Source organism: Tiliqua scincoides, chromosome 3 (genome assembly GCF_035046505.1).
Source record: "Tiliqua scincoides isolate rTilSci1 chromosome 3, rTilSci1.hap2, whole genome shotgun sequence".
In the NCBI taxonomy this organism is placed as follows: domain Eukaryota; kingdom Metazoa; phylum Chordata; class Lepidosauria; order Squamata; family Scincidae; genus Tiliqua; species Tiliqua scincoides.
Genome location: NC_089823.1, coordinates 64,641,297 through 64,704,821, shown reverse-complemented (window position 1 = coordinate 64,704,821; position 63,525 = coordinate 64,641,297). Strand labels below are relative to the sequence as shown.

The 63,525-nt window shown below is 42.9% G+C and overlaps 1 protein-coding gene across 1 annotated transcript; it reads left to right on the top strand.

Moving 5' to 3' along the window:
• The first annotated feature begins 6,385 nt into the window (after positions 1-6,385).
• Positions 6,386-37,059, top strand: RIPK4 (receptor interacting serine/threonine kinase 4). Its single transcript, XM_066621298.1, has 8 exons — positions 6,386-6,567; positions 25,036-25,327; positions 30,041-30,189; positions 31,784-31,833; positions 32,829-32,987; positions 34,150-34,253; positions 34,380-34,635; positions 35,894-37,059. The coding sequence occupies exons 1-8, from the start codon at positions 6,386-6,388 to the stop codon at positions 37,057-37,059; spliced, it is 2,358 nt and encodes a 785-aa protein (XP_066477395.1).
• Positions 37,060-63,525: the final 26,466 nt, after the last annotated feature.

The window sequence follows — 63,525 nt, the reverse complement described above, 5'->3', positions numbered from 1 at the left end:
GAGGCAAACATGGGGTACCCAACTCTGTGTTTGTCTCATATTAATGCTGGGGGGGGGATTTCCTGGGGAGAATTACAGCCCAATCCTATCCACATTTGGGAGTAAGCCCCATTGACTTTAATGAGATTTATTTCTGAGTAGACATACATAGGATTGGGCTGTTAGCGGGCATGGAAAGGGTTTCACGTGCGCCTCTTATCAGTTTTTCCCCTTCAGCTCTCCCTCTCCCCTCCCCATATTTGCTTTACCTCAGCAAGCACAAATTTGGAAATACATGTGGATGAGGTAAACCAATGTTTGCCCTTAAAAGTGCTGCACATTGGCCGGATTGCACAATTGCCTTAACAGGCCATATCATGGAAAGATTCACCTCTTGTACTGACACAGGTTTAGTTTGATAGATAAAAGACTATACCCCAAATCACCCAATAAGCTTTCTTAGTAAGCAGCAGGGTTTTGAACCTAAGGGTCCCTGGTTGTAGTCCTAACACTTTATCCACTGCAGCACACCAGCTCTAAAACTGTTTAGCAGGTGCTGGTTATGTGGATGAGGTGGTGCAAGTTCGAGGAGACCCTTTGGGGCTGTGGTGGTTTACCCAGGGGTACGGGGAATAGTTTTCCCTTACCTCCGGCTTAGCCACTTTGGGCCCCTATCTTGTGCTGGATACAACGAAGGCCTCCTGACCTGCCTGTTCCAGTGTAAGATAGGATTGCACTACATGTGTACATCGCTGGCATGGTCTGTAACCTTTCTATAATTGGTTCTTTTTAGGAAAAGGTCCCTTGAAAATACAGCTGCCACACCTGCCAGAAGTGTTTTTCATGGTGTTACACACTGACTCTCCACCTTTGTAGAGTGCACCAACCCATCTGTAACTCTCGCTTTTGGTATGCTGTTATTATTTAGAAGACTCCTTTTTACATTATAACCAAAAATATATTTAATACTATTTTTAAAAATGCGAAATCTAGTTCTAAGCATATTTACTCTGAAGTCTCACTGAGTTCAGTGCTGCTTATTCCCAAGTATGGATAGAATTGTAACCTTAATGTGCAGAATGAGACAATGAGTGGACAGGTGGACTGTATTTGAGATATCTTATTCTAGATCTGTCCCCATGGTGTACTGTGACCCCACTACAAACTTTTCCAATGTGACATAAAAACAGCTAATATGATAGGAGATGGTTAATTGTGCTGTTTTCCAAGAGTTTAAAGTGGATTTCATAATATTCAGGAACAGGTAAAAAGAAAATGAAATAGAACTCAATACATATATTAACCTATGTTGTTTATTCCTTTGCATCTACCTATTATATGGTGAATGTTGGTTTGTAATTTAATCACTACTATTAAACTTTTAAGTTCTTACAGTTTATCTTTACAACATTTTGTATTTGTACTTCCCTGTGCTGAAATCCCTTCTGCAATAGACTGAGGGTGTGCCTCTTTCTTCCAAGTGTACAAGTTTGGCTTCTTGGTTTCCCAGAAAAACTGTTAAAGCTACTCCACATCAAGGTCACTGTCACCTCTGGATATGTGGGTACACAGCAACAAAGACTTATTTGAATGGTTCCTACTCTGCTTGCTTTAGATAGAAAGAAGATGATGAAGGATATTTGAGGCTGAACAGTGTAATGTTACCAAATGTTACCAGAGGGGACTTTAAGTTGAGATGGAAATGAAATATTGTATAAAGGATGATTCATCATCATCAGGGTCTCGTTCTACAAATACTGATCACAAACTTGAGGAAAGTGTGGTGCAACCAAAGAAGCTCCTATATTTTGAACTGCAAGCTGTCCCTGACTCATTTGATATGTGTTCTTAACTTGATGAAACAATGGGTAGCAATGAAAAGGAAATGGACATCACGTGGTTTTGAAATTTGGATGCAAATCTCTCTATAATTCCATCCCCTTAATTCAAAACAACACAGTCATGACGCATGATGTTCAAGAATTAAGGATGAACTTAAATTTGACTGCATCCATTGATTTATTCTTCTGCATTTTGTCTTGGAAGAACATAAGAACAGCCCCACTGGATCAGGCCATAGGCCCATCTAGTCCAGTTTCCTGTATCTCACAGCAGCCCACCAAATGCCCCAGGGAGCACACCAGATAACAAGAGACCTCATCCTGGTGCCCTCCCTTGCATCTGGCATTCTGACATAACCCATTTCTAAAATCAGGAGGTTGCGCATACACATCATGGCTTGTACCCCGTAATGGATTTTTCCTCCAGAAACTTGTCCAATCCCTCTTAAAGGCGTCTAGGCTAAACGCCAGCACCACATCCTGTGGCAACAGATGAGTGAGTCTATTGCACAGAATTGCTCCTTTCTTAAAAACATATAAACACGAAACTAAAAATCCTTCTTAGTTGGAATTTCAATAATATATGACAAACCAGATTTCAAAGGAGGACATAATGTCATTTTAAAAAACATATAACCAAGAATTGAACGGCTATTTTGCATGCCATTTTTAAAATACTGTTTTCTAATTTCTGGCAGGAAAATATATATGTGGGTGTGAGTGACAAGTGCACATGATTGTCATCCCTTGCACATATAATACAGATGTATTGGGAAGCTGCAGCAAAATTCTGATTTCTGTTGTCTGTACATGTGGTGAAAAATACATGTGCACTTATTACACATTATAAAATGTATGTGAAGTATACGCATATTTGCTTTATGGAAGTACAATGTCCTATATGTGCGAATTAAAATGTGACTACCACATCCTCTTACATTTTCCCCAATAAAGGGATATGCCTTCAACAGGCTTGAAATAGTTTTCAGAGTGCCAGATGGAGCTGTACACCTGGCAAGTATTTTACAAGCTTACCTACTGGCTTAAATAGCACCTTTGGGAAATGATTTTTATTTGCAACTGCTGTGTTGCAGGGCAGCTGCTAGACCCAAAGATCACACCCACACTACAATCCTATGCAAATCTACTTAGAAGTAAGTCCCATTGTGTTCAATGAAGCTTAATCCCAGGAAAGTGTGTACAAGCTAAGTGCTGTACACTTGGTGCTGTGTGTACAGGCTAAGTGCCAAACAGCCCCAGAGTCCTTTTCATACAAGATGTTTACGTTTTTGGAAGGAATATCTTTTTTTATAAGTAGGTTAAGGTCACAATCCTAACCAGGTCTATTCAGAAGTAAGTCCTATTGTGTTCAATGTGTCTTACTCTCAGGAAAGTGAGGTGAGGATTTCGGCCTAAGCTTCTCAACTTAAAACAAGAGTCTTCGGAGTATGTGTTTCTGACACTAAGACATCAACACACTAAAATACATATAGAACTTGGGCTTGGCAATAGCATTACATAAGCTCCAGTAAGTTACAAGGAAATCCACTGCCTTTTCCATGTATTTCTTTGAATCACTGCCTAGAAATGTGAAATCTGCATAGGAAGGCTATCAAGCAGCACACCCTGGATTATGGCTTCCACTGGAGGAGAAACCATTGGAGTCTTATGATGTCTTTGTAATATTTGTTTTATTTACAAATATAGATGTTTGAGCATTGGGTGCAGTTAGGTAGCATCTCCTGCAAGCCACAACTGCTACATAAGTATTAAAGCATTTTAGTGGTCAGCTCTTTTTCTTGGCTTCTGTTCCAGTCAGTAAATTCTAACTCTCTGCCTCTTCCAGAATCTGTCTTTCACCACACACTGAGGGAAGAAGGGACAAATTTAAACCTTCCTCTCCTGTAGATGTATGAGAAGTTTTGAAGGGCCTTTGTAGGAGGCTCCCATTCAAGGAGTTTCTTGGGCCATTAACATTTATTAACACTCTTTTGTCCATTCCAAGAACTGACTCAGAATGGCCTCAGGGCCTGGCCATAGCACCAACATCCTAAAGATTCAAGGCATAGCACCTTGAAAGAAGAAGGGGATGGCAGAGGAGCTTATTAGTATAAGTAGTATTGTAGTTATACTAATCTGTTGCAGCAGAAACTAAGCTTGGTGGCAGGCACCTTAAACATATTGTGGCATCAGCTTTCATCAGGTGCACAAAATGTTGTCTTCAGCTGGCAGTTTTCTAGATACAAAAAAATGCAATGCAAAAAGCGGTTGTGACATTCCATTGTTATGCATGGTACAGATATGAAAGAAGATTAATTCAGAAAAAGTAAAACATCCAGTCAGAGTTGGCATGGTCTACTCCCAACTGAAAATAAACTGACAAGATAAAGAGCAGGTGGCATCTTTAATAGTGCTGGCACAGTGAGTGCCAACATGTTGCACTTTCCCAACCCATTCTTCCCTACCAGAGCTCCCAGAACTCCCTACCCACCACTGCAGCTAAAGTTTGGGGAACCCTCAGCAATGGCATGGGAAGCTTCAGGGGCACTGAATACCAAAGTAGTTTCCCTTGCAGTTTCTCCTTCCCCTGTACACATTCCCATGCTGCATCCCATGTCATTGCTGAGTTCTCCTCCATGTGGGGGAGAGATGCAGATATTGTAGGCACAGAAGGAGCCCAAGGCTGCAATTTGTAATAGGTATTGGGTAGACTTACACCACAATCTTATGTCTGTCTGCTAAGCAGTAAGCCTCCTTGACTTTAATGGGACTTACTCCCAGGAAAGTGTATCATAGGATTCAGCCTTAGGGTGTAATCCAGTAGACATGTTCCTTGGGGCAAGTCACATTGAACTTGGTGAGGCTTACTTCTGAAGGGACACTCACAGGACTGTGCTGATAGGTTTTAATTCTAATCACAGTTAGTAGGGAGTAAAGCACCATGGAACACAGTGGGATGTAACTGATTAAATAATAAGCATCTGCATAGCACTTTTGAGGGTTCAAAACACTCCATATGTGCAATATTTACAACAACCCTGTAAGGGCAAGTATTATTATTCCCATATTATAGATGGGGGATAAGGCTGAGAAGGAACACTTGCCTAAGGCCACCTGGTGAACTCATGGCAGAGATGAGATTCCAGTCTGGGAATGCCTATTGATCACACAGGGCCCAACCCTATCCAATTTTCCAGTGCTGATGCAGTTGCAATGCAGCCTTGAAGTAAGGGAACAAATGTTCCCTTACTTTGAGGTGGCCTCTGTGACTGCCCCCATCTGCAAGATGCAGCGCATGCCATGTTAGCATGGATACATCACAGTGCTGGAAAGTTGGATAGGATATCCAAAGTTGGATAGTTGGATATCCAACTTTCCAGCACTGGTGCAGCTGCAACCCTGTAAGGGAACAAATGTTCCCATACCTTGAGGAGGCATCTGTGACTGTCTCCCCACCACAGGATGCAATGCACACCCCATTGGCACAGCTGCACCAGCACTAGAGAATTGGTTAGGATTCAGCCCTCTGTCTCTTGTACAGTCCCATGCTACCCTAGTTTACTTCTCTGACACTGCAATCCTATGCTTGCCTACTCAGAAGTAAGCCCCACTGAATTCCATGGGACTCCGGGGTAAATGTGTATAGGACTGCAGCCTGAGGGCCCAATCCTATCCAATCTTCCAGTGCCAGTGCAGCTGTTCCAGTGGGTCATGCACTGCATCTTGTGGTGGGGCAGCAGTCACAGAAGCCCCCTTAAGGTATGGGAACATTAGTTCCCTTACCTTGGGGTTGCAATGCAGCTGCACAGGTGCTGGAAAATTGGATAGGATGGGGCCTTGAGTAGGATTTTGCTATCAAGTAGTCTGGGCCAAGTTTGATGTGAATAGTTGTCAGGCCATACCAAAGGTTACAGGGCCAGAGATTTATGACTGATTTATCTCTTTGCAAATAGTTTTAAAGCCAAGGAGAACATCATAGAGATCTGCTGTGATCCTGTGATCCCACCACAGGCTTCCCACCTTAGACAGAGCACCTTCCATGCAAGAAACCTGTGGTAGTCCTGAGGCTGGCAATGCAACATATTTCCTTGCTACATGTCTGGTAGGTGGTAGATAGCCAGCTAACAGCCCAAACTTATGCATGTCTACTCAGAAGAAAGTCCCATTAGCGTCAATGGGGTTTACTCCTGGGAAAGTGGATAGGATTGGGCTGTGATTGTGCGGGGCCTGGGGGGGATCATGAGAATGCAGCAGGTTTCTCAAGGAACAGCTCAGGGTGCCGCCTCCTCTCCTCTCCTCTCCTCCCATGCCAGGCTGCAGAGAGTTTTGCAAGCGCGGTCCTGCCAGCGCCTGCCTGGGTCTGCTCTGCTCGCACTGGCTCCCCAGCTGAGCCGAGGCCAGGAAATGATGTCACGGCCCGGTTAATGAGTACACCTTGAGTCACTGGGGAAAGACAGACGGGGAGGAGGCAGAGGCGAGCAGTCGGTTCGGCGTCTCCGACGAGAGAGGGAGGCAGAGAGAGCGTGTGAGCCCGGCAACCTGGGGAGGCAGTGGGAAGGGGCTCCATGGAGAAGGAGGGGGGCTCCCCGTGGCCCTTGGGGTTGCTGAAGACCTTCGACTCCGGCGAGTTCGTGAACTGGGAGAAGATCGGCTCCGGGGGCTTCGGGCAGGTTTACAAGGTCCGCCACGTCCACTGGAAGACCTGGCTGGCCATCAAGTGCTCGCCCAGCCTGCATGTGGATGAGAAGTAAGTGGCGTCGGCCGGGGTGAACGCAGCAGCCCCCGGGGTGCAGAGCGGACCGAGAGCCCAATCCCGTGCATGTCTACTCGGAAGCAAGCCCCTTTCTAGTCAGTGGGGCTTACTCCTAGGTAAGTGTGGATAGGGTGGTGGCCTGAGGCTGCGAACCTATCCATATCCTGGGAGTAAGCCCCATTGACTGACTTCTGAATAGACGTGCATAGATTGGGCTCTAAGGGTACAATCCTATCCACACTTTATTGGAATAAGCCCCATTGACTACAGTGGGGCTTACTTTTGAGGAGACGTGCATAGGACAGGGCTCTGAGGCTACAATCCTATCCAGACTTTACGCGGAGTAAGCCCCATTGGCGACAATGGGATTTGCTTCCGAGAAGACATGCATAGGGTTGGGCTCAGGCTACAATCCTATCCACGCTTTTCTAGGAGTCAGCCCCATTGATTCCAATGGGACATGCTTCCGAGTAGAACACGTGATTGGGCTTTGAGGCTGCAATCCTGTCCGCACTTTCCTGGGTGCGAGCCCCATTGACGACAGTGGGCCTTGCTTCCGAACAGACATGCATAGGGTTGGGCTCTGTGGCTGCAATCCTATCCCGGCTTTCCTGGGAGGAAGCCCCATTGCCTGCAGTGGGGCTCCCGAGCAGACGTGCATCTGACTGAGCCCCGTTTCCCAGCCAAAGGCACGCGGGCTCAGAGTCTCCATAGCTTGTTACGGGGTGTAGCCCGTGTGCGCTCCTGTCTCTTGGTGGCGCCGGGGGTGCGCGGGGGCTGCCACCCCGTGGCGCCGTCCCTTACCTGCGAGCGAGCCCGCTTCCCTCCGAGCGCCGTGGAGGCTTTGGGGCGGCTCGCTCCGTGTCCAGCGTCCGCTCCGCGCGCGGCCAGGCGTCGCAAGGCTTGGCGACGTTCAGCCCCTGGCAGGGGGAGGCGTGCGATGCGGAGCCGCGAAGGAGGAACGAGGAAGGAGAGTCCCGGCTGGGAACTGGGCTGCTGCCAGTGGCTCCGCGTGGGGGCGTTGAAGCCCTTGCGCGCTTTCCCGGGAGGAAGCTTGATGGAACACACTGGGGCTGATTTCTGGGCAGGGGATTGCATGGGCCGTAGTGCGGGTGCCTGTTTGCAAGCTCCCGTTTCCAGAGGGCAGAGTCCGGCGGGGGTGGTTCTTGTTTACAATTCGCCGATCGACTTCTTAAGGAGAACTTTGCCTCCGTGTAAGGTCTTCCGCGGCTGAGCTCGGCAGCATCGGGGGTGACTCTGCAAATAACTCCCTTCTCCAGTTTGCTTTGGACACTTGAGGCAAGGTTGAAGGCTGCAGTCCTAGCCACACTTTCCTGGAAGTAAGCCCCATGGACTATAATGGGACTTACTTCCGAGTAGACAGGCGTAGGCTGGGGCTCTTAAGAGTGAAGGGTGAAGGCTTCAATCTTAGCCACGCTTTCCTGGGATTAAGCTCTATTGACGATAATGGGACTTACTTCTGAGTAGACAGGCATAGGCTGGGGCTCAGAGTGAAGGGTCAAGGCTGCAACCGTAGTTACACTTTCCTGGGAGTAAGCTCCATGGACTATAATGAGACTTCTGAGTAGACACGCATAGGATGGGGCTATGCCTGTCTACTCGGAAGTAAGTCCCGTTATAGTCCATGGGGCTTGCTCCCAGGAAAATCTGGCTAGGATTGCAGCCTTCACTCTTGCCTCAAGTACCCAAAGCAAACTGGGGAACACAGTTTCCTAGGAGTAAGTCCCATTGTGTTCAATGACACTTGCTCCTGAGTAGACACGCATAGGAGTGTGCTGTGAGTTTCCTGCGCGCCTGCAAAAAGGCAGGCGGGGAGCCCGCGAGGGGCTTTGCATGCGTGCAGTGAAACGCCATAATTCCGCTTGATAATCTCTGGGGATTGCAAATCGAAGAGCCGTGCTTGGAAAGCCGCCTCTGCACCAGGCGCTTTCCACGGTCCCCAGGACTTGCAGGACTGTTCCATTGCGCCGGCTGCAGTTCCCTTGCCTCTGGAGGTTCCTCCTCCTGCTGTGTGTGAAGCGATTGTTTTCATTAGAGGGTGCCTGCCTTGGCCCTCAACTACATGGTAGCTTTGCCAAGCCAGGCGAATTTGCCTGCAGATTTGCACTAATGGAGTCTTTGTCATGCACCTTTCCATAAAAGAGCAGTTGCCTGCAGGTCTCTGGCCTCATGCCTCCCCCAGGGTTATGCTGCAGAGGAGACCTGCAAGTTGTTCTGCAAGGGGAGAGGTGATGGCCTGCAAAGGGACTGCTGGGGAGAAGGGAGAGGCCTGCTGCCTGGCTTCCTGGGGTGAAGCTAGCTGGCAGTGGTGGCTGGCTGGCAATGCTTTCATTTTTGATCTTTGTTATTACCTTTTTTTATTTGGAAGGCTGCTCTCAAATGAGCTGCTTCAGCCATTTCTGCCCAACAGTGCATAAATGCAACAGGGATCAAAAGTGTATTACCCAGAAATGGGCAGAAAGGGATTAAGCCAGCAATTTTCAACATTTTTCATTCCATGGCACACTGACAATGCACTAAAATCGTCAGGGTGCACCATCAGGTTTTTGACAATTGCTGAGGCCCACCACACTGCCAGTGGGGGGGGGGGGCTCACGCCCCCCATTGGCCCTACTAGTAAATGACCTTCCCCCAAATTCCTGTGGCACACCTGTGGACCACTTGTGGCACACCAATGCACCATGGCACAGTGGTTGAAAATGGCTGGGTTAAGCAGTGTTCCTGCTCAGTTATTGTTTATGATGTCAAGTCTTGTTGCAGACGTTCTGCGCACTCCAATTCTGAATGTCTTCAGAAGCAAAATCGATCTGGGTGGCATTTTTTTACTTCTGTCTAATGTTGAGCCGCCACCAGGGCCTTGCATTGAACCTGGTAGCCCTGAACTGGTTGCCCATCAGTAACATTTTCAGATATTCTATTGGTGTTGGGAAATTGTTGGCTGGTGTGTAGATGGTTTTGCAGATTGAGTCCTCATTTGATGGAAATGACAGAACTGCCAATTTGATGGAAATGACAGAACTGCCACAGGTGTTTTCACCAATTCCAGCAAAGTGGGACTTGTGATACCTTGGAGTCGATTTTGGCAGTAGATTGCAACTATTTGGCTTCTGATCTAACAGCCTATAAAGTCTTTTTAATTTGAAATTCCATCTCCTAGGCTAATTCGTTCTCTTCGGGCAACTTGGAAGGTATCAAAAAGGATGAAACTGATTGCTATCTTTGCATTTTATTTGGTACTTAAGTCGGCTAAGCAAAGCTTTAGCAACCCATAAAAGTCAATTTTCACATGACGGGCATGTGACGTGTAAATACTGTATTGCCATCACCCCACCCAAACTTAAGAGTGTGCCCTAAAAGCACATCCTAGATTCTTGGCAAATTGGGTAGGTTCCACAGCAGATAAGAACATAAGAACAGCCCCACTGGATCAGGCCATAGGCCCATCTAGTCCAGCTTCCTGTATCTCACAGCGGCCCACCAAATGCCCCAGGGAGCACACCAGATGAATGAATATGATACGGTGCTATAAGTACTACATGACTATATTATGCCAGCTCTGTTATGGATATTTAATTTTCAAACTTTGGATGTTTTGCCAAAGATTCTTCTTGCACATCAAGAGGGACTTGCTGAAGACACTTTAGACCCAGTAAAACTTAAATATTGTAGTGTTTTGTTAGATTACCTTGTCTGCAGTCTTTAAAATCTTAAATCACCAACTACTCTGTACTTCTGAATACAGCAGCTTACATATAGGAAGACAGCAGAGATAAAACTCTGTTTGGAATATACAATAGTTACCAAGATTGTATTGCAGACAGTTCCACACAACTCACTATTTTCTCAGTTTTGAGCAACGTATATTTGGTCATATTGTATACATGACCAATATACAACCCATTAGCACTGGAAGTAAGGAAATAGTGCTTGGGATATGTTTTGTAAATATATGATCTAGTTAAAAAGGGTTGCTAGTGTACACGCTGTGTGAGAATGAATTTCAGAAGGAACCTTGGAGGTCACCTAGCTCAACCATTTGCCTGATGTTAGGCCCATCCACTTGCCAGTTCCCACAAGTCAAGCTACTTACTCCCAAGCCATGGTAGCCAAAGGCAATAGTTTCTTTAGTTGAATGGTGTGGTATGGGACAGATGATCCTTTTCACTAGCTGATCTTGAGGAAATACTCCTTTTTTGGTCCCAAGTGCAGTGATTAGTTGCTCTGAATGTGTGCAAAACCATCCCAAGTCATCAGTGGAATCCTACTCAGAATCCTGAATTGGATAAGAAGGTCAATAGTTATAAAAGATATTTACTGCTGTTCAATAGTTAAAAATAAAAACAGTATTCAGAGCAGTTTACAGAGCCAAAAAAATGAACATGGGAACATGTTCATGGGAGTTCTCTGTCTCAGAGGAGCTCACAGTTTATGGGACAGACACAAGAGACACCAGCAAACAGTTCCAGGCAAAGATGCTATGTGTCTGGACAGGGACAGTTATTTCTGCTGAATTATGAGACCCAGTGCCTCTTTGCCCAGTTAGGTGGGCATAATAATGGCAGACAAGCTTGTCTTGCTGACAAGACAATTATTATTAACAGTATTTATATACCGCTTTTCAACTAAAAGTTCACAAAGCGGTTTACAGAGAAAAATCAAATAACTAAATGGCTCCCTGTCCCAAAAGGGCTCACAATCTAAAAAGATGCAAAAGAATACCAGCGGATGGCAAGACAATGCCATAATAATGGCAGAAGAAGGCTGTTTGCCATTGTTGAGCCTTCTCTGCAGTGCACAGCTTCAGGAGAGTGTTGGGTGTGTTCTCAGGTTGCACATGATGAGCAACAGAGGTCTTGGCTATCGACCCATCTGAACTTGAGTGCATTCAAAAACACATTCCAGATTCCCAGCAATTTGCCAGGCTCCCACAGCAGATGGTTCAATGAGGCAAGGTCTCCTTGAAAGTCAGAAATTCACCCTCTGTATTGGTCACGGTTTTCCATGTCCAATATCCTATCTAATGACCCACAGAAAAGGGCAGAGGAACCAAATTCCTGTTGGGGGGGGGGGAGGCCACAACAGGTGCATATATGTTTTTACTTGCAGTGCAACTATAACTTGACTGGAGAATTTGTTTTTAAGGTTTTGTATTTGTAATTTTTAACAGACTTTTTTTAACAAACAAAATGTATAAAACAAAAAAAACCTATACACTTAAAAGCTGAATGTCTGATTACTTTGTTTGAAATGGTTGCCATTTTCTGTGTAAAAAGGTTGGAACTGGTTCAGAATCAAGGCAAGCAAGAAGTCTGAGGTTCAGTTTTGGCTCATAGAAAAGTTTGAACCAGTTTTTGAGTATGGGTTTTGCTTGATTCCCTGGTTATAAAAAGCCGTGTACAAGAGTTGCTACTGAAATTTCGAAATTTAAAATTCCCTCACTGAGACAAATAGTGAAGGGGGAAAAACTGCAAGTACTAGGTGGGCATTTGTAGAAGTGGGACATCCTTGTTGCAAGAAGAGTGCGCAAAGCAAAGCTCTCAAGGAATATGCATTTCTTCACTAGTGTTTCTTTATCTTCCTGAGAGTGTCTGGTATTTCTGATTTGTGTATGGAAGGCAGGCTTCTATACTTAGTGATTTTTTTCTGGTAATGACATCCTCTGGTTCTCAAGTGTGTATGTGTTCAACAGAGGTGGAGACTGGTAACAGTGTGATACCAGGATCATTTTACTAGTTGTATGTCGATAGCCTGCATGGGATAATTGCATTATGTACTCCTTTTACTGTAACTTAGACAAGGGTCTTGGTTTTCAAACTGATTAGCCTTCATTGTTAAGCACCTGATAGCATAGTGAAGGAAGTTTGAGCTTGCTTACTCTTTGAGCGCTGACCATTGTTACAGTGGTGTTTGTCCTTGCTTGTTGGTACAGCTTAGAGGTACAATGAATATTTTTGTTTCTAAAAATGCCTTGCTGCAGGAAGTAAGTTAATCTCAGATTTTGAAAGAACAATATGTGATTCACGAATAAACTGCAATGTTAAAAACTTTGCAGGTAAGTGGGGGATTAAAGGGCTCTGGGCTTATTTTTAGCTGGGTGGAGCAACATTGGATATGAAAATGAAGAAGGGTAGTGTTATTGCCACTAGAGATGGAGGCGAAAGGCAGGCCATAACTTGGCTTGTCTCCAGTCACACTGAGCTGAATTATTTTAGCTTATTCATAACTGTGTGTATAATGGCGATGAAATATGTAGTTGTTAAACCTGTTCAATGACCTTTGCCATACCTAAGCACAAAGACATGAAGGTAACTCCAGTAGCCACTGCGTTGCACAGTCCGTAGTGTACTGTGGCGGGGGGGGGGCTGCTGCTGTGGTGGTGGTGAAGGGATTCAGCCATGTCAGGTAGGCTGCTGGTAGGAACATCATTCTGGCTTAGTTGAAATGACAGCTTATGCCGTCTTGGCTGGGAGCAGTTCCCAGCACACTAGGCCCTGCCTTAATCAGGCATGTGTTGGCTTGTGCTAATAAATCATGCTTGTTGCAGCTCCAGAGGTCAAAATAGGCAATAGAGCAGCAGGAAGTGCTTTAGGTGCTTTTATCTGAAGTGCAAACAAATGAATACCATGTAAGCAGGATCTTCTCCTTAAGGCCATTGTAACATTAAAAAAAAAAAAAAGTTCTGTGCTGGTGGAGCATAGGGTGGCAAGGCTTCAAGAGTAAGTATCATGGAGGGATGCTTATTACATGGCTTATCTGTGTTGCATTGTCAAACTGTTTCTACCAAAGAGTAACTAGTAACTGGATTCATTTGTATGGCTGTTTGCTCCTATCCAAGTGAGACCTCTGGTCCTGTTTCCTTTGAAACGCCTAACTGCTATACATTCACATCTGGGAGTTCCACTTACTGTGATTTGATTTCCACAGATGGTGTTTGCACTCAAGGGTCTGCAGGTTCCATTTTTGTCTGGGGGGACAGGGTGATGATGGTTCATGCTTGAGAATGGAGAAGCAACGCGTAACACTTGTGTAATTTCTCATGAGTTCAGCAGCTGTGTTGACATAATTTCTTTTCTTGTGAACTCGGTAGCAGTGTCCATATTAGATTTTTCCATAGATCCTGCATAATGATGAATCATCTTGATGCGTACTTGAAAAAAACTGCCTACTTGGCTTCCTTGTCAACCTGGCTGTAGATGGAATTGTATCTTGGGTTATGTGTGAAAGCTGGGTAGCCTACAATAAGTGATAAATCATTTCATCCACCTTCCCCAATTCATCTTTAAATTCTGAAGCTTCCACCTGTGACTTAGTCTCTGGAGAGAGGAGAAATGGCAGTCTGTGGTCCAGTAGTCAAGGAAGCCAAGTTGTTGTCTCCACTGTTCTCCCAAGTATTAATACCAGCAAGCATTGTTTAGACTGTGTGATTGTGAATTAGAACTTGATAACTATGGGAGCAAGTTATCTAGCTCTTGGCACTATTAAGTTTGTTGGCTAAATGGGTTTTTTTGCCCTCTAAGTGAGTAATGACATTGATAAGCACCCCAGGCAGGAGATGATTGCAGATTAAAACTTTCTTCCAGCGAAGCACTTGTATTACTCTGAGCCATTTGTTCACAGTGAGATATTTCAAACTGAACAAAAGAAAGGGCTTCAAGATGTTGGAGAAAACTAGTGCAGTTGTTTTCTATTACTGTATATTCTTTTGCATTACCTTAGCTTGTGTTACTCTGAGCTTTCAAAGGTCATCTGTAACCCTAGATTCCATGGTTCCTTACTGTCCTTTATGCCTGCAACCCTCACTCAGAACATCTGTGGTATTCTTTGTGTGTAAATTCCCTTTAAAAACTATCTTCCACAAAGCAATGGTTTTCAGACTTTGTTCCCAACCAAAAAGAAGCAAATATACCTTCACTGGCTCTCATTTATCACTTGTTACCATTGCTTTGTCTTACCTCCCTTCTCTTCCCACTTGTAAAACATTTGTTCTTGGGTCAGGGGTTGCTTGTTGGGTTTTTTTTAATGCTACCTTAATGTACCATGTATGCTAATGATACTGTAAAATAATTGCTACAAAGTTGTTCACAACCAGAGAATTGTAGTCTTATAATTTTTCTGAAATTAAAATTTCACCCTAGCATGGCATTGTTGCTTGTGTGTGTGTGTTTGAGCCATTTGGGGACAGGGAAGCATTTCTTGTTCATGTATGGAAACTGTTTTAGAACCTACCTTTTTTTGTTAAAAAGTGATATACTAAGAATATTTAGATGACCTGCAATTCCGGTAAGAGTTCAAATGTGAAACTTAAAACTGCTAACACAATGGTTTGACTGTCACTTTTAAATGTCGAAGGTAATTTTGTATGTTTGAAGAGATGCTGTAATTACATTGAGTCAGCAAGGAAAACAATAGAAAAGTAACTTTGTTGTGCTGTTTTTTTTTAATGTGGACAAGGCTACCAAGTAATATATCTGAATATACCTTCCAGTGAACAACATTTAATATTCTGTAAATGTTGGTCATGCACTTTAAACCCAGTGGTTTCTCTGTTCTTAAACTGTGCCCATTGTGTGTGTGTTTCGGTTAAGGTAGGGAAATCCATATATAAGACTGAAGCTGTGATGTCTGAAATAAGACATCACGTGGCCCCACTCTCCATTTCTTCCAACAAGTGGTTGAGACTTGGCTTTTTTGTTCTTTTGGTGAACTGTGTAGTCAGGTTGCATGTTTGGCACTGGTACCTTGTCAACTTTATGTCTACATCTTGTAGGTCCATATGATGCCTTTATTTCTATAATTGCTTGTTGACTCAGTGGACAGCAAAACAATGTTTTGGGAGAATATCCAAAAGGGGCACCAAATTCCCATTCTTTCTAGGTGGAATTATTTTGGATTAAGGAGCTGTTTCTTAAAAATGGAAAAAAGAGGTTGCATTCTTAAGTACTCTAAACATTTCCATTGTGGAAAGAGACCAAGCTAGCATGATCACAGCATAGGGTATTGTGTACTTTTCTGTCACATGAGTGATGTTGCCATGGGCAAGTCATGCAAAACATAATTTTTTTTGAAAGATTAGTATCTAACTAATTGCTCTTCTGATTGGACCTCTGAGCATCACACTGCACAATAGGTTGTATTGCTGCTTCTTGCCCTCCAACTAGATAACAGTAGCCAGGTGCACTTGGATGTCGCAGTGGGGTTGGGGTTGGTGGAGTAGCGTAGTGGGAAAGGCAGTGGTAATACTGCATATCCAAATTGCCATAATGTTACAAAGCTTACTTGAATATGTCCAGAATTGGTTTGTTACAACCTTTTTAGTAGTGGCTGAACATTCTCATTGTGTTAACAGGTTATGCGTAATAAAAATTTGTACTAATTGAATGGCTGGCCTTCATCATAAAGAACTAGCACTGAAAGTCATGACTCTTCAAAATGTAACAGGAAGTCACATGGTTACCTGTAAACCTTAGCACAGTGGTTCCTAAACTTTTAGTGCCATGACCAGCCTTGTCCTCCATGGTGGGTTGTGATGCTAGGCTCTCTATCCCACGATGAAACATTACTGAGGGCCTCTGAAGGCTGCTTCTGAGTTATACCAAGCCCACAGTCTACTCCATTGGCCCCTGAGCACCTATGGAATCAAACTGGAAGTTGCATCCACAAACCAGAAGTTGCTTCTGGTTGCTTCCACAGGGGCATTCTGGGGGCCTGCGGAGGCAAATGAATGAATCCTGGGCCCAGCGCAACCTGGAAACTGCCTCCAGAAGCTCCCAGTGAAGCTTTGTAGTGCAACAGAGAGCATCCTGTCACAGCTCACTGCACATCTGGTTGTGACCCATCAGTATGTTGTGACCCACAGTTTGGGGAATGCTACTTGGAAGGATGAGGTTCTAAAAACTTAAATGGGGGCAATTGTGATTTTTTTAAATGCAATTGAATCCTTGCATCTGACTGACATCTTTGCATTGTATGATTAAATGAAAACCTTTCACACAGAGATTCACTTGCTGTGTATCCCCTCAGTTCTGGAAGTAATTCTTACTGATATTTAGATGCTTGAGAGAGTTATTATGGGAGGGCATAAGTACCGCTTAATATTTCTGTTCAGTTTGTTTTTTTTTGGGTTAGAGTAATTCATAAATTGACAAACTGTGTCAATCTTTTTTCTTGTTGTTTAAACTTGGGCTGTGGAACCCTAGGGACCTAGCTGGAATGTTTTTTAACCGAATGGGTACCAAACAGAATTTGGCACCATGGTGAATGACTGTTGTGGTTGCAGCAGGAGTATCTCTGTCTCTGAATTTTGTAGCACTTGAAATGTAAGCTCTCTGAGCTGTGTACAGAGGACAAGATGTACAGCCAAGAGTACTTTTCCTTCACCTCTGAGGTGGTGTAGCTGAGGAATTCCATCCACTTTTTAGAAACTGAATCTTTCAGACAACTTGATCTGTCTTTAACAAAAGGCAAAATGTTTGCAGTTGTCAATGGTTCTGGCATAGTAATGAGTGAGCCAGGTGTTGTTGTGTCACAACTGCAGTAACACTGGCATTTTGTGAAATATAACTGTTGAGATGGCAAAGATCTGAATGTCGCATTTCTACAAAAATGGGACCTATTCAAATGTGACTTCAGTGAAACATGATCACTTATTCCCAGCAGAAGATATTTAATAATATTCTTGAGGGTGTGGATATTTGTGTGCAAAAACAGAACTAGATTTGGAAACTATTTCTCAGTTGAAAATGGGGAACTTCATGGCAATTTCTACAATCCCTTTTTTTAAATAAGGAAACCGGTTCTCTCCTACTGTTCTTCCAAGTCTTGTTTCTGGAGTTTTGGCCCCCACAAGATACACTTATATTCTTGTCCTGTTTCTGTTTCTTTTGCTTGCCTTGTATCACCCATACTTTCCATCAAGTTCTTGATCTTGTAGAACTGTTTTGTCTTTCAGTCTCGCACTTTTCTTTTTTGGGTGGCTGAATGAGTAGAAGGTAACCTCTTCCAAAATGTAATGTTGACTTAAAATACCATGAAACATTTCCATATTATAAGAAATGAAATTCATGATTCCTTTGTGGGAAATGATAGTCTTCAGAATGTTCTCATAAGATATTTGCAATTCCCAATGCCTTTCAAAAATGAATTGAACTGGAGTATTTGCCCATTCCTCCAATTTGCCCATTCCTCCAATTTCTTTTGGGCAGTTTATTGCCCTCCACATTTATGGCTGTCTCTTGAAGCAAGACGGAAGTCAGTTATTGGCAATTGGAAATAATTAGATTACAATACAGTATACATAATGGTTGTAATTAGAATATAGTTTATTTAATTGGAGAACAAGACCTCTTAAGAAACTGAAGAGTACAAACTGGACAATGAGAGTTTTCAGTGCCCAACAGAGCTTAAATATGGAGATGAGTCATGAATTCATGTAGCTCTCAAACATGGGGCTTGTTAACTGGGTGAGTTAAATCTGGTGTCCTATACTGCCCATCATTACTTCTGGCTACCTATAGTGTATAAATTGCCATAATTTTTATCAATGGAAACTTTGGAGTAGAACTGTGAGTAATATTGAGCTTAATTTTTAAGTTGACTTCTCCCTGCCTCTAACAGTTCCATGTTAGTAGAAATTAAACAAGTGAGTTTCTTAGATTGAAGAAACAAGTGATATACAGCTTTACCTGTTGAATGTCTTGAGCTATGAAAGGCACAGTACTCAGGAAAAGAGCAAATGGTAGTAATCCTGACAATACCTTGTACTAATATATTGTCTGAAACTTAAAAATTACTTATTCCAAAAACATAAACAAATATTGAAGCGTTTTCTTCTAGGATAGAACTGAGTCCTTAGTTTCAAAAGGTTTGTAAGCAAGGCAGAGTTCTGGAAAGTGACTCTTAATTTTTACAACTGGAAAACGAGATGGGTGGAATTCTGTCTAGGAAGATCCAAGCCTTGTACTTTGAAGTCCTACTTTTGTAGCTTGTTCAGAGATTAAATAAGCAAATTTAATTTTTTCACTGTCTCCTGCCAGATCATTATCTCTCTTTGGAGTAATAATGAAGCATTTAACTGGCTTCTGTCAGGAAGCAGATGCTAGAAACATACACTTTTAAAGCAGTACTGCTTGCTTAGCCAGTTTTTGTCATTGTAATTTGGAGAGTACAATCTTTTGTGCACTATAATAAAAGTAGATCTATATAAATAGGAGACAAAAGCCCCTTAAACAATACAAAGAGAACAATCAAGTGTATAAGAGGAACATTGCTGCATCCCTTCAGGTTTTTCTGAAGAGTCTTTGAGTACTGCTCCTATGGTACATGGGAGCTACACCTGATCTACCACCACAAACCACTTTTATGTATGTTTTGTCAAAAGTTGTCTTTACCTCCTTGAATTGAATAAGTACCAAATCAAAATTTGAAACAAACACTGTCTCCAAAATGAAGTGTGTTCAGGCTAGTTTTGGGAGTATCTTTAAAAAAAACTCACTTGCATAGTGACAAAGCCTTAAAATGAGGTATTTGAAAAATACTCAGAAAATATGTGCTATTGGCTTGCCCAGAATGCTTCCCAAATACAAGTCATGCAAAATTTAGTGTTAATTCTGTATTTAGTGTTAATTCGGGGAAAATGTCAGCAATGGGGTTGTTCACCTTGGGCTGAGAAGCAGCATGATATAGAGCAGTTATAGTATGGAGTAGAGTAGCCTTGAGTTCCTGTTGGTGTGAGAAAGGCGGGATAAAAATCCTATAAATAAATGACTTCCCGAGTTATGGACATCTGATTTATGGACAGATGTGCCAAAATTTTTGCGCAAGTGCAGTACATCCTTCAGTGGTGCTTTCATTGAAGTGCATTAGGACTGGGCTGGCAAGAGCTGGATGTTTTGACCTATGTACATTTCGACTTGCGTATAGTTCCCTGGATTCCAAACTGCACATGTGTAGGAGATGTGTAATCTAAATATATTTGGCTGCAATGGAATACAGTGTTACCTGGGAGTAAGTCCTGTTGAAGTCAGTGGAACTTCCTTCTGAGCAGGAATGCATAGGATTGTGCTGTCATTCTGTTAAAACTGAGATTCAAAGGTGAAAGCAAGATAAATGTGCTTGTCTCTCTTCTGATATTTCATCAGCTCGAATAGATGTGTATTATGAAATGATGGAACAGGGCTTTACCATCAAAAGCTGTTGATGCAGTATGCCTTCTGCTTTGTGCCTAAGCAGATTCAGCTCGAGATGTCTCTTAACATTGTTCAGGTACATACATTGAATTGAGGAGGCCAGTTCTTGTATTCTGTTGTCTTGGTAAATAAGATATAAAACAAGGAAGAACTTTCTCAGAGATATTCCTGTTCACTGAACTTTCCTAACAGTCAGCTAAATTCTTTCACCAACAAAAATTGCACCATAATTGTTTTAAAAATCTCCGCTCCCAAGACTTATAACAATGTGTTTTCTAAGGCCAATTGTTCTTGGAATGATCGCTATTGATGAAATCATGGGAATTTTAGCTTTCTTTTATTAGCTTTTAATCCTTAAGTTTCCACTGAAGTGTTTTACTTCTGGATGTTGATATCTTGAAATGTGAACTCGGAATTTTCTTTCCTGTACATGTCCAGTGTTGGCAAACTAGTGACTGGACATAGGCATGTAGTATCACAATACAGAACAAAGGAATTTGTCCTGGCTTGGTAATTTTTATTTTACATGCTTGGACAGCACCTGCTGACCACCTGCAGTAATTCCACCTTGGTATCCAGAGAAGTCTTCTACCTTTGTGTATCCCAAACTAGCTGAAGCTTGATGAGTTACATGCTTGGGGGCTAAAGCTGGTGGTTCTGTTCATTTACTGACACTCCCTTTCTTTATGTCAAAGCACTTGGTGTTTCTTTTCAAAGGTAATTATCTCAAAGAATATTTGCTTGAGGGCAGTAGTAGCAATTGCTGTGGATACTAGAAAGAGCCCCTTTCCAATCTGTTCCCACACCCAAACGAACAAATATTTCTAACTTTTTTAAAAAGACATTTACCTTCTCACTTGTTTTTACTCATCAGCCCTGGCAGCCAACATTGAACCTCCTACATGTAGACTTACTAGTTAATGACTGTGTTTCTAATTTCTGTGTTGAATAGTCACTGATTTCACTGATTTCCCACCAAACTCTAATGGCAGCTCTTTTCTAGAGCATGAGTGAAATCATCCCTCCCCCAATTGTTCCTATTTTAAGTAGGTGCACTATCTGTTCTCTTGTTTCTCTGGACTGCATTTGTATGTAATGGATCTTTCCTGCAGTTGTGCACCAAAAGCAAGTACTACCCGGTCCACTGGGATCACTTGTCTCAATTTGTGAACACTTCAAGAATTCTTTGGTGCACTGTCCTTTGCATTGTCATGCTAAAGGACACTTAATCTTTAAGGTACAACAAGGCAGTTCGTTTGCTTAAAATAAAAGACAGTCTACTGTTCAGTACTGGTGTCCAGGCTGTATATTGTCTTAAGCATTAGCAAATAATTTTGGAAATTCCTACTAGGAATCCTGGGTTCTCTGTGCTTTTGCATTTCAAACAGCTTTAGCGACTGGTTTCTCATCTTGTTGGCTGCAGCCATATGCAAGTTAGATCGGTTTTGTTGTATTTCACAGTTTGTCCAATGGGGACTGTGAGGAGCATAATTCTCTTCTTGCACAGCTCCAGATGTGGCCCGCAGGGAGCCTGTATCTGGCCCGCGGCCAGTCTCTGATCCCCTGAGAGCCCCTGGCCCAGTTGACCAAACACAACTAGAGTTGGGCTTGTGGGGTGGGGGAACAGAGGTCCATATAAGTGTGTGTGCTTTATTTCTTGGGCTCTGTTGGTGCTTGGAGAAATTCTGGACATTTGAGCCCATTCATTCATTCATTCATTCATTTCAGTCATTCATCTAAGTTCCATCTCTAACGTATTTATTTAAATTTTATACTTAATTTTTTTTCTGGCCCTCAACACCATGCAGTATATTTGATGTGGCCCTTCGGCCGAAAAGTTTGGAGACCCCTGGCCAAGGAGAATGCATGCTAACTTGAATTGATTGAACATTTGTTCTCGCTCCTTCCTCTGCCATTGTTTTAAGCAAAATGTTGGCTAAAGGAACTAATTGCTCATTTCAGGTCTCAAGTTTTTGGACCTGTTTGAGGGGTGTGTGAATATCTAAAATTGGAGGTCACTTTGACAAATCTGAGATAATGAAACTTAAAGTCCTTGATGGTGTCCCTAATACATTTAATGTTGCTGTGCAAGTAAAAATAAGATAACCTCCATATATACCATTACGAGCTCCTTGGAAGAAAGGCAGGACACATATGGAATAACTTTTAGCTCTTTTAGACCTGTGAAAACATAGGAAGCAGTTCATTTGAGATTGATGTTCTGCTTTTTTCATTATTTTGCAGATAAAATTCAGTACTGCATTGCATATTTCATGTTCTTTGCAAGGGTTGTAATATGAGTTTTATGATACTGAATATGCCTAACCTTTATGCCTGTAGAGGGTAGGATTATTATTTCAGTCAAAATTGCAATTTGTATTCTAGTTTACGGATAAATTATTTAAATGAGAACATTAACTGTAAGATGATCCTCTGATTATTTTCTCCTGTAGTTTTATGTGAAGCTCATTTAATGAATGGTTTCGATTAGATGAAATGCATACAATTTTGCCATTCTTATTATGAGTAGTTTAATCCCAGCACTGGGTACAGAGGAAGCCCTAACCTTGGAAGTGGCAAATGTACTTTGCTTTCATGAATCTTAGGAAAATGGGGCTATTTGTATGATTCAGCTACCAGTTTTATTGTTCCTGCTAGCTGTGGTATAACCTTGCTGGTTTGAATTTGCGCCTGTGACTTTCAGTAAAAGCTCGATAAGGAATAAACTAGAATGTTTTTATCTTTTTAAAGAATGTATACTCTGCCTTTCCCTTGTCAAAGCAAAGGCCCACTGCGGTTTACCAAATGGTCACAAGGACACAACAGCAAAATAATGAAGCTCTCAGACCAGTGCTGGGTTCCCTCTGGCCTGGGCACATTGTCTTCGTTCCTCCCTTCAGGGCATGCAAACTAGATGGTATATTGAAATGTGAGGTTGCCACCAAAATATCAGCCACAGGTTTAGCATCCTCTTCCTCATGGTAATTGACTAGTAAGGCCTGCCTGTGCAGAAACAGTATCGCATATGCCAGTGGTACTCAAACTTTTCCGGCCCCTGGTTCCCTTGACCCTCGTGGCTGTTGGCCATGACTCCCCATCATGCTCCTGAGGGCTGGAAGTGACATCATTAGACAGGAAGTGGCCAGAAATATTTACTATATTAATATTAATTACATTAATCATATCATTAATTAAATGCAAATATTAAAAATATATTAATACACAGCAATATACATGCTTTATAAATGATCAGCTGCTGATCACTGTTGGAGACAGGATGCTGGAGCAGGTAGATTTTTTTTAATGTTTTATTTATTTATTACAGATACAGGTAAGATACAGGTAAAATTGGATAGACTTAGGGTTAGGACTACATAGGTTACACACAAGGTGGTGGCCATCGATTACAACATACATCAATCCAAGCGAGATTATTCATCAATACAAAGATTAATCAATATGATAATCTACTGGTTAATAGTTTAATTAAACAATAATATTTTTTCTCTAACCTTATCTGTCTCATCATAAAAAGGCTTCAAATTTTTACTTATAGACTCTTATCTAATTCTTAATATCTAATATCACATCTAAAAGGAATACCTTCAATTACAATGGTATTACACACTTCAATATCTCTTATAACATGTTATATCATTTTCCATATCATTTTCCATATCTATCCAATCATAAAAAGGCTTCAAATTTTTACTTATACACTCTTCTAACCACTAAACTAACATCTAAAATAAAATCTCTTATCTGATTCTTAATTTCTAATATCAATTCTTTTAAAAAATAACCCTTATTTATCTTAATACCATGGAGCAGGTAGATTTTGTCTGGTCCAGAAGGACTCATTTTTTTAAACTTTGTAAGCATACCAATAGAATTATTTTATCAAATGAACTTTGTGAACAACCAGTCTGACCAACATTACACACACACACGCCCCTGTGGACCCCAATCCAACTAGTCATTTCTCCCATTCTCCTTGGATAGGATTGAACCCTTTATTAATTCAATGAAATTAAATTTTTCCAGCAGCTGGTGGGGAAAACAAAAATAGACCATGAAAATATATCAGAGCTGATAAGGGTTTGGTTAGGAAGCTGATTTGTCTCCTATACTAGGAGATGCACAGCTCAAGCCTATGCATATCTACTCAGAAGTAAGTCCCATTAGAGTCAATGGGGTTTACTCCCAAGAAAGTGTGGATAGGATTGGGCTGGCAATCACTTCATCAATGGCTGATAAGTATTCCCTTCAAATTGAAAGATTCATCACTTTAAAAATACAGTCTTTCCTCTTCAGTCAAACAACAAGGTTAATACATCACTTTAAAAACAGTACCCTTTTTCTGCTCCTGGCCAAGTAAAGTGTGTGCTCGTCTCTCCCCTCCCCCCTTTGCCAACTGCATGGAAGCAACTTTAAGAGTCCTGGTGACTGGTAAAATATTTGGGGCGGGGAGGAAAGCAGGAAGGTTTGGAGATCGAAAGGGGGGAGTGGAAGAGGGAGGGGGTTGAAAAGAGATTTCACTTTGATGAGAAGCGATCCCAGGCTGGGAACTAGGAACCAACCAGACAAGGATCAATGAGGGTTTCTTTCTGACGGTCAGCAAGGGCAAGGACTGCAAACTGAGCATACTCGGTATTTGCCAGCTGAAGGGTTGGAGTCGAAGAGGACACAGAAGGCAGGAGCCTTGGAGAAGAGGGTGGGCAGCAGCAGCCACTCTCGCAGTCCCTCTCGGGAGCAGCTGAGCAACCCCCGATTCTTCTGCTTTAAAAAAAAAAGCGCAGAAGACAGAGGGGCTCTGCCCAGGAACGGTGGTGCGACTGTGTCACTGCAAGAGGACAACCTGCGCCTCCCTTGTGCATTCATGGCACCTCCCCAGGGAGCCACGCCTCACAGTTTGAATAACACTGACATATGCTGTTAGACTGTTCACGTTATGAGAAGATGCACACGACGGTTCTAGGCTCGATCTGGGCTAACATAGGAGGTGGGAAAAGGTCCAATTTGTTCTTTAAAAAGAGGCAGTCAGCCTAGTGGAGAGAACAGCAGCCTTTCTATGGGAGATCATTAAGAGTCGGGCTAATGAACAACAATGATGCTGTAGTCGAGTTACCTGTGGATTTTATGTAGTCTTTGTATTATACCAATTAATGTTCCTGTACTGTACATATAAACTAGATCTTTGTAAACTTTACAGACAAACCTTATAGCTAAACTAGATCTGTGTTCTCTTTTTGTCTAGGGAGCGTATGGAACTGTTGGAAGAAGCAAAAAAAATGGAAATGGCAAAATTTCGCTACATCCTTCCAGTTTATGGCATCTGTAAAGAGCCTGTGGGCTTGGTCATGGAATACATGGAGACAGGATCACTGGAAAAGCTCCTGGCCTCGGAGCCATTGCCCTGGGAACTACGCTTCCGAATTGTCCATGAGACCGCTGTGGGCATGAACTTCCTTCATTGCATGTCTCCGCCTCTTCTGCACCTGGACCTTAAGCCAGCAAACATATTGCTTGATGCCCATTATCATGTCAAGGTATGTCGAAGACCTAAAGTTATTTGGTCCCAATTATCACCTTTGGCTCTGTTACATGATTAAAGACTGAGAAGCTGGTGTAATAAAGCAAACACTGATCCTTGAGGCATCAAAATAAAGGCTCTCATCAGTTATGTATATTGAAACTTAGTCAAAAGTACAGTAAGTAATTATTATTACTTTAAAAAGTTGTAAAACTTGCTAAGAACTGTAACTCTCCATACTAGCAGAAGGCTGAGGATGATGATGTTTTTTCACAATAATAAACGAAAATGTAACTGCCTGTTAACTCCAGCTCTCTGTTCCCCCCTTCTTGGTTTTGCTCTTTCTGTACAGTTCCTGCTCCTTGAAGTAAGTTCTTTTCTGTACTCTTCTATTTTTTACTAAGTTTGGTGGCAACAGCATACAAGGTTGCAGTTCACATGGTGGGGAGAGGGTTTTGGATGCAGGGCAGACTGGAGCAGTATAACTGGCTGCTAGAGGTTGGAAAACTGGGGGCGACTCCACCACAAATCTCTTGAGTCCAGAGAGTACCAGCATTCTCTCACCCCTGTTTCTGATGACCCTTTGGCAGGCTGTGAGTCCTCTTCTTATATTATTCTGGCATTGTGGGAATCGCTCACCGCCTCTCTTTCCTCTACAGCTGGGGTAACATGAACAGCCTTGGGCCATGGAGGGGGAGCCCATTCTGAGCACCCTACCATGCCAACATGGCCCTCCCCAGAAACCGGCAACTTGAGAAACTGAATTTGAACTTGTGTGGCAACTTGAACTTGTGACTCCCTTTCATCTGCTACAGGGCTGCTTGTGTTACCAAGCATTATTAGAGGGAGCTGTACTGAACTGATTCCTGTGTTGCCGGCCTGCTGTAAGAAGGGGCTTTAGAGCTTGCCTTAAAGAAGTGTGGACATTATGTACAAATTTCCCCAGAAGCCTGCAAATGGGGAGAAGGCCACAGCCTACCTGTGGGCCTAATGCTGTGTAGGTCTGTTCTAATGTATTTGGGGGAGGGGAAACTTGGAATTGGTACTTCTGTTTGGAAAAGGGAAGCTGTGATAACATGGCGGAAGTTTTTTTTTTAGGTAGGCAGGAAGTGCCTCTTTCCTTTAACCTGAAGTTGCACAAGCTCTTGCATACAGCCTAGGTCATACCTGGCAGGTAGTAGTTCTTGTAGGAAGGTACAAAGTAGCAGTGCACACAGAAAGGGTCTGGTCCTGGAGGATTGCAGGTGTCTTTCATCTCTTGTTTGTGTCAGGTGCTTTAGCCCAAACAATGAATTTCCACATAGTCACATCTTATATGGGAGCTGGAACTAGTAAAATGGATCTTGCAAGGTCTTCATTCCAGCTTCTCTGGAGCTGAAGTTCTGTACAATGTGGTTAGTATCTTACTATTTAATCTATAAAAACAAAACAATTCTCTAGCTTCCAGTTTGTGTTACCTTCATTGTAAGAGTGTAGTAAAATGTACTGAAACATTGGAAACCTAATACAATAGAAACTTAACTACAGATCTTTAAAACTGCATTATTTTTACTTCGGTATTCACAAAAATGCTAAATACTACACTTTATTGCAAGATTATAGTAAATTGCTTTGATAAACTTCATATTTTTAATAGTCAAATGATTTTGCTATTTTATTCTGTGACTTTTTAAAGAAGAACCTATGTATGTGTTTAGGCTAAACACATACATAGGATCTTCTTTAAAAAGCCATGCATTTGATAACATGCATCTCTTAATGATACGCATAACAAAGTGAAATTTTAAGGTGATTGCTTATTAAAGTTGAATCACTCTTAAGACATCTTGAGTGATTGCTCTAGAAGGGCTTGTTGCAGATTCTTTCAAGTTACATAGCTTGTCACATCTCTGTCATAGCTCTATGCTGTGTTATCTACAGGAGAGAGGCTAGTCCACTTAAACCACTTTTGAAGGACTCTGGAGCACTGGATCAATGAGTGTTCTGAAAAAGCTTAAATTGTTACTTTTCCAACCACTTCACTAGGTAGTTGATACCTGTCCTTCTTAATACATGCAGTTTAATATTGATTTAAAAGCATCTTTTAATATTTCAGTGAACCTCCTTGTAGAGTTTTGAACTGTAGGGTAAGCACAAGGACCTTGAAACAATAGCTAGGTCTTGACCAGCTGTTCTCAGACTTTCAAGGTTCTGGAGCCCTTTATACTGCTTAGAGAAGTCTTGGTACATGTGCAGAATCTCAGGAGGCGCCGGGGCTAATGCAGTGCAGAGGGCAGCCACTTGTGATGTGCTCAACCCTGAAAGAATCTCGGGGAGCCCCACAGCTCCTAGGAGCAGACTTTGACAAACACTGGCCTAGACCAGGGGTCACAAAACTTTTCGACCAAAGGCCCCATCAAATATCTGGCATAGTTTCGAGGGCTGGAAAAAAAAACTAAATATAAAATTTAAATAAATACATTAGAGATGGAACTTAGATGAATGAATAAATGAATGGACTCAAATGTCCAGGACTTCTCCAAGCACGAACACAACCCAAAAAATAAAGCACATTTAAACAGACCCCCATTCCCCCACCCCACAAGTACACCTCTGGAAGTGTTTGGTCAGCTGGGCCAGAGGCTCTCAGGGAATCAGAGGCTCGCTGTGGGCCGCATCTGGCCCCCGGGCCGGGGTTTGCAGACCCCTGGTCTAGACCAACCTTTTATGAGAAATGTATCAGGATATAGGTTCATCTTAAACTTTCACTTGGTCATGCATGTCACTGATTTAGTATTTTATTCTATGGGAATCAATATTTTGTATTTCACCTGGCAGCCTGTGATAGTTGGCAGGATATGTATTTGCTAATAGTAGCATACTAATAGTTGCGCCCAGAATTTGTCGCATGCTTTGGTGTGGGGTGTGCATTTTAGCGGGTGAATAAAATGTCAGTTTTCTATTTTCACACTGAAACTTAGAGGGCTGCAGCCATGTGAAATTCCAGGCTCATTCCCTAACATTTCTAGCAGCAAGGGTCTTAAGGATTTCTCTGGTGATATAACACATGGGAAATTCCCCAGGCCGTCTGTGCACCTGGCAAGTGCTCTACTCTGTGTCACTCCAGGGAAGCTAATTAAAAGGCATGTCTTTAATGGCTGTATTTTTGTGTGTGCTTCATGGTTCACATTGACATTAACTGGGGGGGGGGGGGTTGAGTGACTAAGCTTTATCCAGTGTTAGAACTTACTTCAAAGCATCTAATTTTAAACCCGCAAAACTCCTTTTAGAATGTGCCTCTTCTGCTGAGGTGCTGTAACCTTTAAAAGGTTACAGCTGTATAATATATGTGTCAGTTGTGGAGGATTTTGATATGTTGAAAACTCTCAGCTTAAAATAGAAGCTTTTAGACTTTGAGTTTCCTAGGGTTTCTTTCGTGGTGGAAAATGTGAATGACTTCTGCATTTGGCTTTAGGGGCAAAAATCCATTTTTGTGCTATTGAAGTAAAAATAAGTTACTGTATTTGCAAACCCTATAATATGGGAATGGGAACACCCACAGACGACAAGGAGACCATGAATGTAAATATGCAGAATTTCAAGCATTAAAAAAAAGAGATTTCTAATAGATTTCCCAAATCTGCCTGGAGAATGAAGGGGTTAATGAGATTGGGGGTTCCTACAGGATCTAAACACATGAGCTCACTTCCTTGGGAGGAGCGCAAAAGTTACCTTTTTTAAAAAAATCCTTGGGGATGCATTGAGTGAGTGCTTCAGCCTTGCCATATAATCAAATCATAATTACTCTGAAGAAAGTGCTATGGAGTGTAGTGAGGCTTATTCCCAGGGAGATACTGGCAATAAACTGGAAAAAGGGGGACAGGCCAGAGAGTAAAATTTTCAAATGATCCTCTTGCAACCTGTTCATTTTGACGGTCATGTTTACTTGCTTCAGGTTGAAAGAAACAAGAAAGGGAAAGGTTGGAGAGGCACAGAGAAAGGGAATGGAGGGGTGAATGAAACAGACAGGAAGGAGAACTGGAAAAAGAGGGGGAAAAGAAAAAAAACAAGGAATGTATTGAAGAGGGGAATATGGAAGATGAAATGAACATGCTTGGTGCATAACTGTTCACTCAAATGAACCAGCTGACATCTATTCAGTGTGTTTGAAATCAATGCCAGTTGCTTGCAGGGTCAAAACCTAAGTGTGCAATCCAGTGGAAGTTAAGCATTTAAGTCCAGTTGATATCAACACATGCTCAGTTCTCTCTCTTTTTAAAAGGAGTGGAGCATAAAAATTCACAGTTTGACTAGATTGTGTGCCAAGGCGGTAGAATTTCTACTTGCGGTAGAAATTACTTACAGTGGAGGGACTGCACATGCCTCTTCAGCAATGGCTAAAGGAATGTGTGGTATTGCAGAATGAAAGCCAAATATAGGTGCCATTTTTATTAGCTGAGCTGTGAAGAGCGTTTGCAAAGTGTTGCTTGTTTTACCAGCCTTGCTCTTACAGGTTGATTTAGCTTTTTAAAAAGGTGCTTAGCTATGGGTCTTTTTTTATATTTTTATAAAAACTTGCTGTATTCTCGAGCCTCCATACTTCTTTTACTGGCTTCACACTTCCAAATGATAGTTGTTAACTAATTTATAGGAGAATGTAGTAAAATGGAGCATCTTAAAATAAAGGTTCCAGTGAAGTTGTCTCCCAAATAATTGCTGCATATGTGCTTTTTAAAATATTTTTAAACAGATTTCAGACTTTGGATTGGCCAAGTGCAATGGCCTATCTCATTCTCATGATCTCAGCATGGATGGACTTTGTGGTACCATTGCATACCTGCCTCCAGAACGCATTAAGGAGAAAAACCGATATTTTGACACCAAGCATGATGTCTACAGGTCTGTACCTGTTCCTCACCATCTTTTCTTTTACCCAGCTCCTTACGTTCCATAGCAAGTTCAAGAATTTAATGACTGATTACATATTGTCTTCTAGACTATTAAATTGTGTATGATCTATACCATACACTAGGCCAGTTGTGTAAAACTCGGCATCTTTGAAGCGATCTAAAGAAGCTGCTGGGGCTTTAACGCATACTTATCATGCTGATTCATTAGCCTAGCTACCATGTGTATTCATGTTCTTCCTTGTATTGCATTCCAAGGTAATCTGTAAATATCCTTTGGAAGCAGTGTTAAAACCTAGTTGATTCAGATACTTCTAGTTTTCTTTGCCATCTGGGTCAAATTGTTCCAGGTTATACCTGGACAGGTTAACTACTTGAGAGTGATTCAGAGCAGGTTTCAGACATGGTGTCATAGTTCATTCAGGATCAATCAAAACACAATATTTGTCTGCTGAATTCGGATTGTGGCAAAGCAGTATACAAGCAGCCCTCTATATTCACTGGCAGTTACTTTGATACTATTTTCCAGTGTAATCATGTTAAGATGTGTTAAGAGTAGTAACTCTCATATAGTAGACTGGCAACCATTAGTGACCAATAAAGCCTTATTGGTATGTTGCAAGTAGTAAAGTATAAAAGATTGTGCAACACAGTTGGATGTGATCCATAATATCTTGTTGCCTATCAATGAATCTGATTAGCTATAGGTTCAGGGCAAGCAAGAGAGAATGATTCTGAACAGAATGCATAATTAGCATATGAAATTCAGTGTCCATAAGATGTGGAAATGACCTACTAGCTTAAATGACTTTTGGAAAGAACTTGAGGAATAGTTGCGCCTTGCGCCATGCTATTAGTGGTGAGCACCAAATGGAACCTCCAGGTTCAGTGATGTTGTATTCTGATTAATGGGTACTGGGGCCAAGTGTTCAATTTGGTGCCTTGGGCGTGAGACTCCAGAAGCTTCAGGCTGGCTGCAGCTGACAAAGTAATGATGGATTGGATAGGACTTAGTGAGTTTAGCAAGGCAATTTTCAGGCTAGGACCTATTCTTATTTTAATGTTCCCGGAAACCCTAGTGGGTAGTGAATTCATAGATAATGAACCATTGATCCTATGCCATCAGTGGGGTTAGGTACAAGGGTTATCCTGGAGGGAAGGGGTGCTGTCAGAAGAATCCAGCAGGGACCCTCAGGAAGCCAGCAGAGTGCAGCAGGACGTGTCAAAATACTTCTGATTGCTGCAGAGACCCCCCAGAGGCTGCAGGGACCTTCAGAATGCAGAACCCTTTGAAATGACTGGCAGAAACTTCAGCCAGCTGTTTTAAAGGGGTCTCTGCTGGTCACAGGTGCCATTCTGAAGGTCCTTGCATCCCCTGGAAGGTCTCTGCATAGTGGATAATGAGAACAGAGGGGCAGATAATGAGGGAAGGTAGCAATTCTGCCCTGCTCAGATAATGAATTTGTGTATAAAGAGAACTGATTGTATTCAGTGATCTGCCATGATGAACACTACATAGTCTAACAAAGAAATAATGCATTAGTGTTTTAAACTGGATTGTAACATTAGAAACGTTTCTCTTACAGTTTTTCCATTGTTATCTGGGGCGTTCTCACGCAGAAGAAGCCTTTTTCAGGTAGGCAAATAAAATTTGGGCTATGTAGATCATATTTTAAATGAGCCGTATCAAACAAAGCTCTTCAAGAGTGTCTGTCTCATCTCTTCCATCATGACGTGGCTTGCCTTCAGTATACCCAGCCTTCATAATCGCTGACATGATCTATCCTGGATGTTTAAAATATTGTCCACGCCTTTTGAGGGTGGCTTTGAAGTTTCAGCTCTCCTTTTTGCATTGAAATGCATACTTCAGACTGGAGGCCTCAGAATACAAAACATGTCAGAGGCTAAAATTCTACCAAGTCCAACCCCCTGCTGCCCATGCATGTATCCAGCAGTCTCCTCGTGACAAATAGAGGAATCAGGATCACTGTGTATGGTAAACAAAGAACAATAGAATCCCGAAAGTTTCTCGAAGGAAGTGTTAGGTGAGCTGCAGTAGAGAAGCAGACCACACATCTCTTGCCATCACCAGCAGCTTCATAAGTTATTAGCTAATAAATAAAAAACTGAACACAATAATAACCCATTTGCAGTTAGCCCAGGAAAACATGATTGGAATCATCTCCATATCCCAGGGCCAAAATGATTGTATCTTGTGTGTGATGGGGGGGGGGGCAACTTGAGGAAAGTTGTAGTACCTTCCCTCTAGCCCAGAATTAAGCACCTCTAATAATTCACATTAGTATGAATAATCATGATCTGATCATTATGCACTTATTTAGTGTGGTGCTTTATCTATCCAAAGTAATCTTTAACCTAAATAACTTCATTCCTCCAATATATTTCTGGCGCACTATGTATTCTAATCATTCCCCCCCTTTTTTATTTTTGCAAACAGGCAGAGAAAAGTGGATTGTCCTATTTTCAGCTTTCTGTACAAGTTGATCTTATTATTCTGTGTTTGGCTAAGTGTTTAAAAAAGTGAAGCACCCTGAGATAGGACCCAAATTTATTGTGTGGAGTGAGTGTTCTTCAGCCACGGTACTACCATTTTGTGCTTTTGCTTTGCAGAAGAAAATAATATTCTCCATATTATGGTGAAAGTAGTTAATGGCCATCGCCCAGAACTACCAGCTGTTTCGAAGTCCAGACCTCATGCATGTAACAACTTGATCAAATTGATGCAGAAATGCTGGCAAGATGACCCTAGCAAGAGGCCAACATTTCAAGGTAAAGTTCCTTCTAACCTTTACAATCTAGTGAGTCACTTCAGGGTTCAGGGCCGTATTAACTAATCCTTTTCAGAACTCCACCAAAACACTGAAGTGACTCACTAGTTTTGCAAAACTTTGCAAAATGATGAATGCATACACATCCAAATGTTCTGTACAAGCAACAATATGGTGAACTTACTCAATACAAAGGAGGGATTATAGTTGAATGTCTAATCATGGTTGATGTCAGATGTGTACTGATCCAGCTAACTCCCCAATCTAGGGTAAACTTCTGAGTCCATATGTTGTAGTGTAACTTTAAGACAACAGCTTTAGATTCTCAGTGCGTCTTCAGTGACAAATAGCTTTCACCAGTTGTAAGAATTTAAGCCATTTCTGCCCAATTTTGCATATACGAAACAGGACTAAATGTGTACACCTACACGGTGGGCAAAAATGGGTTAAATAAGGAGTCCTCCTTGGTCAGCCTTAAAATACTGATCTAGATATCAAAGAGTCAAGGAATCGGCATAGCACAGAATGTGCAGTAGAATACAGCTTTAATGCCACATCTGGACTACGTTCCAGACCCCAAAGAACTTCTGTAGGTTTCATTTATCTTAGTCCTTACTTCTTTGAAGATAAGAGCCTCAGAAAAGAGTTATTCTAATAAAAATAAACAAAATATGCGGTGGTGAGCAATTTTAGAAGAGATTTTTTGGGGAGGGTGAATACAGATGTTTTGCTTGATGCTACTGCTGATCTTCCCCCTTTCTAGTTCCTGGTGCTAAAATATGAGAACTGCTCCATATCCTGGCTAAGCTGTACAACTGGCACTTTTAAAAATTCCAGTTGAATAAGTTTTATGGTTACATAATACGATATTCATAGTGCAGAATTTCTCCATAGATATAATTACTTGCACAGAGGAAGTAAAGAATATTGGGGAAGGATATGGTCTGGAGGAGGCAGAGGGGGGCCCTTTCCTGTTCTTTTTCTTCCAAGGGCTGTGGCATAACTTGCCATCTTCAAATTTGCTGAGTCTTAGGCAAAAGGACTGGTTAACCAAACTTCTGAATGGGAAGCAATTAATTCTCTGCCACCTTTTCAGCAAATGTGGAAGATCAGCTAACCATTACAAACAATTTATTTTGGTGTGTTTTTTTTCCTTTTTAAAGAAATCACCTCTGAAACAGAAGACCTTTGTGAAAAACCAGAGAATGAACAAAAGGAAACAGCAGTTCAGGAAGACACCAAGAATACTCAAGAGACGTATCCCAAGGTACATACTTGAGAAGTATATATAAGCAGAGCTTGATTTTTCTGCTCTCTTGCTCTTTTGAATGGTACTTTTATCTCTTTTAATATGGAACATGGTTTGTTCCCCCCCTTCCTCCACTCCTTCCAGGAGATTCCTGTGTTATCCCAGCTAAAGCAAGATGCTCATCCCACATCTGTGAAAGATTATAGCCTCTCAGAGTTGTTGTCCCAGCTGGATTCTGGGATTGCCCAGACAGAAGAGCCTGAAGAGCGAAGCCGTAGCGCTTCTGAATCTAGGCTTGGTTCCAGTGACAAGAGGCTTTCAGGAGTGTCTTCTGTGGACTCTGCCTTTTCTTCACGAGGCTCCCTGTCTTTGTCATTTGAGAGGGAGAATTCTGGAACTGGTAAGAATTTTGTGCTTGTGTGGAACAACCCTTGACAGACAAATCTGGGCGTGTATTGAGGCTGGTGTGAAGACTGAATAAGTGGTGGCTGGTTAACTTTGCTATGAGACAAATATTTTGTGCACTGCATCAACAAGTGATCCAAAAGTATCTTTTTTGTGGCATGATGACTTTTGGTTGAATGCTTTTTAGGCATTTTGCAGGTGCATTTTAGTCCTTCCTCACCTTCCTTGGTCAACTCATGCTTTCTAAGAGGTGGTGAGCCAAGATCTTGACATCTATCTGGCAAAGTTTACTTTTACCTCAGAATGGTGTTCTTGTTTCATCCAGTTGATAGTGAAACAGCTAATCAAAGGCATAGGCATTAAAATCCAGGTGCCTGATGAAGGGTTCATATAGTCAAAAGCTTCTGTGATGGATTTGGGAATGCACTAGTATGAAGAATGCATTGCAATGATCTGGGGAATCCACAAATAGGACTTGAGGATGATTTTCATTATCTGTGGAAAGCATTTTGTTTTTCCGGCATCCCAAGAATAACTGAAAGGTTCAACATTTGTGAGAGCTCTGACTCACGTTATATGGTCTAGATGGATGCATTCAAGTGTTGGGGGCACATTAAAACAAATGCTTGCTGTGCAAACTGGCCCAAAATTTATACTTGGGCTTTTAGAAAGTATCTGAAACAGAAGTTGACCAGGGAGATGAACTAGAGTACTTATTTGCACTTAAGGATTTAAGAGTATTAAAGAGTCTTTGACACGGACACACACGTGCTTTTGATATTTCTTTGGAAATACAATAGGCTTTTACCTAAATGCTCAAAGTGCTGTCATTAATATCCATTTTTGCCCAGCCCACACATTTGATCCCTGCTGCGTATATGTAACATTGGGCAGAAATGGCTTAAAAGCTTGCTTGTTTAGCTGTGTGTGATTTCACATGTTCTTATATTCGTTGAGTGCATGTGATCCTAGAAGCCACATTAGAACTGTGCATAACAAAAGCTGATGGTTAGTGCAATCCAGGTGGATAAAGACATGAAGAAACCTGTCCAGATTGGGGGGGGGGGAAGGTGGGGAGGATAGAAAAACTCTATATTTCTGGCTTTATAGTGAATTGCCAGATTGAGGACCTGGGAAGGGAGTTTCCACAGTGTTTTTCTAGTGTGGCTCCTGTGCCTTTAACATCCAGCAGCAGTTTGACATATGAAAGTGGGATTATAATCAGGTTCTACTGTTGCTTTTTGTGTCTGCAGATATTGGCACAACTGATATCCAGAAAAGAAAGCTGACCGAGGCTATCACATCTGGAGACACTGGCAAACTGATGAAGATCCTTCAGCCTCAGGATGTGGACCTTGTTCTGGATGGGAACTCTAGTCTTTTGCATTTAGCTGTTGAATCGGGCCAAGAAGAATGTGTCAAGTGGCTCCTTCTGTATAATGCCAATCCCAATCTGACCAACAAGAGAGGCTCCACTCCCCTCCACATGGCTGTAGAGAAAAAGAACAAAGCCATTGTTGAGTTGCTTCTAGCAAGGAAAATTAATGTGAATGCTAAAGATGAGGACCAGTGGACAGCTCTTCATTTTGCTGCCCAGAATGGGGATGAGTTGAGCACACGGATGCTGCTTGAGAAGACTGCCCTCCTGAATGAAGTAGACTTTGAAGGAAGAGCTCCCATTCACATTGCCTGCCAGCACGGCCAAGAGAACATAGTACGCATCTTCCTGCGAAGAGGGGTTAATGTAGATATCAAAGGAAAAGATGACTGGGTGCCTTTGCATTATGCTGCCTGGCAAGGTCACCTCTCCATTGTGAAGCTTCTGGCTAAGCAGCCAGGTGTGAATGTGAATGCACAGACCCTGGATGGAAGAACCCCTCTGCACCTGGCAGCCCAGAGAGGGCACTATAGAGTTGCTCGGATACTTGTTGAACTGCAGTCGGACATCAATCTAAGAAATGTGCTTCTTCACACCCCTCTCCATATAGCAGCAGAAACTGGCCACACCAGTACCGCAAGGCTGCTTCTCAACCGTGGTGCGGATTTAGAAGCGGCCGCGGCAGACGGCTGTACTGCGCTTCACCTAGCAGCTCGCAACGGCCACTTATCGACAACCAAGCTGTTGCTTGACGAAAGCGCCGACGTCCTTGCCAGGGGCCCTTCAAACAGGACGGCACTCCACCTTGCCGCAGAAAATGGACATGATGAAGTTGTGGAAGAGCTGGTTAATGTAGAAAATGTAAACGACCCTGATGCAGAAGGGTTGATGCCTCTCCACCTGGCGGCCAGAGGTGGACACACACGCACAGTGGAGATTCTGTTAAGGCGCGGTGCCTGTACTGACGTGCAGTGCCCTGCACTGCAGACCCCACTGCAACTGGCAGTGCCAAGTGGGAACTGTGCTGCGGTTGTCCTCTGAGTGAACGGAGGCTGCTTGTTTGTCTTTTGTCTCTCCACTGAGGCTGCGGGAGTCACACTGAGGGTTTTTGCTCCGACTGACTGCTGCTGTGACTTATGTCTCTGCTTAAATGTGCAGGCTAGTCTGTTTTTCATCCAGGCTACTTGTTGAGGCAGCAACGCAGTCTAATGAACTGAGTGAGTGCGGGAGCTGAAGCCAGGAAATCCTGAGCAGTGTCGAACACTTTCCTATAAGGTGGTGTTGAGCACGCCATATGTAAAGACATTGTACTCTTTACCTGGGACTTCAGTGCAGGGAGATCTCGCTCACCTTGGAGATGGAGTGATGAGTAACTCAGCTTAGGTAGAACTAAGTGGCTGCTTTTTTCTTTCAAAATAGTCCATTATCAAATATTTCAATCCTTTTTGCATTCAGGCAAATGTTGGGAGAGGTGTCTTAAAATGTCACACTCAAATATTTTTGAAACTGATTTTTTTCCTTGCACGCTTCTCTGCTGCAGAAGTCAATATGAAAATGAGTATTGTTGAAAGAAAAGTGCTCTAGAGATGGTTGTCTTTAAGCCATGCAGATAGCTGTCAACGTTGGTTTCATAATGCGCAAGAGATCCTTGGAAAATGTAGAAATCTCAATTTCAAAGCCACACATTTCTGTGTTCTCAGATGGTTAGCTTCCCATGATCATCCTGAGCTAGCACTTGCCATAAAAACTGCAAGTGTCTGAATGTAAATTGAAGGGAGTGTTGCACAGAAATTTATTTGCAATAAATAAGTCCAGCTTGTGTATATGCATGATACTGCTGGTGATGTCAGTGGGTGAATGAATGGAACAAAGCACAAGTTGGTTCTGTGTGTGTGTTTGTGTGTGTCCATGCATGCCGATGCTAAAAAACCAATTCATAAAAACACACTAGTTTAAATGTAACGGTCTAGAAGTTAGATTTAAAATGGTATAGATTACTGAACCACATGTACAGTACTGCAGTGTCTTGTGAATGAACTGACTGTGTTGACAGACTTAATATAAAGATATACTGTGTATATAGTATTTCAGTTCATTGTACATCGCTTTTTTCTACTTCAGAAAATTGAGACTCTTCAGGTCTGGGTATGTTTTAATACACCTTTTTTATGTTTTCAAAGTTCAAAAGTTCAATAAAATAGTTCTGTTCTACTTGTAAGATGGCTTTTCTTTTGAAACAAACCAACTTCTCTCTGAACCCAGTCTCTGAAAACTGCAAAATGTAGCTGTCCCTTGAGCACATACACCAACACTATCATAAGAACATAAGAACAGCCCCACTGGATCAGGCCATAGGCCCATCTAGTCCAGCTTCCTGTATCTCACAGCGGCCCACCAAATGCCCCAGGGAGCACACCAGATAACAAGAGACCTCATCCTGGTGCTCTCCCCTACATCTGGCATTCTGACTTAACCCATTCCTAAAATCAGGAGGTTGCGCATACACATCACGGCTTGTACCCCATAATGGATTTTTCCTCCAGAAACTCGTCCAATCCCCTTTTAAAGGCGTCTAGGCTAGACGCCAGCACCACATCCTGTGGCAAGGAGTTCCACAGACCGACCACACGCTGAGTAAAGAAATATTTTCTTTTGTCTGTCCTATCCAGGCTACCCAGTGGAATTCTCCAGAAACACATTGGAACTTCTAGTCCAATAGTATTGACTTGACCACGTTAGTACTCTCTTTTTAAACTGTCTTTGCAGAGTTTAATCATAAGATATCATATTTAACAATCAAGTCAGGCGAGTGCAAAAGTTGGTGTTCCTTCCCGACAAATCAAGAATATTGGTGAGGAAAGCAGGATACTGTGCTGTGGGTGTTCATTATAAATTGTGACAACACACTGTAAAATGCAAACTGAGTTGTAATTTGTAAAATAAAATGTTAGTTTGCCTGCTATAGCTGTTGTTTGCTTTAAAATTTAAATTGGGAGTTAGAAGCTGCCCATCCTAGACAGTTAAATTTATTTCTAAGCAGTCTTTCACAATATGTACCTGCATAACTAAACCCTTAATACAATAATCTGGTAACATCAGCAAGTGTCTTCCCAACTGAGAGCTGCTGGTTACCATAGGAAACATACTTGTCAATATAAGCAACTCTTCTGTGGAGTCCCAAGTTCCAAAACAGGTGATATGCCTAAACATTCTATCCCATTCATCCAGCTGGTGCTGTGTCACCAGCTGCCTGAACAGGTATTTGAGGGTGTTGCTATTTCACTTTGCCAGCAAATAGATTGGCTAACATTGATATTAATAGAGCGAGACTAAGTGGGAAGGGAGGGAGGAAGGAATCCATGTGGAACTGTCTTGAATCCTAAGCGGCTAGCATTTTTTCCTATAATTGGGTGAAAGAATGGTGTGTAGGCAGACTGAAAGGTATTAAACTGATAGGTAATGCAAACAGCTTAGAATTTAATGGAAAGTTAACAGTACAATGGAAATTAGCAAGGACAATAGAAAAGCTTGGCTAATACAGCAATAAATTCAATGCACTTAAGAGTAAGATGTATCTTGTATATCTAATGAAAGAATGTTTGAGAGGCCATTAATGAATGGGTGTGTTCCTAATTTTGAAAATTTCTGTAGACCATTTCCCAAACTCTTTAATACGGGACCCACTTTTTAGAATGATAATCTGTTGGCACCCACTGAAGTGATTTCATTAACTTGGTTGTGATGTCATTAAGCAAGAAAACTTTTAACCCCCCCCCCCAATAAAACCAAATCAATTAAGTAAGCATAAGTTTAAGAATGTATTTAAAATAACCCTCCTAACTCTTTCAAGCAGTTGCAGATCTGTTTAGAAAAAATTCCCCAACCATTCCAAATGCTGCAATCCTATTCACATTTATCTGAGAGTCTGCCCCATTATTATTGTTAAAAGCATATATGTAGTAGCCTGTTAAAAGTACAGATCTGTCACAGTTTACCCAAATGCAATCACATACCATGGTAGCATCAAGTCTAATATGTTAAAAATAAAATACACATTTGAAATGAATGGCACCCACCTGAAATTGGATCACAACCTGCCTAGTGGGTCCTGACACACAGTTTGAGAAACACTGCTAAAAGAAGGCTGAATACTGTCCACTGAAATGATAGGCAAGCAGAAAAGTGTTATCTCTTAAACTGGACTTTGTCTTGATGGGAGAAGAGAGCCTTGGAACCATTAATGCTTGTAGATTTACAAATTGCTTTTTCTTAGTCACTTGCCACTAGTTGCAGATCCCCTCTCCTAATATGAGAAGAGAACTTGGCCTTGGACATCTCTTATGTCCACAGACCACTCTACATTGGTATCCTGGTTTTTTTTAAAGCTTGTGTGCGTCTTGTTTTCCTGGTAAACCTGTCCTGCAGAGTCAAGGGTGTGCAACAGAAGGGTTATGAATGAAAGGGTTTAGATTTGCCTGCAGGGAGGTTAGCAATAAATCAACATTCCTTTCTGTTGCCACAGAAGAACCCAAGCATGTTCAAACGATGGGCATGTTTGTTCATCCTGGGCCTGTAGGAACAAAGTGTAATAGCTGTCCATTAACACAGCATTTTAATAAAACTCTCAGTGGAGAACGTTGCATTACAAAGGCTGATGGTCCACTAAGGACCCTTTTGAAGATGAATGTGTCAATTGCAGAGGTGGGTTGTACAAGAGAGTCTACATCTTCCTGTAGACATGGCCACTTACATGTGATGATCACATCAGTACCCTGATTGGCAGATACTGTCACAGGTAACAACCCTGCTGGATTTTTTGAGGTCATATAGTCTTTGCTAAGCAGGTGAAAAGGAGAAAGGAACAATAGATGCTGTTCTGTTTGTGATGGCTTATCCCAGATAAGTTTCATGGCTACTTTAAAAAAAAAAAAAAAGCCATGGAAGATCTTGATTGCAAATCTTCTGCATTACATCAAGTTTGGCCCCAAGAAAAACCTTTCAGAGCAGGCAGGAACATGTTGGCTCCATTGTTGTTTACACTATTAGAACATTCCAATAGAACAAAGAGGCACCTTAAAGACAAACATTGTAGCATAAGCTAAAGCTCAACCTGACATTTTCAACTTGTCTGTGAAATGGGGTGGGGGGCTGGATTGTGGATTCATTTGTTTAGGGCATCATCCAGTGACCATTGTGCAAATGATTGGCAATTGAAGACCATGTTCAGTTCATTTTAAGGTGATTCAAAGAACAAAACTTATGGAGTGGATGTCATAGCCCTAACAGTTTCATTCACAATCTCTATTTTAAAGGCACACGTAAGGGTAGCACTTTTTGTATCCCTAGTTTTTTGGGGGGTGGGGGGAATTATCTGTCACATTGTAACAACCAAAGCTAAATACTGCCTTGCTTTGGTTATACAAAGCCTCATTCAATCATCAGCTCTACTAAGCTTGTGGACCTAGGCTTTCATGTAACTATGCGGGGGGGGGGGGGAAATAAGCAACACACCTCTTAATATAATAAGCCTATAATAACAGAAAGCTGCTTGGGCAGATAATGGAAAACAAAACGGATCCTAACATGCTGTTTCATGGCAGCAATTCAACTATGTGCATCTGATGAAGTGAAGCTTAGATGTGAAATAACAGGCATGTTGCTGGGCAGAATGGAGACAGGTGGAGGAGGTGTGCTTCCATGCCATGACTACATTGCCGAAGCATGAAATTTGGTACTGGATGTGGAATTCTGTGTCCTGTGTGTTCGGTTTTTTAAAGCACTGCCTATTCCTTAAGGCAGTGAATGATGGCTCTAAAGTGCTTGGGTGTCCATGAAATCTTTGAAGGGGAAAAGATGGGACTTCCCAACCCTGCACTCCTTTTTCCTCCCTTCCCCTCACCAGAAGCAGGAAATATGTTAAATTGCTAAATACGCACACATACTGGTATCATTTGTAAATATTACTTTTAGTGATGCCAAACACAGTGAAGCATTAAATGCCCCCCATCGCTGAACCTGATCTCAATCCAAATTGCTGCTACTTGAGAGTAAAGGCAGGCTTCAATTACACAATGATGCATGTAACATGGAGCTTCAGCCCGAGAAAGGCTTACTTTCTCAGTAAGGCTGAGAAAAGGCTAGTTGAAGAGGCTTGATATGCAAATATTAGCAAATGATATTTGTTTCTGTGCTGTGGAAGGCTTGACCTTCTGTACCTCCAGATGTGATTTCCATGTGGAAAGCGCAGTCACAGGTTAGGCTGTGCTTTTGTGGTCAGTGGGCAGCCCCAAAGCTAAGTAAGGACTGGATTTTCCACATTCATATTGAATGTTCTCTAATCATGGCAGGTGTATAGAAACTATAAGTCCTTACAGCTTTCCCACTTTTTTGCTAGATTTACCTTTTCTCATTTTCCTGCTTGTGCTTTTGGTCATGCTGTGCCCTGCCCTTGGAACTCTGACACACTTGGGGCTGCCCCCTTTGAATAGCTTGGACTTGCTTTGCTTACAGCACACTGGAAAAGCTCCATGCAAAACACTTAGATTAGTGGGGGACGACGATGACTTGAGCACAGTTTATGAATTCTGTCTCTAGCCTCCAACTCAGTGGGACTTAATACTCTTCGAGCCTCTGGGGAGATCATACAAGTCTAAGAACTCATGCTGCAGATCAAGGTTTTCCACAGTTCTCTCCATGGCCCTTTTCATTGGGGGGGGGGGAGAGCATCCTGGGGTTTCCTCTTGAAGGGGTAGGGCACAACAAGGGTCTACTCTCATGCAACATAAATGGGTGGTGGTTCTATGCAATGTCCTGCACAGCAGCAGCAGCAGCAGTATATAACTGGGGCATTGTGGGGGCTTCTGTGTGTGTGTTATGAACACAGGTTCATAACTTTGGTAGCAATTTCATAAGCAAGGAAGGCAGGCAGCACCAATTCTCAGTGTTCTGGGGTGTACTGCACTGTCACCAGACTAAATTATAATGTGCCAGCAGCCCAGTCCAGGAGTAGCCAAGAAGTTTCTTTAAAGGGAGGGAATTAATTTGGTGTTCTACCAAAATGAGCCACACCCTGCAGTACAAATGGCCTGGCATTGTCTCGAGGACAAAGCCTCTGAGTTATATCATTGCTGGGTTGGGGTGTTTAAGGCTACAGTCCTGCCACTGCATGCTCCTACAATCCTTCCAATATCACGCAGTCACTTGCAAGTATCTTTGGCTCATGAGGTCAAAACGGAATGCTTATTTTGAATACACTGTGAACATTGATAGGAACAGAGCCCTGTAAACAGCCTCCTGCAGCCGCTACAGACAATCCAATTTCCTGTTGCTGCCTAACTGAGCTAAATGACACAATTTAGTTCAAATGATGTGAGCCTTATGTCAGTCTTGACAGCTGTCATGTGCTGCACAGACCACAATATGCAACAGCTGTGGGGCAGCCCACCTAGTGAATAAAACACACTAAAATCTGTAAACATTCACAAGTAAGTGTCTCTGAGGTTGTGGCCTTCAAACAATTTACCCAACCAAGGAACTGCTGGACAAAATACCACCCTTTGCTGAAGAAGAATAGTGCCACAGTAGAGAACCTGATTTTCATGTACCAGGTCCCAGCTTCAGTCTTCAGCATCTCCAAGGCAGGGCAGGAAAGACCTTGTCTGAAGTCCTGGAGGGCCACTTCCAGCCAAAGTAGCCAATCCTGACTTAGAGCCAGGGGTAATTTGATTTAAGGCAACTCTACATGTTCACAGCCTTGGGCTGCCAGCTGTCTGGCAATGCAATCGGTTTATGTGAACTTGTTTATGTGAACTCCACGGAGGAATCAAGAAGCAGACCTGCATGCTTAGGCAGGTCTGTCTGTGTCTCTCTGATCACTTTTAGCAGGAGCCACAAATTGAGAAGCATAGCAGGCCTTTGTTAGATGTGCCCTGAACTTGGTCACACATTATTGTTAATGGTTGCTAAAGGGAAGAAAGGGCAAGTTGTGTTTGTAATTGGAACAAACAATGCCTGAAAGGTGTGGGCATTCTGCAGGCACGTTTACCTTGTGGCATGACTGCCAGCACTGTGTACATACAATTCCTGCTTTGGCACACTCATTATTCAGCAGAGAAAGAAAAAAAAAAGTCCATATCCATATTTTACAACACATGGAGCCACTGGAAGCCAAAGTTATCCTGTTACTCTCTGAACAAAACATCTTAGGTGAATTTAAAAAAATGTAAGAATGTCCCAATTGCTAAAATCCTGTTTTCAGTCAGAATTTTAATTTTAATGGAAAATTGGTTTTGGCTTTCTGGGACGTTTGGGGAAACGATAGCACATGGATGCTCCCATATTTACTATGTGCCCCCAATCATGACATCTAAATCATGCAAGATTTTTTGTAGTTTTTCCATAGGACCTTACATTATTAGATAAATATGAATTGTGTTTTTATTATGTGCAGTGCACAACAACACATGTGTGCCCTGAAACAGTGGCTGGGGTGGGCCAGTCCCCTCTGCACTACAAACAGGCAGCAATGGGGGGGGAGGGTAAGTGTTTGCATGTGCTGCAAATAGGTTATAGGTAGCCTCACAGTGGAGATGCACATGTGCAGTACCTGCTCTAGTCAGGGAGGGTCTTCCTTATCTGGATCTTCCTTTCTGACTTGGAATAGCAGTTTATGGCTTCTTGAAGGTTGTACAAAACACTGTGGCTAAGCAGGGAAGTAACAGTGCAGCCTCTTGATGCTCTGTGTCAAGACCATGCACAAATCATGACTGTGACTATCAGCCCAGCCAAAAGTAGGACTTCCCTATCTAGATACCCTGATTCTCAGATGCTGGGGGTCAGGGTCATCTCAAGCTCTTTTGGCACCTGATATGGCATTCTGCCAGTCCCCTCTACCCAATAACACGTCTGCCACCTTTCTGTTTCTCCTCCCACTTCCTAAATTCAAAAAGGAACAAGTAATGGAGAAAAATAGGAAGTGTGGTAGAGGGAAGAGTTGTATGCCAGTAGTGGGCTTCCTTTTCTACCCCATTCTTCTTTTCCTTTTTGAATCTAGTGAGGGTGAAGTGAAGGAGGTGTGAATGGTAGGCATCCCCTGCCAATCTGCTGCCTGAAGCAACTATCTCAAGTGACTTCATGGATGGGCCAGCCCTACTGGGGTAACTAACAACGGATTGCTTTTTCAGCACACCCTAGCTGTGAGCTTCCTGAGAGCATCTGACTAGATAGACTTTGGGCATGATGCAGCAAGATAATTCCTAAGCTCTTATCCTAATTTAACATTCCCATTAATCCTCAAAATGAAAATGTAAAAACAATGGTGCGTGTATTCTTTTTCAGTGTACTGAGCCAATCTCCTAACCACATGCAGCTGCGGTTGTACTGGAAGGAACATGCCCATGATTACACAGGGAAAGCAGCTGGGGCTCTGAGCCCCATGGATCCCCAGAATTCGCCACAAAGCCACTCTTCCTCCCCTCTTGAATGAGATATGGTGACTCACTATCCATCTTGCCTCTTGCAAACTCTTTGACATGGGTGGCAGGCTAATACTAGTAATTCGCCCAGCCTGTACTGCCATGATTCTGAGTAACACAAAACAATCCTCCCTTTTTCAGAAAGAGCATGCTCAGCACTTTGGGGTTGCTTCTGGCCTTGTGGCATTTTGACATGCTCCTGGGAGGCTGGCTTTTTTTTTTTTAATGCCTCTGCTGCTGCTTGTCATCAGCTATATTCTGAAATGAAAAAAAAAGCACTGCAATGCTCCAGCAGTAGTGTGTACACTGTAAAATAGCCCGCTGACATGTTAACAAGAGAGTGGAAAAGAGGGGAGACACAGCCATGGGATGCCAACAGAAGTCAACACCCAGCTTTTTGAACAGGAGAAAAAGAATGTTTGTAATGTTACTATTGCCAGAGTCAAACCATGAATAATTCCCATATTGAAAATTAAAACGCTAAAGCAGGGGTGCTCACACTTTTTTGTCTCGAGAGCTACTTTGAAACCCAGCAGGGCCCGGAGATCTACCAGAGTTTTTTTTACAATGTTCGCGCCATCATAACATATAACATTTATGTGTACAATGTATGTTGGTGTACCTTGAGCCCCACTGAGTATAACAGGACTTACTCCTGAGTAGACATGCCTAGGATTAGGCTGTGAGGCTGCAATCCTAGCCACATTGAGTACAATGGGCCTTACTCCTGGCGTTTCCTCCCAGAGGCACCTGAAGGGGGGGGTCGGCACTCCGCGATCTACTCACTTTGCTTCGCGATCTACCGGTAGATCGCGATCCACCTATTGAGCACCCCTGCGCTAAAGTAATTGGCCCAGCACTTGAGGGTATTAAAACATGCAAGCTTTTGAGCTGCACAAGGCACTTTGGAAAGGGTAACTTGAAGGCTTACGCAACTCCACATCAAAAAAATGTTCACTCATAAACGATATATTACGTTGCTAGATTAGCATCTCACCAGCTCCAGAACTAAAACCTGCCAACACTTTGGGCATCTGATGAAATAGGCTGCTAGCACACTCTCCTCACCGAAAAGCTGTGAAGGCTGCAAACCTAAACAACCCTTACTAGGAACAAACACCATTGATCACAAGGGTGTGACTTCTAGGTAAGAATGCATAGGACTGTACCGACTGTCTCCCAAGTGCTAAAACCTGTTTTACCAACTTAGTGCTGCTTCAGACTTCCAAGGCTACCTGTCTGGAATGTAGAGCAAACCAAACTCCAAGCATAGAAACATAAAAGTGGTGGGATAAGAACACTGACAATGCATTCTCCTCCTACCCACCCCCCTTGTACTCATGCCACTACCATCTATCAGAAGTCTTCATAGAGAGGACTGTTTTAGGCAACTTTTGTGCTAGTCCACTGGAGCACACGTGTCCCTGAAATGTGAGGCAGGTCTTGTCAGGTTGACTTCCCTGCTTTAGAAAGGAAGGAAAGTCCACAGGAAGGCACCCCCTTTTATCTACATCTCATCCTGTGGGAAACATGTTGGCTAAGGAGAATTGCACACAGGGCTTGCTGAAATGTGCTTTATGCTGGGCTGCAGTTGAAAGATGAAAATGACTCAGTGTGTGGTGGTTGTAAAGAAGGCCAATTCCATGCTTGAGATCCTGAAAAAAGAGGATTGAGAATAAAATGGCCAATATTATTACAGATTGAGTCTCCTTATTCGAGAGGGTTCAGTTCCAAGCACTCAGGTGGATGGCAAAAAATGCACTATAGCAAATCAATTTGAAAAACAAAGTTTCTTTGCTCTGGTGATTTAAAACAGCCTTGATGACCTTTTGTAATGCACACAGAGGCAATCAGTGTCTCTCCAGGTGCTTAGGCTTCACTAGGAGGCAGCAATCCCTCCCTTCACCAGGAGCCCCAGCAAGGGGGAAAGAATGGAGAAGGTGATAATCGCTGCCATTTAGCCTTCTTTCATGTGCTCAGGTGGAAGGGAGGAGAGAAGCCTGCAGAAGGAATGGTTGATGGATTGTCAGCCAGCCACCCTCTCTGGCATTATTAAACAATTGTTTTCCTTTAATACAAAGTGCCCTTCTCATCAGCTTTGAGAGAGAAAAATCTGTGGATACTTAGGTTATACCTGTAATCACTTGCATGGCCTTCTCTCTACAACAGTAAAAAGCTGTTTTTTAAACTGTGATTTTAAAGGGGTGCATCTTTTTCCTTCTCCAGGGATCAGCACATTCCTTCTCATTTGCAGGGGCCATTCGTGTTGAGTCAAATCCATGTATTAAAAATCTGTGCATAACAAGGCTGGACCTGTATACCATTGTACAAATCAATTAGAAGTAGTCTCTCTCTTGATGCCAGGTGTAAGGGAGTGGAAAGAGGATACATGTATCTTGCTGTCTTGTATGCACTCAGGCCCATCTGGTGGGCCACTGAGAGATATAGGAAGCTGATTAGATGGGCCTTTGGCCTGATCCAGCAACAGACTCTTGACTGGGCTTAGCAAGACAGAGCACATGATACCCTTATAGTTACATTTTCATTCCGAGACCCAGTTCAATAGCTGTTTTTTTGCTTTTTAAAGCCTTAGTGGCCAGAGGCCAGAACACCTCTGAAGCCCCTCCTACCTCGCCCCCCACTGTCAAATGAAACTCAGAGTTCTTTGTTCCCCTGCTGTCTAAAGTTGGGCAGGTGGGTGTGTGGGATACAACCTTTTTCGGTTGTGGCACCTCCGTTGTGTAATGCCACCCCTAGGGACACCTACCCGGCTCTATCACTGTTTGCTTTCCATTATTACAGGGTGACTACATGGCTTTTCCAGAAGGCTGGGATGGGAAATGTAAATTACCTGCAGGGCTGGTGTTGGGATTCTCTGCTGTGGTGCTTTTCTTGTTGCTGCAGGGAGATGTTGTTTTGCAAGCTATTGTTGGTTGCCTTAGATCCCTTTTTCAACAGACAAATGGGGCATAAATATTTTAATTAAGAAAAAAATGATTTTAGGGTGCACAGGTTTTCTTCTTTACACAGTCCATATTTCTCCTTGCTGCGACTTTTTCTCGACCTTCAGTGTAGGCAAGATGAGGTGCAGATCATGAGGCAGACTCTTGCTATAAATTATACTTCTGGGCTGGCACTTTGATTGTGTTACAAAAGCATCATTGCTTCACCCTCTTTGTTCTGGGTACAATTCTAATATTGGCATGCCATAGCAAGCTTCCACCTGCACCTCTCTGCACGGAAACCTCTTTTAAGTTCTCTGATAACATCCTTGGATGAAGAATCCAAGCCTATGGATTCGCTTGCTCCAGTTTTGATACTCTGTCTTAAAGAAGTAAGGTCATTCCTATAGCCATCTATGTACACTAACAGAGAATTCCGATTGCTGATTACTGATCAGATTGAAAGCCGAGCCACCTAAAAATAAGGTCATGATTTCTACATTCACAAAGGATTACCTAGTTACACACTAGTAGATAGGTTTGTAGGATTGAGCATGCTTAGCATCACCTAGGATCTCTGGAAGGTTGAAGATGTCCTTTAAAAAATACAAGAACAGAACAGTGGGGGGTGGGCAGGGAATTGGCTCACTTGAGCCTGTAACAGCTGAAGGTAGTAGATGCTGGGGCTGGGGAGATATATAGGATCCCACTTGTGTACCTTGAATGCATGCTGATGCAGTGGTGTTGCTAGGCGGTGTTGGGGTGCTGACTGCACTGGGTTATGTGCTCCAGGGAGTAACACCACTACTGGCAAAAATTGCGGAATCTTGGGATTTTCAAATAATACCATCATGTTATATATCATTTGATGCAGAATTTCATGCAGAATGCAAGGAAACAATCCATATAGAAATATCTGTATTCTATCAAAAGTTATAGCCAAAAAAATTCAGAAAAGGAAAACGCAACTGCCTTATGAAACAAAAATTGGATTTTCCTAACTCGAAACTGAGTTATGTGAGTGCCATCAAGTTGCCCACTGGTTTTTTTGTTGATCTGTTGGGTGACCTGTACTGTTGTATGTTTAAAAAAGAAATAAAGTTAATGGCGGTGACATCAACCCTAGTGATGCCACTGCATTTAGGTTGTGCATATAATATTGTAATTTTTTTCGGTTTGGTATGAGGTCCATCATGGGGGTCACACAATGAGCTCTTGCACTGGCTGACTTGAACCCTAGTAACGCCACTGTGCTGATGCAGAACATATACACGGTAAACCAACTTTATGTATATCTTCACTTGAGACAAAGGTTCCGTGATCTTCTCAGAGAAACAATGGGTTTATTGCTATGAACCTGTACTTCTCACGTTTTTTAATTATTAAAAGTTTTACATGCAAATGTATAGAATTACTTAATAGCCCCCCCCCCCCAACCCCAAGACTAAAATTCCACAGCTTCTATACAAGCCATTGTGGCTGTGCTTTCTAATGCAAAAGCTGCAACCCTATTCTCACTTGTTTGGAACTCCATTTCACTGGAGGCAAAGGATCCTATCATGTGTATGTGATTGGCGCATTGATCCATTTTCCTAGTTGCTTGAATATCTTGTTTGGTCTTTCCCAAAGCTGTCTGTCCAACTGGGTGAGTAGTGGCAGTGTAATTACTGATATCTCCAGACTCTTGTTACTAACTACAGGTTCCAGCCTGGTGGTTTGGCATTTTATAATTACTAATTACTCAGGAATGCCCTTCATATCCATTTTGGTGTAACCCCACGTGCATGGATCCAGAGATTCTTGTGCACAATGACAGTCTGCATGCACGTTGCTATAATATGCCTCTTGGTTAGAGATTTCAAACCAGCTTCTTTAAGCTGATATTACATTCATATCTAGAATATACACAGATATTATGTTCATTTCAGATGCATTGCCAATGTCAGAGAAAGGACCCATGACTTTGACCCAAATAAAATTGTTGGAGTGAGATGGACATTTGCATTCTCATAGTTTTCTCCCTGTTGTTCAGTGACGTAGCTAGAGGGGGTGCAAAGCACTAAGTTTTGCAGGGAGCCTCACCGCAGCATGCAAGGAGTGCCTTCTCCTCCCCTTCAGAGTCATTCCAGGCAGTGGGAGCAAAATGGAGGTGAATGCGTTGAGGCTCCCTGCAAAACTTAGTGCTTTATGCCACTGATGTTGTGGTTGTTATTGTTCTTATTTACTAAGTATACATTTTTTTTTCAACAAACAAGTTCTCAAAGCAGTTTCCAGATAAATTCAAATTCATAAATGGCTCCCAGTCCCCAAAAGGTTCACCATATAAAAAGATGGAGAACACCAGCAAGCGGCCACAAAAAAAGGTACTGTGATGGGCTGAAGAGGGACAGTTACTCTCCTCTTGCTAAATATAAAAAGACCACCACTTTAGAAGGTACCCCTCTGATCAGTTAGCAAAGGATTGTAATGTGGGTGAACATGCATGTAAATAGGGATGCATTGACTCTTCATGTTCACCAACGTACATGACAATTTGGTTGGTTCATATGGTTTCCAATCCAAGAAGACCAATCCGTTCCAATCCAAGAATGAAGTTGCTTCTGCACATGTATCATCATCCTTCCTGGATTGGGGCAAATGTGTTAAACCCAAGCAAGTTAAAATGAAAAATAACCTTCCTCACAAATTAGAATTCAACTTCTATAGCAGTCCAGGGCACCAAGAGTTAATCCAAATGAACAATTTAAAAGCATTTCCAGTGGTTCTGGAAGATGATCCAACTCAGTAGATGTTTTGAGTGTCTCCAGGAGAAAGATGAAGGGAAATTTCTCAGCAATGCTGCAGTAATTTTGAATACCTCTCTGTGTAGGTCCCTGACTTACGTAAGCTCTGACGTACCTAATTTCAGACTTATGCAAAACATTCCATAAACCATAAAAATAACACACAGTCCTTTTTCCGCTTATCCCAAACACTTCCATAGAGCTGCACATGTGCAGAAAGAGTCTGCACATGTGCATAAAAATGAACTTATGTAAGGGTGACCAGAATGGAACCCGTACGTAAGTCAAGGAGTGCCTGTATGCCCCTACTGTATATAGTAAGTATCACTGGGGGATACGGGCTGCACCAGGTGACGCACTAGTGATCAAAACTGAAGTTTGTAGGAATAATACCATCAGGTTATATACCATTTGATGTGTAATTTACAGCAGAATGTAATGAAACAAACCAGAGTGAAATACCTCCATGGGCAAAAAATCAGAAAACAAAAATGCAACTGTCTTATGTAACAAAAAATACATTTCCTTAATTCAAAATGGACCAATGAGACTGATTGTTTGAAGAGCCAATGAGATGTTATTATGACACAGCATGGAGCCAATAAGATGTTAGTAAGGGGGTAAATGACACCACTAGTGATCAAAATCACTAAAATTGTGATTTGTAGGAATAATACCATCATGTCATATACCATTCGATGCGTAATTTGCAGCGCAATGCAATGAAAAAACCACATTGAAATATCTGTGATCTACCAAAAGGTTTAGCCAAAAAAACCAGCGGGGGTGGGGCAATGGTACATCACAGTGTCCACCACCTGGGTCATTGCCCGATCCACTGCATGGGAAGAGGTCCATCATGGGGGTGATGTGCTTGCCTCCCACACCGGGTGAAGCAAACCCTAGTGACGCCACTGCCCTACTGTCCTACAGTGATGCGCTGCTGGTAGATTTGAAAAGATGCTCTCTGTTCACATTAGCAACTGCAGTGAGCATCCATTCAATTCAATGCCACATGTCAGAGATAGGCATAATCGGTGAAGCCAAGGCTTTGGTAAAACAGAATCCTTATTTGGTCCACTCAAGCCTCAGGGGAGTTCCACATATTTTAGGGCACATTCTACCCATGAACAATTCTGCCATCTTCTTCTGGCACTTAAAATCTGAAAGTATGAGAAGCTTCCCTTGAAAAATAGGATTCCCCCCCCCCCCCGGGTAGGGAGGGTCCTTTGGGCCAGCATTGCACATTGCACAATTGCTTCCATCTACAATATAACCTGTGGGAGAAAGGCAGAGGACCAGCTCAGCCTCAACACCATGGTGTGTTAATAGGTCAGAACTGCCTGCAACTCACATTTTACCCCTTCCCAACCTCAGCATCCTTGTCTCCCGTAATACCTGAGAAGAGACGCAGCTTCTAATAATATTCCTGGTAATATATCTGCATAATATGCCTGAAATTACTAAACTTCATCCATGGCAGTTCCCTGAAAACCAGCTGCGTGGAGCAATGGGCGCAGCTCCATTTTGACGCCACGTGCTGGGTGTTTGAGGCAAGCCTTGGCATAAGGAGTAGCCTTGACAAACTGTCTCCCCTCCCAGTCAGACACACAGGGCAAGCCTTCACATGTGCCTGTGCGTGTGCCAGGGAACAATGGCTTCTTCACATGGCCCTATGGCCGTTTCCCTTTAATAATGCCACTCTCCCATGCAAAGCAGGTAGAAGACAAACAAGGGCAAGGAAGTAACTGGGGCTGTCAGCCGTAGCCAGACTTCTTGCCCAAAGTCTAGTTTTCTGACTCTCCATGGGTGTGCTGTGCTCTTGATCAATCTGGGCATAGAACTGTATAGGCGCATGACTCAGCCAGCTTGCTGAAGCAGGCCGGGGCATGCTACATGCTGCATGTGCGCTGATCTCTTGCACAACCAAAAATGTTGCCCTTTTCGTCTACCTTGCTATATCACCCTGTCCTTTGTGTGTTCCTTAAGGGAGGAACTGTTGTTTCTTTCTCTGCAATGGTGAACAATGTTAACCACAGTGCAGGTGCTGCTACAAGGCATTTGCATAATAAAGAGATGCCCTTGATACTTTTTTTCCCCTAGAGATGCCTCTTTTGGCTGAAGCTTCCTGAATGTATTTATCCCAGTCTTGCAAAGGAGACTAGCATACGTGGCAACCTTCCATACATGTGCAGACTGAACATGAATGTAGATGTGCATCTACATTGCCATGTGTGTACCGGTTACATCTGGAAATTACCAAATTATGCCGCATGATTGTTCTGTGGGCCACATCACACCAGAATTATGCTAACTACACTGACTGGGAAATATGTTTCTGAGCCCAGTTCATAGTGTTAGTTTTCACTTTTAAAGTGCTAATTGATTTAGGCCAACAAGGTCTCCTGTGTGTCCTACAAACCTTTGAAATGTGGTGTATATGCAAAGGGCAGGTGTTATGGAACTCTCTGCTGTAGGAGAGGCTCGGTACTCTCAGTGTGCCATGATCCCAAAACTTTCCTGTTTATGGCCCTTTTAAAATCTTTGGCTTATGTTCTCATTGCCATGGGTCCTTTAAATTCTTGCTCTCTGTCTGCCTTTATTGTGCATATTTATTATTTTTAGTTGTTTTTATTCTGATCTGATCTGCTTTGTACAATAAGAAAAACTGGGATACAATTATTTTAAGCAACTATATAGATCACATGGCTCTGGAGGCAGATTTGTAGACACACCCTGACAGTGCGGAGACATACACCTGTATACACTCATGCTACAAGACAACTCCTCCTTGTGCAACTCCTCATATTGCTGGTTTGGGGACATTATGTGAAAGTAGAATCAATGTGCATGTTCTAGCAAAAAAGGTTTGAATGTTACAGATACTATAATGTGTTAAACAACAAGAAAACTAAATACCTCTTTAGATAGGCATAATGTAACATTTGAAGTTCCCCTTTGTTAAAGCACATCATTTATCTCTCCAGCTTGGTATTGTCTGGACCAGGGGTGTCCAAACATTTTGGAAGGAGGGCCACATCATCTCCCTAACACTGTGTTGGGGGTCCGGGTGAAAAAAAAGAATTAATTTGCATTTAAAATTTGAATAAATTTGAATAAATTTACATACATGAATATATTAGATATGAAACTTATATGAATGAATGAAGGTCTTGCAGTAGTTCAAGGCCTATAAAAGGCCTTGCACAAAGCAAGGTCAGCCTTTCCTTAGCTGCCGCTGCTGTGTCACAGACGTGAAACAGCAAGTAGTGGAGGGAGCCCTCATCCCACAGCTCATGCAAGTGGTCAAGCAGTCGTCCTCACGCTGAGAGCAGTTGCGTCGGGCCAGCATTAACTCCAGAAAGTCTCCGGAGAGCCAGAGGCTCATTGGAAACTGGAGGCTCCCTGTGGGCCGGATTGGAAGTCCCCAAGGGCTGCAAGTGGCCCCCGGGCCAGGGTTTGGGCACCTCTGGTCTGGACTGACTGGCAGTGGCCCAAAGTAGAGCTGGAGATGCCAGGGGCTGAAGCTGGGATCTTCTGCAAGCCAAACTTGTACTCTGTCTCTGAGCTGCAGCCTATCCCTGCACCAACTGGGTTGGTTCAGATTCTTGACCTTATTAAGAGAGGAGGTTAAGTCAGGACCAGCTGAGGCAATTGTCTCAGGTACCAGGCTGACAGGGGTTGCCCACTTCCATTGCCCAGTCAGCCCCACTGCTCCTTCAGCTCCTACTGGTTCCTGAATTGGGAAAATAAGAGGGGAAGAGGAAGTGTGAACCGGGCTAGAGCAGTGTTTCTCAAACTGTGCTCCTAGCATGGGGCTCTTTGAGACCCTTTCAGGGGCTCCATGAATACAGTATAACTGCCCGCCACCTGCTTGGTGCTGTGCCACTCTGAATATTTGACAGCACTCTGGGATTCCCTGTGACTCTGTGCATGTGCCAGTGGAGTTCCCCGAGACATTGTTTAGGAGTGTAAAGGGCTCCAGAGACCAAAAAGTTTAAGAACTGCTCGTCTAGAGCTTTGGAGACTTTGAGCCCAATCCTACGCATGTCTACTCAGAAGTAAGTCCCATTATAGTCAATGAGAGGAAAGTGTGGATAGAATTGTAGCCTTTCTAGCCTACTACTCTCCTCTCCTGCACACTTCCTCTTCTCCTTTGTCTCCCATTTCCTTTTGCAATCCAAGGAACAGAAGGAGAAGAGATTGGCAGGCCATCAGGTGGGGGGGGGGATAACATTTGGCATGCTGCTTCAAGTCCTGAGAGGTCTTGGTCTGGCTCTGGATTAAAGATAAAGAAAAGAGAAGAAAGTTCCACAGTTGGCCTACTACAACTTGCAACAAGAGGTCTCACAAACCTTAAAGCATGGAAACAGAATTTCCAAACTAAACTTCAGGGCTGGAGAGATCATGTGCAAATCCTTCCCAGACAGCTGCTTCTTTTTCTCCAGTGCTGATAGCACTGCACAGTAAGTGAAAGGGAAGAAAACTGACCTTTGAGATGCCACCTAGCATGGGGGTTGATGCCATCAATGTTTATTTTGTGTTATGGCTTAATTAAGTTCCATCTCTGTTGAGCCTAGCAGTTTGCTTGGCCTGACATCAGCAATCGATATGGGGACTGGCACACAGTCTCCATCAGGAATAGGAAAGTCGCGCACACGAATAAGGGCTGGTCTGACATTCACAAACCTCTTCTGCCTTGATGGACTCCAACAGGGAGGGCAAAAGATCACAGACTTCCTGGTAAATGGCTTTGATGTGAGAAATCTGTGAAGATGCATTGGTGTTTAGCCCTGTTTAAAATCAATTTGTATGAGAATTCAGGGACTAGCTTTAATTTAAATCTGGTCAGATTGATGTTATTCTGATTAAACAGTCATGAGTATTTTGAAGCAACAGTTATTATAACTGCAATCTTCTGTTTTTGTATTTTGGGAAGAGAGCTGTCAACTTATGTACTAGTTTTTCCTATATTAGTTGTGAGAGAATAGAGGGAAGGACTGGCAGGGGGTGCTTGCCATGTGTGCCTGGCTTTGTGTGGGAGGAATGTGTGCAATTGAGGCAACAGGGATATGGAGATTGAGGAGAGTGTGTCTTTATAAGTACGTATGGGCATGTGCAAGGGGTGGGTTGGGTTTAGCCCTAGAGATTGGGGTAGTCCCAGCTTTAGCTTCCTTCCTGCATCCTGTTTGAGCATCCTTCCTGTTTGAAGGTGTGGCATGAACAGCCTGCCAATGAACGCCCTGTGTCCAGCCACCATATATTCCTTTCTTCCCTCTAATATGTATTACTCACTGAAGTAATGCTCTGTTTAAGCTATTCAGGAATAAGAAGCAACACAGGGTTCAAGGCCAGCTCTTAATTTGATAACCCCATCAATATCTTAACAAGGTGGTCTTTGGTGAGCCTTCTCCTCCCTAGGAGGGCTTTTGTGTGATGGCAGATGTAGGTTTTTCCATTCTCATTGGACTGGTGAGAGCAGCAGCAACAGTCTTCTAGTGATAACTGTCACATTTTTGACTCCATAGTGCCCTGTGTAATGTTAGCAAAGTTGTCTGTGTGTGTGTGGGGGGGGGGGGTTATTGTAGAGAGCTGCCACTGGCTAGAGCAATGTTATTGCTGCTGTCAAACTATCAAAAATGAAAGAAACCCATTCCCACTACTAGACCATGGAGGGAAAGTTTCATCCACTACTGGAGCATGGAGAGAAAATTTCATCTATGTAGGTTGTTTGTGACAGCAGCAGATTGTTGTGGGTCCCCATGACACTCTCTGATGGTGCACCGAGTACTGCCATTGCTTCTGGTATGAAGGTTTCAGGCAATTCTGGCTGAGGCTAAATGCTTCCCCTCTTACCTGACGATGTGCCTGAAACTCTACTCGCCCCATTCCCCAATGTCTTGCTCTGCACTCCTCTCCACATTTCTTCTTTCTGTCCGTCCCAGTCCAGGGAGTGGGAAGAGTAGCAGCAGCGGGGGGGGGGGGGGCAAATAGGCAAACATAGATGGGCAGCCCCTACTATTGCGTATACCCCCCGTCCCAAACACGTGTGCAGTTCAAACGGATTCCATCTTGGTTTCAAAGCTAAGCAGGCCTCCTGCTCTTCGAAAGGGAAGAGGTTGTGCTGCCGCCCAGGAAGGAAGGAAAGGCTCCTTTATGGTCAATTAAATTTGGGTGCTTAAGTTCTGCCAAAAGGATAGCCTGCAAAAAACAAAGTCCTGCCTGAATATTAAATTACAATTGCCCAATGGGTTAGTTCTTTTCAGGCTCTGGGCCAAGAATTCTCCCAACCTGAGTCTGAGGTGACACACCCTGCCATACATATTGTTCACTACCTTGGATGGGCCATTGAGCGCTTTGTGGGCGCAATCCTAGGCAGTTCTACTCAGAAGTAAGTCCTATTGCGTTCAATGGGACTTAAACCCAGGAAAGTGAGGACAGGATTGCAGCCTTTGAGTCCTCCTGGGAGAACTGAATCAGGCCCAGGAAGCTCAGGACGCATAGCTAAAGAAGCTCCCCAAACTCCTTTGTCCTGCCAAAAGTTCATTTGTTTCCTTTGTCAAAGGTCCTATAACTTCCCCTGCTCTGGATGAAGAATTTTGTCACTCCTAGACCCTGGAAGGAGTGTCCTGTACCTGCTTGCTTGGAGGTTTATTTTCTCAGAAGAAAGCCTTCTTCATTTTTGGTATTTGGTATTCCTCTGGAACCTGAAAACTTTGCAGCCCTGGCCTTGCTACTTAGAAGCACTTTGCACTCAGTCTTCACAGCAGATTAGGATAGGCAGTGGCATTACTAGGGTTTGCATCACCAAGTGCAGGAGGCCAGCGTGTCACCCCTATGATGGACTTCCTACCATGCAAAACCTAATTTTGAGGCATTTTGAGATTGGTTGCAAGGCTCGTCCACGTCAATAATCCAAAACATTGTCACACTACTGGATTTGACCTCTTGCTTGCTAATTTCCCCAATTTCAGTTTTGTGTGTGTGAACATATGACATGTGAATGAGCAGTGTTGGTAACAGATTGCCGGAGAATGCGGGCCTAACACCAGCAATTTGCTGCCTGCTTTGCCTGGCCTCATGGATGGGCCTACCTGCTCAGGTGAGCCCTCTGATGGGTGTGGGCTCTCAATCAGTGCCTGACCTGATGACACCCTGGATGGGGACGCCAAGATCATCTTGCTGAGGGCTCCCTCAAACCTAGTGCTCGCTCAGATCACCATGAAGCAGTCCAACGCTGCAGATGCTAAGCAGAAATCCATCCCACCACACTTACGAGCATGTGCGTGCACATACACACAGGCACACAACGCAAGCAATACCTTAAATAGCATAGGAGACACTTCCCCTGAAAGTCAAGCACTGCATGAAACAGTAATGTTGTTGAGCTAATAGGCAGGAAATGGATGCTGGTTGGCTCAGAATGCACTGCTCTCATTGGTTAGAATGGCTGTCAACCATGCTAGGGCAAAGAGTACTGTAAGTAATCAGCACTAAAGGAAGCAGCATATTGGAAGGTATGACTGTACTCCTACTCAGCAACTTTTCTGAAGTCCCTCTGGTTTGGTGGATAATAGAGGAGAATTGAGGTGTGCAATACAGATCTCCAACTAGGATCCTCTCCCTGAGGGATAGGAGGCTGTACAGACACAGATCATCCTCTCCTCTATGTTGATGGTTCTGTAGATATGCTCATTATGGTATTAATCACATTGCATAAATGTCCTTTATGAATACACCCACACACTCAATAACCATATACATAATCATTTTCAAAAGTGCCTTATACAGTATTTATTAAGACTGGGATTGAAAATAAATACCCTCACAAAGCTGTTCATAAAAAAAATCAACCAATAACAGCAATCTGGTCGCAACTGTTTGATTTTGGAAAGAAGGGGATCCGTGCTCTTTTTCAAATGTCATCACATGAATTTTTCATCACTGATGGTCTCTTTGATGACTCAGGGGGTGAATTTTCATATTTCAGCAATGTGAAATTTGTTATTCTAATGTGCATGTGATTATGGAGAGTGTCAAGTCTAGCTGATGGACTTGTTCTTATTCTATGATCTTATTTTGGAATTGCTAATTCTGAATTTAAAAAACAAACAAACTGAGCACTCAGCAGATTGTGAAATAGGGTTAGTAATAATATGACATGCAGAAGAAAGACAGTGGCCTGATTCAGCTAAAGTTAGCAACAGCACACAGTCCAATCTTATGCATGTTTGCTGGAGAAAATCCCACTCAATTAGTGATATTTGCACCCAAGTAAATGCACAAAGTATGCACACTGACCTGGCCTAATTCTCATTTTTTAAGCGTCATTGTAAAGATCTCAGAATCTTTACACATAAGATGTACTACTCCCCTGTTTTTCTCCTATGGAGGCTCCCAGATCCTTGGAGTCCAGATCTACCAGCTGGGTAGACCTGGGCTCCATTCTAGCCAATGGCTCCAAGTCCAGGCAGGAGCTCAGGTCTACCCACCCAGCAAAGCTTGGCTATGGAGGCAATAAGTTAAATCAGGAGCTTAGGTCTATGCACCTGATTGAACTGGATTCTGGAGTTGTTAGTGATCAAGCCCCCCCCCAACACAAACACTGGATTTGCCCCGTGTGACACTGTGATGTCACTACCCCGGACACTGAAGCAGCATGTTATGCCTCTGTATGCAACGAACTTATTACATTGGTTTCAACTGACACATGGAGCCCAATCTCATTAGTTAGGAGTACATCCCACTGCACTGAATGCGCCTTGCTTCTGAGTAAATGTGCATAAGAGTGCAACCTTGGTCATGGCTAGTTTCAGCTGAATTGGGCCCTTTGTTATTTTTTACTTACTTTTTTTGAGCTATTTAGTGTTTTCTTCAGTCAATGCACTATGCACAGCGTAGTTTACATTTTATTTTCATGCTGCATTAAAACTGGAGACCATGGTGGATGTGCTACTGAGGATGTGCTAAAATGAATGTAAGTAACGATGACACAATTAGACTTGTATGGATGAGGCGGGGGAGTAATCCTTACACTTGGAAAAAGGCATGTGAATAGGCACTGACTCTCCAAATGGAATTCTCCGCTATCATGAGTCTGTAGAGTCCAGTTAAAGTCATTGTCAAGGTCAAAGTAACATACAAGTGAATCACAGCCTCATGGGTCATCAGGTACCCACCACAAGAAATCTTTCCTTTTCCTTCCTGAACTGTTTTTTAATTAAGTAGTTTAACTCTATAGCCAGCTCTTCAAACAATAAAGAGTTTTATGGCTCCTTATCAAATTAACATGGGCAGGGTTAGGGGCCAGGCAGGTTGGGCACTGGCCAGTCCCTGAACCCCACAGCAGCTCTCAGGCAGTGACAGAAGTGGCTCAACCAATCCACTTATGCCAGAGCTGAAGCTGCAGGTACTAGGGTATTTGCGTCCTGTACAATTGTGTCCTGGTTAAATGCATCCCAGTCATTGGTGTCTCTGGACATTGAGTTTTTTGTGTGTCCCAGTTATTTGCATCCCTCTCTAATTGGGCAACAAACAAACTGTAACTGGGCAACAAACTCCATGTTTATATATGTATCATGAATATGTACAGTTTAGGCCTAGTAGCATTGCAAAGCCTGAACCACAGTAACCCAGTAACACAGAAGGGCTTGCAAGGGGTTGCAGTCCTAGCTGCAAGGATTTACAATTCAATGGAAGGTGATAATGTAGCACCTAGGCAGCCAGAAAGAAGCCCATCAAGGATGGAATGCAGCTGTAGATCTCCAGGGGGGAGGGAAGAGCTGAGAGGGCGAGCTTCCAGCCCACTTCCGGAGGACAGGATCTTTGGTCTTTGTCTCTGGGTGAGAGAGGTGGTGGGTGCACATCCTGTCCCGCCAGGACCATGTGGCCATAGGTAACTGGCCTGAGGATCTACAAAAGAAGCTGACCCAAGTGAGGGTTAGAGAATAATAGAGTTAGCCAGTTAGCTTTGTTGTTTTATGCTGTTGTTTCCTAGAAGTTTTATGCCTCTAGCATTTGCTGCCTTTTGTAACTTTTTGTAACCCTATGTACTTAATAAAGTAAAAATCCTTTTACCATGTTGATTCATTGTCTGTTGGGGACAAAGGTTCAGAATCCTGCCTAGCCGTTCAGCAAGCTACCAAAAATCCTCATTGTGGACTAGAAACTTGAGGACTGAGACTTTAGGTAAAGAAAGTGCTCAGAGCCTACAAAGGATATAGTTAAGCCTAGAGGGTCTCAGTATCCCTCTGAGTGACTGAGACACTGGCTCTTACAGGGTGGTGGCAGTACTACCGAACAGGGATCTTTGAGGGCTCTAGGGTTCAGAACCAACAACTCTGAGCACCCCAAAAACCCTGGGAGTGAGTCCAAGTGTACGACAACATGCCAAGCCTCTTATCCTAGCCCTAACCCTAATCCTAACTTTGCATTTTAAAAATAAAAAAGTACATCTAATATGTCAGACTGCATATAGGGACTTTTGCCATTGACCAACTTAGAGTCTTTTGTGGGATGAGATGTTTCTTGATGGCTTTCCCAGTGGAGATGACCAATTCCTACTGTGTTGCATTCTTGGAAGGGTGTGACTGGGTGCTCCTTAATTGCACCAGAGACCTGTGTCCTGATTAACATATGGCTCTTGACTGAATTACTAGTGAAGTTGGTTGGGGAAGCCAGGACAGCCACAAACGGCCCTGTGTATCAGAAGACCAGAAAGCTCCCATGAAATGGCATTGTTTATAGGTTTACATAGCATGACTGAGCAAGGTGTGGCTGTTTGGAAAATTCCACAAAGACATCTTGCAAGCCAGTGCAAAGAGGAGGGGTTTGCTCCAATGTAGCAAAGTTGATCTTTTCACCTAAAGATCTGTGGCGCCTGATGCTCTGTTTTGCCATCAGTCCAAGCAAAAACAAGAAGCAAGCACAAGCAAAAAGTACAAAACTGACCTGGGCCTAGCATATGCCCAGCACACGTGCATGTTAGGAAAAATGGTATACTCAATTTTCGGTAAACCACTGCAACCAGGTGAGATACACTGGATGTAAAATATGACAAAAATTAAGGCTGAGTTCCACTTAGGATGCTCTCTTTTTTACCCATATCACAAACTGGTTTTGAGCCCACGTCCCCACCCTTCCCCCAAGTTTGTTTGCCATGTGGCTCAGGGGACTGCAGTTCATGAAACACAAAGCTCCCTGAACTGGTTATGCAGTTCACTGGATGCCGTCCATGTTGTATCGTGTTTCTCAGGCCTCACCTGTAGTTCATCAAAAGATAAAGTTATACATGTGGATCTCTTTTCAAATATAATGATGCATAAAGTGTAATTGGATTAAGAGAGAAAATGAGAGAATGGCTCCTTCCCTGGCTGCTTTACCTCTAAGTATTCCTCTCCAGCCCTGGAGGGACAGAAGTTCTGTGCCAAAACGTCTTGTCACAAGGACATCAAGGACATTAAAAACAAGGACATTGTTTATAAACAATGAAGTGAAGCATTCTTTTACAAAGAATGGTGGGTCTTTGTGTTGCATGGGGTGGGTGTTTTTTTTGCAGAACTGGGAGATCATTGAAGACAAGAGTCAGTTCAGACAGTACAGGTACTTATTTTTCTATGCCTGGTGAGTCCTGACAGTTCTTGCTAAGCATTCACATGGAGAAACCTAGTATAAAACCTGCAGGTCATGGGAACAGCCAGCAATGCTACCCATGATTGTCAGGGTTGGAAAAACCTCCACTGCAGCTGCAGAAATGCAATCAATTTCTTTAAAGGAGAATGTACTGTGTAGACTGTGGGTCAATGGCCTAAAGGTGGAACTACATGTTCGCTTGGCAAATACATGTCTCCAGTTTAGCATTTGCTGAGTCAGGTATTTGTAAATATGGACTGCAATTGTAGGGGAAGGTCATTGGGTAGTAGGAGGGGTGCTTAGCCCATCCCACACCCATTGATTCTCCTCCGCAAATGTTTTCCCTACCCTGCCTTAGTGCTGTGAGGCAAACACTAGGCTGGAAGCACAATATTAACTGCATTTCAATATCTTGGGAGAATGGGCGTCACTCATCTTATGGGACTTTGAGCACTCCAGGATCTATGGCCCTCTTCACCTCATCCACTGGGTATATGTATTGCCAGCTTGTGCTTCTCTCCATAGGAATGGCTGCCATCCTTGCATGACCCATGGCTCTTGCTAATCTTCCTTCTCCTCACCTGGAGGAGGCAGTCACATGAACACTCTACCTAAGTAAGCCTAACCCTTCAGCAGCCACTTCCACACCACTCATTCCATCTCATAAGAAGGGAGAAG

Bases quoted from the DNA above. Each gene is read 5' to 3' on its own strand.
- RIPK4 (XM_066621298.1), top strand. From the start codon at position 6,386: ATGGAGAAGGAGGGGGGCTCCCCGTGGCCCTTGGGGTTGCTGAAGACC. The intron at 30,190-31,783 runs GTCTGTACCTGT...TTTCTCTTACAG, and splicing joins ACCAAGCATGATGTCTACAG to TTTTTCCATTGTTATCTGGG. The intron at 34,636-35,893 runs GTAAGAATTTTG...TTGTGTCTGCAG, and splicing joins GAGGGAGAATTCTGGAACTG to ATATTGGCACAACTGATATC.